The sequence below is a fragment of the Protomyctophum parallelum genome, assembly GCF_964188405.1.
Source record: "Protomyctophum parallelum genome assembly, chromosome: 13".
In the NCBI taxonomy this organism is placed as follows: Eukaryota; Metazoa; Chordata; class Actinopteri; order Myctophiformes; family Myctophidae; genus Protomyctophum; species Protomyctophum parallelum.
Window position 1 is genome coordinate 24001544 of NC_139708.1, and position 71497 is coordinate 24073040.

Here is a 71497-nt window from a genome sequence, read left to right on the forward strand (position 1 = left end):
AGCAAAACATTTATATTACTGAAATAAAACAATAGTTTTTCATAATCATCTAACCAAAAAAGGTTAACACAAATACTTGACATTTTACAAAATAATAAATGTCTTAATTCATCATATAGTGGACAGTAAAACAAAAACTGATTTCGCTTTCTTCCAAATCACACAATAAACACTTATTCTGTCCTCCTCAGGGGTACCAACCGGTGCTAAACCGCCTAAACTTCTTTGCCTTTTTAACTATTTTGAAAATCATTTTTTGGAATATTTTCAAATATCTACAAGCTCACAACGTGTTGATGTAGATCGGCTAGTTGGACAATTTTAATATGTTTTTCAATAGGGATAAGAGGTTGATGTCCTATACTGTGACTTGTCAACAATAGTTGACTGTTGAGACCTCACTTGCCCTTATCAGTGTGTAGATGGTGATTGGTGAACTATATAAAACGTATGTGTATGTAGCCGGTAGAGAGGCTCCCAGTTCGATCCCGGGCCCCCCAGAGTTAGTGTCGAAGTGTCGAAGTGTCCTGGAGCAAGACTTTAAACCAATAATTGCTGCCGATGAGCAGGTTTGTGCCTTGCATCATGGTTTCCTCCGCCATCGGTGGATGGATGTGTGTGTGTGAATTGGTGAATGTAATGCACAATCTATGTATAGGCGCTATATAAATGCACCATTTACCATTTATGGCCAATATGTCCCGATGAAGATCGAATAAGATCGAAACGTTGACGATGCAATAAAACTTAAGAGGAGCTCTTTCAGCATCACCAGTGTGCAAACTATACTCTTCTTTTTGATATTTTTGCTTGTCTTGCACCTGGGCCACGCTGTGTGTGCACTACCTTCTTCATGTATTCCCAGAGCTTCCCAGTGAGACTGTTACCACAGACATAATGACACAATGCAGTACAGTGTAAAGGGGACATGAACAGACCAAAAGATTCCATATTAATCTGTTTACTTGACTGGTATTGCAAGTGGCAGTTGCCAGTTGGCATAAATATGAAATAGTTAGTTAGGGCAAAGCCACAAGTCATATCTTGTTTCTGCACTACAATCTCTTGATAACACAGTGCCACAATGCCCCATGGGATTGCCTCTCACTGTTGTTATCATACTGTAGCATTGATTTAAGTTTCTTAATACTGAAGACTTCTCAGTGGTTGTATGATAAGTGTTTCCAACATAGCTAACTCCAGCAGGGCAACCCTGGCCTGACTGATATGGCTCGTTGCTATGCCATTCTATATTTCACTCTTATTGTAAATTAACTATGTGAAACATTACTCTGCATGCAGATGAGAGGCCTTCTGGGAGCCATCAAGGTCTTAGACGAAAAAACAAACTCATAGCATTCATTGTAGCATTTTAAGAAAGTATACCACCTCTGTGTGCATTTATCCACAGAAGAGACACAGTGGGCGTGGCAGTAGGTCAGACACCAGATGGGGACTGTGAGGTCCATCATAGGCAGACCACTTTTGGACAGAATTTCTCTCCATCAAGGGAAGCCTACGATGTGTCAAAATAGGCGTTTAGGTATTCTATTGGTTAGGTATTAGGTATTTAGGTTAGTTAGGCTTAAATTAAAATTAGGTATGGTATTTTTGAGGGGCGCTAACCCCTCCTATGCCCAGCTTTGTCTGTTTGTGTGAACACAGTCACGATGATTTGATTGGCTGATCACCCCATAGCGTAAAGTACATATTGAGGATTAAAGTGAGGCAGAAAATTGAAAATGCCAAAAGTTATTGGCCCGGGATGACATTTGTGATGATTTGATTGGCGGAGCATGGAATGTGATGTACAGTATGATGTCGTATGATGATAAGAGCGGCCTCGTGTGAAGTGAGTGTTAAATAATTTGTAGGCAGTTATATATTGTACCGCCGTAGTCTGAAAACCCACCACTTCAGACTCCATCTTGGCCTGTAGCACTTGCCGTAGCACTTGCACTAGCCTCGACGACCTTACAGGCATATGCAAAGGCTACATTTATGTAATTTCAATTGGCATTTTATAGCATTTCATTAGATTTATAATATACAGACTCATCATAGCGAGGGTTCACTGATGTTTCTCGCTATGAGTCTGGCTGCGCCAGGCTACAGTTTATCTACTGTAGGTTGCTTATGATTCTTGATGACAATTCTATGTATTTGATGTATTACCTTGTATTGTTCCTGCTTAATGTAAATCGCTCTGGATTAAGAGCAAGATCTGCAAATGCCTAAATTGTATGTTGTATTTTTCTATTCTTGTATGTTGTTCTTGTTGTGATGTTTTATAATTATGAAGGACTATACATTTGTAAAGTGTAGTCCCATAACAAATAAACACATACAGTAAAGTAAAGTATGGGGTAGAGAGGTTCATGACTCCAGTTGATTTACACTGTACCCCCATGGTGGTTATTGCACCGAAGCACAGAGAGGAAATGAAGGGTGGCTAATTCTTCTTCACTATAGGCCTAAATGACCCTTCTCCGTCTTTCTCATTCCCTCTTTCTTTCTCTCTCTCTCTCTCTCTCTCTCTTGCCCCCATCCTTTATTCTCTGTCCACCTGGAAGAATAGAAGGTGGGGAAACGTGATCCTATATGTGTCGGGTGGGTGTCATCCTGCTGGTTGCTGCACTGTCCTGCTAATAGAGATGGATGTGGGCTGAGAATCGTCTCCCAAACAGTCACCATGAGAGAGAGATCCATTTCTCTCCTGCTTCCTCCCCAGCTGCTCGGTCCCTTTTAATGAGAGGGGAGGGCTGTCTCACGACTCACGATGAATTGAGAGAGAGAGAGAGAGAGGGAGAGAGAGAGAGAAACTGCAGGGAGAGGATGAGATGAGAGTTGAAGACACATAGATAAGAGAGTGTGTGTGTGCGTGTGTGCGCATGCGTGCGTGCGTGCGAGCGTGCGTGCAGGGATTGCAGCAGCATAGAGTGAAAGGCATGACATGTTGACAAGAGGGGGAGATAGATGATAAGACAGGAGAGACATGGGTGAGAGGATGGAGGGTATATATATTCAAAGATGGATAATCCAAACAAAGGACTGAGATAAAGACAGACAGAGATAAATAACCATCGTTGCCAACAAATCACCCTTTTACTATAATATTACACTGCCACTAAATATGTTCTTCAAACGCCTGCATGCCTCACTCTGTTGCATCCAACCATTTTCATCTTTCTTGTCTTTTATCATGTCACTTAAAGAGAGCTTTTGCATGTACCCAGAAAAGACTTTCAGCTTTTGAACTCATTGAAATGCTGAAAAAAAACGCAGCAATTAAACTACAAGCTTCACAATGCCTCGAGAAAACAGTTGTATTAAAACTGTATAGTCTATGGTTTGTTGAACGGTTTCCCCGGCGTCATCTTACAATGCGTTTTCACTGAATGTTTGCCTATTTTTGTTGTTCACTTTATCATGATCACTTTTCCCCAGAAAAGGGTGCAGATAAAAATGAAGGAAAGCTTAATTTCTATTGGTTGTCAGGGTTAAAAAGCGAAGAAAATTTACTATCGTTGAAATATATGTAGTGCATATGCACTGCAGTAACTGTCTAATAATGTAATATTCGTATCATGTGTAATCCTCTGTTAGATATTAGCCTACACAAGCAAACACAAGCTCAGAGAAGAATCTGACAGCTCAGCAGTGTCAGACAGGCACAGCATGTTCTGAAATGCATTAAACACAGAATGTATGCCTTTATAAGTCATATTACGTGACCAGAGAATATCTGTGAAAATAATGTGTTGTGCAGCATAAATTATACAGAAGTAAGCAAGATGGGATGTGAATAGGAACATGATGCTCTGCCGAATGAGAAGGGACGAGGCCGGGCCAAGTTTACGGGCGGCCCCGGTTGAGAACAAAAGCTAAAAAACTACAGCAAACAGGAGGCCGACCATTCAGTCTACGTAGTATAAGTTGGGGGGGGGGGGGGGGGGGGGGGGTGGACTCAAAGGGACTATGACCCAGCTCAGAAAAGTGGTTAGTGGTTTCTCAATTTTACTGTAACTTATATACAGATCAAGCCTATAGGCTACAGGCATCCTTGTGAGGTATGAGACACTAAACACACACGTGTCCGCTCTTAAGCATACAGTACACATAATCACATCTAATTAGATGATGCTGCAGCCAGCCTTGGGCCTTCCCTGAGGAAAATGGATGACTCAGTCAGTGGCAAAGACAGTGTATTGTGGCTGGAATATCGAAACAACACACAGTAATATAAAGTGGCTGTCAGGATGCACGTATGTATGTGTGCGCTGAGAACGGGAGACAAACCCCAGGGGAATAATAGAGATATATTTGTAACTATAATAGATGAAGATGCATGCGCACACACAGTCACATGTGCACGCACGCACGCACGCACGCACGCACCACACACACACACACACACACACACACACACACACACACACACACACACACACACACACACACACACACGATGCCTATTAACTATTCTTTGTGTTCACTTCACAGTCTATCTCTTCTGTCCACATGCTCTGCTCTGTGACTCATCCGATGGCAAACAGGCTATATCTGCACCACCTGCAGAGTGTTTCATGCTCTGCTCTCCCTGTACCAAAAGGATGCGTGTGCCAATGTAATACGAAGTGTGTTTTCATCTGCACTTGGCTCCTCTCTACTCTTTGTTGTATTCCTAACAGCACAGCATGCCTGCTGAGTCTCTGGTTTAAAAAGAAGGGGAAAAAAAGAAGAAAAGGGAAAGAATATGTTGCATCAAATGTAAGACAATTCCTTTATTCTTCAAAGGCATTTTTCCATAATTCTACATGCAGTGTATGACTCTGAAATCTTGAAATCTACCCGGGTTAATTAATTAGAAGACTTTCAGTTGAGACCTGTCACATCTTGGTTCAATAGTAGCCTATAAGCAGGTTATTCAAATGTCATCTTATCTAAGAGCTCCCCCTTGTGGAGAAATCTTAGGACATACATCCAAAAACACTTTTGTGCAATCCATTCAAATTCAATAGTATAGTCAATTCTGAAACAAATTCGCGCACCTCTGGTCGCTAACCATGCTTTTTTACCGTCCCTTTCTGACGCATTATTTAAAGTGTGGCATAGAAATGGTATTCACTCCTTCAAAGATCTTTATATTGATGGGTTATTTCCGACCTTTGAACAAATAAGACGCAAATTCAATTTACCCCAATCACATTTCTTTAGATTTCTACAGATACGACATTTTTTAACACAACACACTGCTTCATTTCCAAACATACCTCCCAACTCATCAATGGAATCTATATTTCTACCTAACCCATTGCTCAAAGGAGGTGTTTCTATTATTTATAATTCTCTCTCATGTTTAGATAATAATGCCTCATTGGAGTATTTAAAAACTGCTTGGGAAAACGACTTAGGAATATCTATCACTGACGAGCAATGGTCTACATCTCAAAAGTTTGTGCACTCTTCTTCAGTATGTGCCAGGCACGGTCTTATACAGTTTAAAATATTACACAGGTTACATTTGTCAAAGGAAAAACTCAACAGAATGTTTCCAAATGTGAATCCAGCCTGCGACAGATGTGGCCAGTCGCCATTTTGGCAAAGTATATTTAAATCACTGTCAGACATTGTTGGAAGACCTTTTGACCCGGATCCACTGACAGCAGTTCTGGGGGTCGGGGGGCCCGGGGTCAAACTGTCTACTTTCCAATATAACATGGTAAAATATGTGACTCTACTGGCTCGCAGACTGATACTGTTGAATTGGAAACAAGCACTACACTTATGAAAGATGTTATGCACTACTTGCAATTGGAAAAGATAAAGTTTGAATTGAGAGGGAGTGAAGATAGATTTTACCAGACATGGCAACCCTTCATTGACCATTTCAATAGGTGCACGCTAACCCCTCCTACACAATAGATAACATATTAGAAAATTGGAAAGAAAAGTAAAGAAAAAAAAGGAACTGAGGATTTTATTTTATTTTATTTATTCTCATTTAAAAAGAAATGTCTGTAATTCTGTTAATTTACAACAACGTGTTGGGAAAGTTTTGAGAGCAAGAGTGTCTGTCCTGTGGTCTTTGTTTTGTTTGTCTGTTCACATTTGTCGTTGTTTAACTGTTTTTTTGTTTTTATCACATTTATATATCTTTTTTATTATGTATTGTATGTGGAATTTACATTACCTGTCTTTATCTTTCATTTTATAACTGAATAACTCATTATTATTGTCAAAGATTGTCATATAAGTTGTCATATACAAAAAATGCCTAATAAAAACAGTATTAAAAAAAAAGAAAAATCTGAAACAAATTCACATCAAAATCTTTCTGATGAAATAGCACATCATTAAAGTAGCTTAAACATCCTCAGTCTTTATCTTTTGATTCTTCTGTGTCAGGTGCTGATGGCTCCTGTTCCTCTTTGCTTTTGACACAGAGGTCCTGTGTGGTCCTCCACAAGGTTTCCAGGCTCTGCTTCAGCTCTCTCATGTCCCTCTGAATCCCCTCAAGGAGATCCAGCTTGGACAGCTTCTTGTCAATGGATGACAACACCTCTTGGCCTGGCTCTTCTGCGAGAGCCTCTTGTTGCAGGAAGTCAGTGGGACAGTCCTGTTGCTCAGCCACCTCTGCAGCCATAGTTTGCTCCCACACCATCTCAAAGTAGTAGTCAATGAAGGCTTCCAGCTCCTCCAAGTCACTGGTCCCCCATTGGTCAATCAACGCCTGCAGACCACCTGATGTGGCCAGCTTCTTAAGAGTCCTCTCTCTCAGCATGGGATGGCAGAGGGAATGTACACCGATAGCACCCTCCCTTTCCTCTTCTAGAACGTCATGTTCTGTCTGAGGCCGTTCTAACGGTAACATCAGAACCAATGAGCAGTCATTGGTTCGCCTGGGTGGAAGAAATGGACTTACTTGGCTTAGTCGCATGCAGCCGTGTGGATGCGCAGCAGTAGACAGCCACTCGGGGAGATTTACCACTAGTGTCTGTATGCCTTCTGTAGCCGACCTCAGTCCCTCATCACCACGGATCACAGCAGCCATGCTGGACATGAAGCTGTGTCTGTCCATTATGGTTAGGCTTGCTGTTGCTTTCCTCTCTGCCACAGTGTCTGGTACTGCCACCTCTTGACCACAGACATCTGAGCCTCTTGAACAGGATGCTAGTGGAACATAAACTGTGGCTAACTCGTTCACTGTGAAAGAAAGTATATGGTTGACTGCATGTGGTTGCATCACGTACAATGATCACCAAACAGCTATTATTAAAATATGAATCCAGCCATTTTCAATACACGGTAACTGTGTTTAAACAATAACAAACAAACAAATGTTTTGAATTTATTCATGGGGTTTCATCCATTTTGTGTGTATGAAGTGTACTTACTGTTATGGGAATGCTGATCTGAATGGCTCCTGAGCGCCACCTCGTGGTGTGTCACTCCATCCAGTAACAGGCCGTCATGGTTTACGGTGATGTTCTTCCCTATTGGGACACCTCTCTGGAGAATAGTCAGTCTCTGCTCCACTAGCATATCCTCTGCCTTGTCCAGTAGCTCCTTAACTTGGGCCACATCTAGCCAGTTCTTATTGTCCAGGGCATGGTATCTGTTCCCACACCTCTCAACAAGCTTCTGCAGTGCATCTCCCTCACTCTCTATGCGTTGCTCTAAGGTTGTGGCGCCCAGCCAGTCTCCATGGCTAAACAGGACCATGGCTCGGCCCCATGTCTCCTCTCCTAACGTCTCCAGCTGTTTAGCTATTGCCTCCCCAAGAGAGAGAGTGAAAGAGAAGCTGACGTTGACAACCAGAAGGATAACGCTAAGCCCAAATGCTGAAGAGGCTCTCAGGAGGTCAGGGGTCATTGACTGCCAGCCAGGTGTATCCACAACTGTCACTGTTTTACCGCTGACTTTGCCCTGTCTTTCATCACAGACAGTAGTTTGGTTTTCTGTATTGAAACATTCTCTGCCCAAGATAGTGTTTCCAGATGAGCTCTTGCCTGTGTTTCTGCCTCCCATAAGCACCATTCTCAGCTCTGGAAGACGGTTCAGCTTTTCTGGGAGAAATAATAAAAAACATTTTGCGTAGGAACAGGATGGAAGTTTGTTATATGACAAAAGAACAAACCTTACTCTATAAGCCTTCACATGTAAATTAATAAAACTTAAAGAACCACTTCACCCCTTTTCAACCTACCTTCATATAATTGGTCCTCACTAATGTTCATGATAAAATGCCACCAGTTTTTTCTACTCAGTCTGTGTCTCATAGGAGGGCTGTGGGCAGTTCAGAAACCTGTCCACCAGTGACATCATCGATTGGGAATCCACGCTAATAGAAACTGCAGGCTTTCTATTCCTGAAAAGTTGCAATGCGATAATGGAAGCCATCGTTCTCACGATAATAAAAAACTAAATATATTAAAAAAACAAATATTGTTAAAAGAAATCTTAATGGGTTAAATGGGGAAACTGGTGGATGGGTTTCTGAACTGCCCATAGCCCAATTATGAGACAAACTGCATAGGAAAAAGAATAGTGCTATTTTATCACAAACATTAGTGAGGACCAATTGTATGAAGATAAGTTGAAAAGTGGTCCTTTAAACTAATTTATATGTTCGAAATGTAAAGCAAACTCATTTAGTTATCACTTGAATTAATTATTAACGCACCACGCTGAGACCTTGCCATTTGTCTTCCATTCTGCAGCACCATCAATCTCTCCCTGACTCTCTCTTCATCTGTCCTCATTGTCTCTTCTAGCTGTTGAATCACTCTGCACTCCATTTCATAATGAACCCCACTCTTACCAGACACCATTTCCTCTATCTTGCTCATCAGTTGTCTGACCTGGAACCCATCTCCTCTGGTTTTATTGTTGAAAACATGATACCTGTTGCTACACTTCTCAACAATCCACTGAAGAGGCTCCCCCTCGCTCTCAATGTATTGCTCTATTGTCGTCTCCCCCAGCCAGTCCCCAAAGTTAAATAGAACGATGGCGTGTGTCCACGTTCGCTCACTGATGAGCTCCAGGTGTTCCTGCACGGCTCTCCTATAGGATTCCGTGAACGTCCTGTCCACACGAATGGCCAGCAGGAAGGCATGAGGCCCCGGCGAGCAGAGAGATGGACTACGCACTATCTCCCTCTGGTCAAACATGGGAGTTTCTGTAGCATAGTAGTTCATCCACCAGCCCGGCGTGTCGACCACAGTGACATGTCGTCCAAAGACAGGACTGCTTCTCATCACACACTGGGCTGTCCTGCCGCTCAGTCCCAGGCTTTGCTCTTTGTGCAGGATTGTGTTCACAGCTGAACTCTTTCCGGAACCTTTTGCTCCAAGCAGCACAATTTGAACGTCCAAGAGGCCGTGCAACTGTTCTGTGGGGGGTTTTCAAAGTGTTGCTGTCACTCAAACTGTTAAAAAATGAAATAATGATAGTGTCCAAAGTGTTTAACCCATTAAAACTGGGAAGGCATCTGTGATTTTAGTTTTTTGCATTTCAGCAGATCTACGAGCTTGTACATCTTCTATTTTTGGATAAAATATTTTAAATCTTGAAAGTGTGAGAAGTTGCGAACTACTGATTTAAAAGGCATTTGCAGAATCAGCCTCATGTCTTAATGGGTTAAAGTAAAGCAAATAAACGTAACTTACCTTGTAGGACAGCTCTCTGTTTCTTCATCCTCATGAACCTTTGCTGGGCCCTTTCCTCCACTATCCTTTTCTGTCCTGCAATTGCTTGGAGGATGCTTTCCTCCATTACAAAAGGCCTGTTTCCGTTTTCCGTTATGAGTCCTTGTATCTTCGCCAGTAGCTCTCTGACGCGAGTGCTGACATTATCTCTACTAAAGATGACACTGTGACACCTGCACTTTGTACCGAGCCACTCAAGGGCCTTCGATTCCGTCTTCACGGGTCCCTCTGCTGCGGCACGCGTTGGCCAATCGCTGGCAGTGAAAAGAACAATGCTGTGGCTCCAGACGTTCTTGCCGAGGAGGGCCAGGTGTTCTTCCAGTGCCCTCTGACGTTTTCCGGAGAAGGCGGAGCTCCTCTTGACAACAATCAGGAACACGTGTGGTCCCGGTGAGCACAGAGAGATGCTCCCGACAATCTCCCGTTTCACCAGCTCGGCGGTGTCCTGTGCACTGAAGTCACACCACCATCCAGGGGTGTCCACCACGGTGAGCCGCCTGCCTGCCACCACACCTCGTCTCCTGGAGCAGGTGGTCCTCTCCTTGATGACAAACTCCTCTTTGCCAAGGATGAGGTTCCCCACAGCACTCTTTCCAGAGTTTCGCCCACCGAGCAAGACAATTCTTAGGTGGGATGTGCACCCACTGTTGTCCCCTATATAACAGAGGAAAGAAAGCAATACACAGGGACAGGGATAGAGGGAGGGGAAGATTATTATGTTTTAATGTTAAATGTTTGTGTTGTGTTACCACGGTTCAATTTGTCACCAAGTTGAGAAAAGAAAAAAGAAAAAGTAAAGATGCAATACAAAAGCAAAAGACAGACAAGAATACAAGAAAACGAAAAGACAAAATCGGGAAAAATAAAATGACAACAAAGCAAGCATTGTCACAGTCTAGCCTAGCAGTTATATCCCTACCTATACAGTATGATACAATGGATACATATTCACTGTATCAACAACATCAACAAGCTAGAACATAATTAAGACAGCCACATATTATTTAATGATAAATAATTGGGCAGCCGTGCCGGTGGCCTAAGGGTTAGGTTAGAGGAGTGCCCTTGTTGCCGAAAGGTTGACGGTTCGATTCCCCGGAGGGGCAGGAAAAATTTTTGTCGGGAAGTGATTGGTCATCACTCACGCAACACCACTGAAGTGCTCTTGAGCAAGGCACTGAACCCCCAACTGCGCAGTGGAGCTGCTTAGTGGCCAACAGTATAAGACTGAGGTTGTACTGGTCAGCTTCCATGCAGGTTTTAATGCGTGTGTCTGTCTGTGTGTTTCTATGTGCAGGGCGTTGCTGAAAATGAGCACTTAATTGTGCTCAGCTACTACCCTAGGTAAATAAAGGGGAAAGAAATAAGAAGAAATTATAATACTAATGCTAATATACTGATTAATATTCATTAGTATCTGTTGTGAATACATTCATACATGTAAGTCATGTTTACGGTTGTAAAAGTGCTAAAATGGTACTGTCTGCACAATCTGCAGATCCAAAAAGAAGAATAACTTAAGGTATTTTGCCAGTATTGCTGTAATAGGCACAATTTGTAAACAAAATGTTGAAATGTTATGTCATGAATGTCATTTACAGTCATGTGATTGGAGTTAAAGATGCCATGCTCAGAATTGATCAAATTCAACACAAATATATAGCTATATGAAATCACCACTCACAAGTTGATAGATCTCTTGCTGCCATTTCAATTTCTGTACCCTCTTTAAGCCAACGTGCCTGATGCCGAAATCCTGTAAAGCAGATAGATTTTTGAACAAATTAATTTCCTCAAGACCTTCCTCAGTCTCTACTTTCCTGGTCCTTGTTTAAAGAAAACATGATGTTGAATGAGTGGTGGCAAATGGGAGTGTTTTCCGTGTTTATGAGTCTGAAGGTTGCCTGTAATGTGTAACCGGACAGATAGGCAGTGGGCCTACACCATTTTATTACTGCAGAGAACAACCACACCCAGTTACAGAGCAGGCTTATAGTTTTGGATCCGAGATCTGTAGTGAAGTAGAAGTTAAGTAGAAGTACGGTACTTAAGTAAATGTACTTATTTACACTCCACCACTGTTTATATCTATTGAGTTCAAATGAGGTAGTCTACTGTAGGATATGATAAGCTTTCTTTCAGATTATTGTTGGTATTGGCGAATAACTAACACACCTTTTTCTTGGGTGCAGTTGCTTGCGTATCAGATTTAGTTATAAGTAGCGTTTCTGGAATTTCTCGTACAACTTCAAGTTTCAACCACTGACAAGTTGCATCAAAAAGACAAGACCATTGGTGAGAGAAATTCTAGCAACACTTGCAGTAACACTGTAACACTGCAGTAACATATACCACTCACCACACCTCTGTGTCACATCTCTAAGCTCAACAAAGCAACTTCTCCAAGGCCAACTGTCATTACGTTGTCTTTCCCTTAAGCCATATTTTGGTTGTTTAGGCTACCATTACTGAATGTGCTTTCCAGCCAAAACACCTTTGTTGTTAGCCTACTATTTTGGGATATAGTTTTTCATGGTGGTTATTAACTGTGAAGGCAATTTTTCATTTTCATTAATCTTTATACAATGTTGGGTGTTTGTCTTTCTGTAATAAAGGATTACTATACCATATCATTATGCAGACCCTGTTAGGAGACCTGTAGTGCCAAAGTCCCTACGGTACCTGTGTGACCCAGAAAATGATGGATGCAACTGTCCTGCACAAGCACTGAGAGGCCCTCACACACATAGTATTGATAACAGAGACAAAGGTGGCTGCGTGGGAAACTCACAGTTACATGAGAGAGCTCATCGATCTGCTGCCTGGTAGAGCTTGAAGAATAAAGGCTCATTCATAGTCTGGATTTTCGGTGGTGAGGTGACCACCGAACTACAACATGACGTCACGAGCCGCGGTGAAGAGCAAACCACCGCCACCGCTCCAGCCCTTCTCTCTGTTTTTACTCACCACCGCTCAACGTTATTTCAGCTCCGGTGGTCAGCTCACCACCGGAGCAGTGGTCACCTCACCACCGAAAATCCAGACTATGAATAGGCCTTTAGGTTTAGGCTATGTCAACTGTGGGGATAGTGTGCTATCCGCCTAAAAATCTGAATGACAAACCCCTTACTGACAAATTGGCGACTATAGAGTGGTGACTGTCTATCTCCTTTGGAGAAATGGAAAAAGCCTGCAGAGACGAGTTCTTATCCCCCGTGACAATTATGATTCAATTATGATTCATGAATTATGAATCTCTTCTTGGCTGGTGGTGGTTTCATTGTTAACAAGTGAGCAATTGAATGTGTCAAACTGACATATTGAGCCTATGACACACAGTGTGGCTTCCCCCCAGTAGGCTACCTTCACATTCAGTAGATCCTGTAATCTTTTGTGGCCAGATGTAATTTATTGGGGTCTAGTAGGACTATAGTAAATAATAAATAAAGAAAATCGCTATAAAATGTTGCAATAAAATATATAGGCTATTTAGTCCCATGCTCAAATGCTCCCGCCCCCCTGTCAAAAACAGCTAAAATCCCTAAAACTAAAGAAAGCAGCAAATGGAAAACAACCTAAAACATGAACCTTGGTTGAAAAAAACTAAAGTTTAATAGTGACATTTTCAGTTGGGATACCAATTGTATCCATTTGGAGACTAATAACATAATTGAGTCTGCATGCCGGTAAATTACATGCAATAATTAAATGCAATATGGCTATATAGGCTAATGCAACAATGCAACTTTATGCAAGATACCAGCCTGCTCATCTGGGTCAGGAGTCAGGACTCTCAGGAGTATGGATGGAGTAGTAGAGCCATATTAGTGGAGGATATTAAGTCAATATTTCATGAGAATCGTTCACTTTATGGTACAAGCACCAAAATTGGCACACGAGTGCTTCGGAACCTACTCTCTCAGAAAAGTACGTTGTCCACTTGAAAAAACTAAATGGACACCATTTTTCAAGATGGCCGCCAAATGAAAAAGGCCTTTTGTGGCGGTTCTGGACAACCGTGGGTCCGACCGACTCGAGACCGGGCACTGCACTCCCTGTGGGTGTGTGGAACGTGTGTGTCGAATTTGAAGTCGGTGGGGCGAACAGTTCTCGAGTTACATGGATTACAGACATACACACACACAGAATTTGTGCAATTAGCAGATCATTGGAACGGTTGTTCGCTTGGTGATACAAGCGTGACATTTGCCGTGAACATTCCTTTGGTCAACTCTTTAACTTTTTAAACCGAGCCATCCAAAAATCCATGATATTTCAAGATGGCCACCAAAATTAGACTGGTTTTGCATTTTAGCATATATTTGGCTATACCTTTGTGATGTACTGTACCATACTACTGTATAATACTGTACGGCACTGTAGGGCATCATACTGTACCATACTCTACCATACCATACAGTACAGTACAGTACAGTACAGTACAGTACAGTACAGTACAGTACAGTACAGTACAGTACAGTACAGTACAGTACAGTACAGTACAGTACAGTACCGTCCCGTCCCGTACTGTACTGTACTGTACTGTACCGTACTGCATGGTACCATACTGTATCGTACTGTACTGTACCATACTGTACCATACTGTACCTTACTGTATGGTATCATACTGTACCATACTGTACTGTACTGTACTGTACCATACTGTACCGTACTGTACCATACTGCATGGTACCATACTGTACCGTACTGTACCTTACTGTATGGTATCATACTGTACCATACTGTACCGTACTGTACTGTACTGTACCGTACTGTACCGTACTGCATGGTACCATACTGTACCGTACTGTACTGTACTGTACTGTACTGTACCGTACCGTACCGTACCGTACTGTACGGCATCATACTGTACTGTACCATACTTTATGGTATCATACTGTACCATGCCGTACCGCACGTTACTGTACCGTACTGTACTTTACCATACTGTACTGTAACATACTATAGTGTACTGTACAGTACCGTGTGTGTGTGTGTGTGTGTGCACGTGCAGGGAAAAGGGGAGGGGTCGGTTAATGTGGAAATTGTAATGTAATTTGTGTCACAGTGAAATGTTGTGCAATAACAGTATGTCATACAAAAGCAATATTTGTACAGTAAATATGACATGGATGCAATGTAGTGCAGATGGATTTCTGTGGCATACATCATTTTTTGTGCATAGAGAGATGTGTGCTAACGGAGTGATTTGGTAGGAGAAGTCGGACGGATAAACGGACATATTGCTTTGCATCCCCTATGGTAGTAGGATCTAGGATGAGCATCAAAACTATATATTTTAAATACTTTTCATTAGCACATGCTTGAATTTTACATTCCATAGGGTTGGACCACACATGGACCCCATTTGGTTTTGTTTTCTGCATCTTCCTCTGTGACCTGCCACCTTCATGTCATCTCTCACAGCATCCTTAAACCTCGTCTTTGGCCATCCTCTTTCCTGGCAGCTACATCTTCAGCATCCTTCTCCCAATGTACCCTCATCCCTCCTTTTCACATGTCTAAACCATCTCAACCTCACCTCTCTTGCTTTATCCCCAAACCTTCTAACCTGGGCTGATCCTCTAATTCAGTAATTTCTGATAATGTCCTTCCTTTTCACTCCTAATGAGAACCATAGCATCCTTAATTCTGCCACCTCCAGCTGTGCCTCCTTTTCATCAGTGCCACCGTTTCCAACCGTACGGCATGGCTGGTCTCACTACCATCGTATACATCTTCCCTCTCACTGGTAGCCTTCTGTCACAAATATTTCCTGACCCATACTATGTCCCATATTCTCAATACATTGGCTTCTCTTGCTAGAACATTTCCATCTCTATACTCACCTTAACCTGTTACACTACTGTCTACTGTCTGGTCAATTGGTACAAATGATTTTCTCCCTCCCTCACCATCTCTCTTTGCACTTACTGTACATCTCATATAGCCCTGACCACTTCTTAGCCCACACCACCTGACATCACATATCTCTCTTCTTACCCATCATCTAAAAAAAACCCCAATGGGCATTGCCCATTGACATAATTATATTCAAGTCTGTGTGTGTGTCTGTACATCTGTAATCCACATAACCCGAGAACCGTTCGCCCCACTGACTTCAAATTCGACACACACGTTCCACACACCCACAGGGAGTGCAGTGCCCGGTCTCGAGTCGGTCGGACCCACGGTTGTCCAGAACCGCCACAAAAGGCCCTTTTCATTTGGCGGCCATCTTGAAAAATGGTGGCCATTTAGTTTTTTCAAGTGGACAACGTATTTTTCTGAGAGAGTAGGTTCTGAAGCACTTGTGTACCAAATTTGGTGCTTGTACCATAAAGTGAACGATCGTGTCATTAATATCCTCCACTATATAGAATAGAGTGACTGTCTGTTGGAGCAGAGCCAGTAAAGACAGAGTTACGCAAACTCCATTCACTTCATGGGGCTATTGAGCATGGGGACAACCCCGAATGCATGTTTACGGAATGCATTGGAGTCTATGGGCTCGCGCGGCGCGAGTACATGAACCACGTGACCGGGCTGTTTTCTGCCCCCTCAATATCGCAACTCTTCTATTAGATGGCTCTGGAGTGGAGGTGTGAAATTGCGTCTTACTCTTACTTTGAAGTACAATCGGAAGTGTCGTGTATCAGAACCGGTATAGCCCATGGCCACGGCTTGTTGACGCTTGATGTATTGTACATTTGTACATCACACTGATTCACACACTGTCTGTATGACACAACTCTATGCTTTCTAGAAGATCATACACGTAACCAGAGCAGCGATGGGTGTGAAAGTCCGAGTCGAATATTGGTAGCTATGCCACTGTGTTATTCTTCCCCACCTAGTACACCTACATTATTGTATTTTTGTTATTTATGTAATGGCTTCAGTATTTGTAACATTATCTAAATTAGTCTATAACTAACTAGCGTTAGCGCTGCCGCAGCTAACCCTATAGCTAAACCGGCTGCTAAGCTATCTGTAGCAATTTCTAGCTGGTCATTGAATGGGGTTTTCTTTTTTCAGCGGTGGATGAGGGTACGAGCCCCGCTATCGGGAACTCGCTCGGGTTGTCACCGAGGAGTTTCCCGATGCGGAGGTATCAGGCTTCACGGGAAGATCAAGTAAGTTAAAATTAAAGTAGTAACCACCACTAAACCCAGACATATCATGGTTGTTGCAGGTAGTGAATGTGAATAACAAATAACACCTTATTAAGTCAGTGGTTTTCAAGTTCAACCCTTTTCATATCAAGGGCCATTTGCATATGATTTGAGTCACGGACCACCATGAGATTTAGCCTACCGACGCAAAACTAAAGAATATTCTCGTTGGCTAAGATTCCATGCTGTATTGATGTGGTACCAGAGAGATAACAGGCAAGCATTGATCAAATATTGTAATTGTAAATTAAGTAATGAAGCTGTTTAAAGAAAGAATTACTCTTGAGTGTAAGTAAAATGAAACCAAATTGACCCGGTTTCATTTTACACTCACTCAAGAGTTAAATATCTACAAGGGACAAGGGTCCATTTGGTTACCGACTTTCCATTTAGCATTCCACCTGCCTGGAACCCTTGAGGGAATCTCCATTGGTTGAGAGCCACTGTTCTAATATAAGTGAATTGATAACTGAGATGTTACATTTCTAAATGTGTATTTAGGCTGCTTTGAGGTTGAAATCAATGGACAGCTGGTCTTCTCTAAGCTTGAGACAAGCGGCTTCCCCTATGAAGACGATGTGAGTATCCTTCCAGTGTGTTATGTTATCCTTTCACCATACATACTTTACACCAGTGGTTCCCAAACCTTTTAGCTCAAGAACCAAAAGAGAAATCAGTTGTTTGCCCACAAACCAAACTAGTGAAAACGGAGGCGTTTCCAGGAATTACATGTTGGGCAGGCAAGAAGTGTCGTCCCGGCCATCCCCTCACCCAGTGCACAATCAGAAGCACTAAATGTTTTCAAAGAGATATAACGTCCGTAACCTGTCAGACGAGTAGGCTACAAATGCTGAAAGGCAATAGTTCTCAGGTCTGGTATTTGTCCTCTCTTTTTTCTCTGTGTATGGATTTTAGCCAGGCAGAAATGATTTTTGACAGCCTGTCCTCGCCTTATTGTAGAAAATAGACATTCTGCAAGCTCGCAACGTGTCGTGAATAAACATTTGTTTTCTAATTTAGGAGATTTCTGTGATTTTTATTCATAAATTGTTAATTGTTTTCACCTCGACTGTGGAAATCTTTAGAAAGGAGAGAAGGGTGGAAACAATGAAACCAAAACATGACTGACACTTCACTGCGTCATTGGAGTGCTGAACAAAGTGGAAGCCAAATCCAATTTTTATTGCATGTCATGCCCTCCATAAGCAACAGGGTGTCACTTAGGCCTCGTTCAGACATGATAAAAACATTTATTCGGGCCAAATTCTCATTAGGGGTGGCAGTGTGTGCCTTTTAATGGCGGCATGTCATTGGCTTCCAGTTTTCTTTTTAAACAGGGTACTAGTAGCTGAGCTCATTTGCTCATTTTCAGCAACGCCCTGCACATAATTTAGAAACACACAAACACAGACAGGCCTGGGCCGACCTAGCGGTCCGGGCACCTATGCTGCTAATCCAGTCTGACAGCGTGTCGCGGGTCAACTCCTGATCCCGACAAACTTTGCTGCGTGTCACTCCCCATCTCTCTCCCCCCATTTCCTGTCATCTTACTGTAAACTATCAAATAAAGGCAGAAAAATATTAAAAAAATAAGAGAAACACAGACATGCATTAAAACCTTGGATCTGATCAGTACAGTACAACCACAGTCTTATCCTGTTGGCCACTAAACGGCTCCACTGGAGCAGTTTGAGGTTCAGTGCCTTGCTCAAGGGCATTTTCTTTGCAGTGTTGTGTTGAGTGATGACCATTCACTTACCCACCCAGATTTTTCCAGGGAATCGAACTGTCAACCTTCCGGAAACAATGCCGCTCGTCTAATCTTTTGACCACCACACTGACACCACAATAACAATAATGAAAACAGTTTGGAGACAAAAACAATAAAGGCATATTTGTGGCAGCGGTGGCTCTAAGGGATAGAGGAGCGCCCTTGTTGCCGAAATGTTGCCGGTTCGATTCCCCGGACGGGCTGGGAAAATCTGGGTCAGGAAGTGATTCAATGGTCATCACTCACCCAACACTGCTGAAGTGCCCTTGAGCAAGGCACTGAACCCCCAACTGTTCCAGTGGAGCTGCTTAGTGGCCAACAGGGTCAGCTACTCTGCTCCCAGGTTTTAATGTGTGTCTGTCTGTGTGTGTTTCTATGTGAAGGGCGTAGCTGAAAATGAGCACTTGTGGTCAGCTACTACCCTGGGTAAATAAAGGAGAAAAATAAATGTACTCACGAGTTGCGACCCACTAAAATGGATTTGTGACCAACAAATGGGTCCTGACCCAATGTTTGGTAAATGGTCGTTTACAGTCACAGCATGCACACACTTAACGTTCACATGACATGGTCCCTTTTCCACAATGAAAGGTACTGGCGCGAAATAATCCATGCCTGCATACTTGCATAGTATGTGATTTCTACTTGTGTCACTCCCTCTAATGCAGATCATGGATGCAATCCAGAAAGCCCAGGATGGCAAACCTGTACAGAAGATCACTAAAAGCCGTGCGCCCTGTGTCATCATGTGAACTGCCCTCCCTCCGGCTTTGAAGACCCTGCCGTCCGGAGATGTCAAGAAAGGCCAGTGCAACCCTTATACTGCCACTGTCGTGTGTTGCTTAATCCATCTTGGCACAACTGTACAGGAAAAGACCTTGCTCTCTTCTTAACACATCAACAGAGATGCACTGATACCACTTGCTACCGTTTCTGGTATGGGGCTCCATCACAACAAGGCCTTCTGTCTCCCCTCCACGTTCCCATTATGGTGTTCCAGGACATTAATGATTACTGTAACGTTAAAATGTACACCGTTACGGTATGATGTTCCACGTCTTGGAAGTTCCCTCTCATAGGAACATAGACAGGGAGAAGACCATGCATGCTAGAGGGAAGCTGTTTTATACTTCAAATGCCTCGAGCTGATTTTTATTATTTTTCTGTTTCTAGTTAATGGCTACCTTGACATCTACAAAAGATCGTATGGAAATGGTCTTATACAATTTAACCCATTTGGACCTGAGGCCGATTCTTAAAAACGCCTTCTACAACCTAACCTACGGTTTTCTGAAAACCTTCAAATTCATATTAAAAAAATAAAATATTGGCCCAGGCCGTAGCGTAACGGTCTGGGCACCGGACTGGTAATCCAGTCGCAGTGTGCCGCGGGTTCGACTCCCGGACCCGACACGGCCTTTACTGCATGTCATTCCCCCATCTCTCTCCCGTTTCCTGTCAGCCTACTGTCTGTCCCTTCAAAAATCAATAAAAGGCGTAAGCCGCAAAAAAATATCTTAAAAAAAAAAAATATATATATATATATATTCAATTATGTTGGTACATGTATAGCAATAACTAATGAGACAGAGGTAGCATCCGGATGCAAAGGTAAAACGACATGTTACAGGTTCCATCAGGTCTAAATGGGTTAAAACATACTCTTACCTCTTTGCCAATATGCCAATTTAATGTCCAGTTACATATTTGTTTTCCTTTTCATTGCACTTTACAAGGTTAGGCCAGTTTGACCCTGAAATCTTGTGATAAGCAAATTAAAACAAACTGACCAATTATTGTAAAGAGGTAGTTTATTTGGGGCATCTGTCAACTTGCAACATAAACATACCTCCAAAAAAGTAATGGAATGTTACTCATTAGTTGTGTTATTCATGTTTCTTTTGGTCTTCAATTTTCCTATCAAGGTATTTGTTTGACTCAAACTGGCCAGGGCAATCATAAGTGCGGCTGAGGACCAATGCTAACTAGTATCTCGGCTCACACTTATGTCATGTCTTCTTACGCACATCAACTCAACTGTCTGCTATGTAAAATCTCAACGGTTTTCTTTAAATAAAAGGTATAAATAATAGCTGTCTTATTTTATAATATTGATCTTCTCTCTGGTTGACTCAACCATTGGTTTAACTTTTTTTCCCTTTTTGAATTAGTCCCCTGCACCTTGGGGATTGACAGCTGCTGCTTTTGTGTTCATACTAGCAGAATCTGGCTTCAACTCTGTTCAGCACTCCAACGACCAACCTGCGTCAGTCATGTTTTTGTTTAATCGTTTCCACTCCCTTGATCTCCAAAATTCCTTCTCCGTTCCATTTGCGTAAAGAAAAACACATTCTTATTGTTAACCAGTTCCTACTTCCTAATTAACCCTACGTTTCCACTCCTGAAGGTGGTACGATTCACCTAATGACTTCTGATAATAGCAGTCATACTCTACTGAATAGCACTGCCATGTGATTAGTCTCTCCAGATAATGCTACGTGTACAGTCCATAATATACAGTAGCATGTATATGCCAACAGAAGCTCTGAATTATGCGATGTTACACTCAAGGGTGTTCTTTATTGTCATGAATGCACGCCTTAATGAAGTGCACGATAAAGAACACCCTCGAGTGTAATTCAATTATACAACAGTTACCCTTAACACTCTTGCTGCTAGCCTATTGGCTAGGCTAGTGTTGGGCTATGCTAAGAGATTAACATTGAGCGAACAAACTTCTTTGGGGCCCACAGCAAAATGTTCTCTTATTCAGTATTTTAGCTGTGACGTGAGCGCCCCCTCCTGAGATACTTCCGGGTCCTACTTTTGTGTCGCTTTTGTGTCCCCATGGAGTTATACTGTGACGCTCCATCAGACTAAATCTGAGACGAAAACAACCACGAAAGTCTCATTTTACCGCTTTCCTCGCAACAACAAAGCTGCGCTGCTCTCCAAAATCTGGCTGTGACAGGCCGTCTGCCCCACATGGAATACTATCGCCATTTTATTTTATTGTGTCAACTAAATCCTCATTAATGCAAACTAGATTCAACATACTCAAGCCTGCACACATTCTAAATATCCCCCGAAATATTTTACCGAGCAAATGGACTGTTGCCACCTTCAATAATAATGATAATAATAGTCTTTATTGTTTCCACATCATATATTTTTGTTGTCATGGACACTTGTACAAAACATTAATAATTGTACTCGAGTTGGAAGCATTAGGACCCATTTTAACCCTCTATATGGCTTCCTTTCTGAAAAATGACGTCAATTTAAAAAGATTCACGCGTTTAGATATTCTATTTACAATGGGATGCGGACGGGAGCTGGTGCCACTTGGACCCGGACGTAACGTAGCACTACAAAATGACGTCGGACTTAAATACTGAATAGCGAGAATCACACCGCATACATCAAAAAGCCTAACTTGTCCACTTTAAAAAAAGATTTCCATTCTGGAGATATTGACCTGCTTTTGCCTGAACTCTGCTCGCTTGAACAAACAGCAGAGATATGTTAGGTTGAAGTTGACAGACATTGACAGACGGATATAAAAATGAACACAAATAATATCCTATACATACCATACACTGAATGAAAGCCCTGAATGTCTACTTTTAGGAGGAAAACAATTTACACATTGATAATAATAAAAATCACACTCCTGTGAAGTGAGCAGTGCAACTGTACATGTACGCATGTACTGTGTGGCATTCTCATGATATCCATTGAATTTAATCCTGAAAGGGCTTATTATAACATTATTATTGCATAACTCTTCTAACCGCAGATCTTTTATAAACTCATTCAAATGCCATAAATATTATCTGGCTGCATGGTCTGTCTTGTTTTTATGTGTTCCGGCATGGGTACACTAGGGGGAGCCAACCTCAACCCATTCTATCTTCCTCAGGACAGTGTCTTTGGAATGAAAAATCTAATGCATGATCTTGTGCACTTTTTGCTGTATCAAATAAGTCCAAAATAGGCTATAATTAATGTAAAAGGTATGTGACCATGGCATCAAAGTGAAGATCTGATCTTACTTTACTGAAAATGTGTATTCTCACAATTTACAGAATGAAGTGTCTTCAAGTAAATTGTTGAATTAACTGAATTCAAAATAGATTAAGCCATATTTATCATAATAGCTAATAGACAGGTGGCTGCTTCATAATCATCAGGTTTGGTGAATTGAAATGCAAATACAGTAGGCTACAGTAATAGTATGTCTCTGTGACTAGGTGGGTCTTTGACATGCATTCTGGTAACCGATGATAATTCATGCCAGCCTGCTTGCTCTGACGCTGATAGAGGACATCTGCGCAGACCTGCTGATTTGGAGCCACGGTCCTTCATTTAAAGAATGTGATATTTACTAGCTATGGTTTAAAATGTGTTCCACGCCCAGATTGGACAGTCTGGAAATTCTGGCAGATGTCAGAAGGGCTGGCCAGTCATGGGGCCGGGGCTGAGCCAAACGAAAAGAAGAAGTGATAAATAAGACATGGTAGCTGTCTTTAAGCTGTCTTTGGGCCTGTGAAGACCACAAATGCCAGGGCTGATTTTCTGTGCCAGTCCGTGCCCTGTCCACCCAGACAAGCATCAACTGGTCAAATTTAGAAGTCACCCTGATGAGCATCTGCTAAATGCTTAAATTGATACTTGATTTTTATTTTAAATATGCTGTAGTGATGCTGAACTTGAACTTTCTTATTCATATCTGTTAACTGAGTTTACATATGGTTGTACAGAAGTTTTTCTCATTCATGTATTTCAGTAATGGCATCCTATTGTTACACTGTGTGTAACATTCTTAACTGAATATATCTACAAAAGGGAGAAGATGCAGACCAACTTCAAAACACCCTGCCAGGATCTCTGTTCCTCTATGGAAGTTTAGGAAAGAACAGCAGAAGTGTCAATGAATGGATAATGTTGTTACTTTCCGGCACATTTCAGACTCACGTGATGCAATTTAACATTTGATTTTCCTATGACTACTTCTAGTTAAGCCGGTAACACATTTACACTGTAATGTACACTGTACTGTACAAGCCCTCCTCCCTGGCCTGTGTGTGTGCGCGTGCGTGCGTTCTTGCGTGCAATGTAATGGCTGCTAAAAACTCAGCTTCCCATCATGCACCTGTGCACAGTGTGAAGCTCAACACATCGCTGTGCATGGGAGTGGCTGCACCACTCAAAAACAATAATGGTAAAGTATTTGATGCTGTTTCGTTTCAGAATTAGATACAGGTGATCAGTCAGAATAACTTTGTATTGATTTGCAGTGACTCTTGTGTTGACAAGTGGACCCAACTTTGCCAGGAACATTCTCTGCACAGCATAACGGAGCCACCACCCCCCTCGCTGTCGGGATCAAGCGTTCAGGCAAAAGGAAAGGAAAGGTACTAACTATGTTTACCCAAGGTAACTGGACTAAGCTCAAGAACTTGTTTACAGCCAGGCCCTGCTCATAGAACATTTCATGGTAGGGGTTCAATGCCTTGTCAAAGGGCACTTCAGCGGTGGTAATTTTTTAACGTGCCGGTCCGGGGATACGAACTAGCGCCCTTCCGATATCAAGACCGCTCCGCAAACCGTTCGTCCACCGCTGCCCCTATGCCTGTACCATTCCCTTGGTATACTGTATGTTGCACACTATGGTTGCACATGCACTTGAGAATATGGTGAAGGATGACTCAGTATGGTTGCATTGCAACCATACTATTACATTCCTCTCTATGTACAGTAGTTGTCATTGGACTCTTCTAATTTTACATTTCCTGATTATTATTTATTACCTTTATGGTGAGAAGCCTACTTGTTGTATTTCACACAACAGTACCGGCTACTCAAGTAGGCTTAATAAATCCCATTTTGGCGAACTGAAAGAGCTCTCGCACTGTGCACTAAACACTCAAACACCAACTTTATACACTTGATGCAGATCTAATATGTAGGGTTTGTAGGCCATCACAATCACACTGGCGCCGGTAGGCGTGACAGCCTACTGTGACGTCAGCCTTGCAAGGCCTTTTGACATTCTCAGTCACCTGAGGAAGATTTGCTTATTTATTTATACAGGAGAAAATCCCATTGAGATAAAAAAAAAAATCTCTTTAACGAGGAAGCCCTGTTCACACTAATGCATGAGCAATGAGCATCAAGATCTTTGAACGTGTGCTTTTGACCAAAATGTCTATTTATGGAATATTTCCCTTCTATTTTAATGCAGATTTAATTAGTCACTGTTCCTTCGAGCAGTCTTTCTGACTGAAGCTCCTGCAAACCCGTGCCCCCAATAACAAGCCCTCTTTTATAGTCTTTAGGATCTTTTTCTTTTTGCATCTTGATCTAAAATCTATATCCTTGACCCATGTACTAGAGCATTATAGGATGTTATCATGCAGTCCACATGTAGAAGATGCACTTATGTTTCTCCAGTCAGTTATTCAGGTTTTTCCTTAGGTATACCTCTCAATTCCCCCAATTTATTGACTGGTTTTTAAGTGCCTCTGAAATGTTGGAAATTGGAACTTTGTTGAGACGTGCACCACTAGGGTGGACTCTGACAACTGGGAGTGTCTACATATTACAACAGATAATGCCAATAAGTACTTCACTGAAACACATGGACAGAGTAGATAGCTCCCACAAATTGCCGATATCACATCTATGCTATAGTGCGTTTAGTTTGGGCCAAATGCTCTACACACTACCCCGCCAAGTCACTCACTCACTCATTCATATCTTTACACTGCCTGTTTTTTCCCCATTAAGTCAAACAAGAGTGCTCATAGCCAGGGTTCGACTTCGAATTGTGATCGGTATCCAGAATGCTCGCCCTCATTTTCCTTTCGCCAAACCTCACGCAGACCGCTCGGTGGGGTAGTTCTTGTATTCTTGTATTTGTTTTTACTGAGAATAAAGTTAGAAATACGTTTTAAGGTTAGGCATAGTTTTTCCACGATTACGTTTAGGAATAGGGTTAGGTTTTGGCACCGTTTTACATGAGGTTTAGGTTAGGAATAAGGTTAGGTTTAACAGTTTAAGCATAGCTTACTTATGTTACGTTTAGGAATACCAGGCTGAGCAGTCCTGCCGGCTGTACGCCCGGGGTGAGGCAAGCTTTCCAGTATTCTTGTGATCTACAAACTCAAATTCATTGCACCATGATGCGTTGTGAGCTTGTAGATCTTAGCAAATTTTTACTTGAATCATGTCAATAAATATTAAGCATAGAATATGAGACAGTTTCAAACATTTCCACAAAATAAAGGCATACTGTATGTTTAAGTCGGTCTGACCAGGAGCAGAGACAACATATCCCCATCGGTAATACATTGAATTATATCAAAAGCAGAAGCATGGATTCCACCGCATCCCCCTAGGAAATAGAACCTTCATTATACAACAAATACAACTGTCTTTAACTAAAATGGAATATTTTAACCCACAAAGAATGAATCAATGCACATTTCTCACAACTCAAAGACATGGCGAGAGAAATAGTCAAAGCTGCACTAACTTTCCTCTTCTTCTACCCCCTAGTGTTTATCAATGATAAATTGAATCTTGACCATCAGCTCAAAAAAAGTGCCAGGTCCTGTGTTTGGGTGAGACATGACCTTTGACACAATCTAAAATTCAATAGAAGAGCATATAGACAAAATTCAACCACCCCAATTGTATAAGTTATGTTATAACTTATACAGTTGAGCACAGTTCTCTGTGCTCAAAGTGCAATTAAAAATCTTTTTTATTAATTGCACTTTGATCACAGAGCACTTTATGAGCATGATAAAATAAAAGGAAAAATGTTTCCCTAAGTCTCAGTCTATAGAAGTTTTGACTTCATTTGTTATACAGTGTTCTGTTAATGTTTTTGAGACCACCGCTCCTGTAGTTAAGTTTGAAAAAAAGGACGAAGAAAGACAGTTTTCTCAGTGCTTCAGTGTCACCTTTCTTACCCAGATATATAGGCTACACAAATATTTGAGGTTCAGTGTCTTGCTCAAAGGTACTTTGACAGCATTAACAGTTGCCTGTCACTGTGCGATTAATAGTCGAGGACATTTAGGACGGTAGTCGATATTACAGAACTGAATCATGATAATAATAATAATAATAATAAGCTTTATTTATATAGCACCTTTCATACAGGGTTGCGAGATAAACTGAATCATATTAGATGAATTGCACTCTTTTTGCACAGTTTTTCGTTAGACTATGAAGTATTTATTTATTCTATTTGCCTTTTAAAGAGTATGGTAGGATATAACAGTAGGATTGTATGTCTTGTATGTCTTTGTCTTGCGTGTATTTTATGTCATTTTTTAAAAGATATTTTTGGGGCTTATTGCCTTTATTGATAGATCACAGTAGGTAGACAGTAAACGGGGAGAGAGGTGGGGGCGGGGGTGGGGGACACGGGACACGCAGCAAAGGTCGTCAGGATCGGGACTCGAACCCGCGACCCGCTAGGCCGGCTCGGTCCTTTATGTCTTTTTTTAAATGCTGACCCTGGGAGTGCCAAAATGTCTTATGCAAATAGCAAATAAAGTAAAACAAAAAAGGCTATTAAAAAATACAAAAAAGGCTTAAACTATCTGAGCTGCTCCAATGTCTATCCCTTCTTTGTCAAATAAAGTTTTTTCTATTCCATTAACAGGCAATATAAATGTGTAACTGCTACACACCACTTGCCTGCACTCTGTGCAGAGAATGGAACCAGCAATCAGTCAGCCTGTGTGCCTCCAGGTATTGTAACGCCAAGCTGTACTATCATTAATAAACACTACAGGATTCTGTCCTTAGCCCCTCTTTTCATCAAATCTCTTTGACAAAATGTATGCTGATCTGAAAGATCACAGCACATTGTGTATTGATGCTTTGTGAGTTTGTACTGTTGGTTGTTCACCTATTGGGATTTGGGGCATACTCAGAACAGGGATGCTATGGTTCAAGTATTAAAGAGACACTTCTTGTTTTTATAAGCTCTTTCCAAATGGTTCCTAGAAGCTGATTTGCTATTTCACTTTCTGTATGATGACAAAAATGTAAAAAGACCCACCAAAAACTTAAAGGAGGTGCTGGAGTTACAAAGGGAAAATGAGAAAAATAAAGGGAAGCTCCGCACACTCAGATCTGCGCACAATCGACGTATTTATTTTGCAAGTTTTCGGTCTACTGACCATCAGGCTTCACTTTCTGTATGATGAAAATATGTGTTGACTATACAATGAATGCAGATGTTCTGGAGTTAGTTCTTTCATTTCAGCATCCCCTTTATGAGATAAATAGTCTTTCTACCACATAGGCAGAATCTATGAGATGGCCTTTATTAATATGGTTTATGGTAATTTTATATCATAAACTATATTCGTAGTTAACAGCTCAAACACAATACATTTACTGTCAACAATTCTGTGTAAATGCATGCAAATGTGAGTTTGTCCTGTCCCTCTAGTTGATGTCCCAGAGTAGACTCCAAGGTCATGAATTTCTTGGGCAATGAAGAAGATGATCAGCCCGAATGATGCCTGGTGATGCCACATGCTGTAGAGTCAACACAAATAAGCTGTTGCGTAAAATGTGTTTATCAAACCTTCTCAAGAGGATCAGTAGGGGGGGATTCCCTGCATCATTGAAAAGGGAATCCCCGATATGCAGACATGACGCAGCAGGTCAAGATGCTCTCCGCCTGATATGTTCCCCCCTTGTCTGGCCTCCTCTACTTTTGAGACCCCCCAGAGTCAAGATGAGGTGGAGTGAACCCCATTGGTCCATACAGGTCAGTATGCCTGACAGGCTGTCCCAGCTTGGCGTTGCCCCAAGTTGAAGGGGCGTAGGGGTGGAGGGTTGGGATATCCCTGCATCAAGGTGCCAGAGGTAGATATGGCTGTTTGTGCCTTATCTTTCTCGTCCCCCAAGGGCGCCCAGGCGAATGGAGAGTTGTCGAGTGCAGGCCTTTCAGGTCGACGTAGTTTCATATGGGTGTTCCCTCTGCTGGCATTCGTTCTCTGTACTCATCTTCATCGGTTTTTTGGTCACTCAATCGCTTGGCCGTGACTACGTTTACAGCGCAGCGATCGTCCTGTCCCCAGCGCTGCAGACCAGGTGGGAGTACCTGCATGCAGGTAAGGGGGGTGTGGCCTTCTGTGGTCATGGGGTTATTGGCACTTAATGGCCTAGAAGGGTCAAATTAGTTGGGTGGAGCACAGGTGAAACACAATGGACAATTTGAATTGCTCCTGGCTTACTCATGGTGTCTTGCTAATTAAAGTTTACAGTACGTCTACAAGCTGAGGGCAGAAATTCAGGTCCCTTTTTTCCAACAAGTTGGTCAATTTCCATAAGAAAACGTTCAATATGTTATTGAAAAAGTATATTTCTGTAAAAGATATTTAGATATATAGGCTGAAGGGGATTCAGAGCATTAATGGTAGTTGATGTTGATGATTCTACAAATGTATGTCTATCTATTCTGCATCTAAAGCTTGTTATGATTTAACAGCAAATAAATTCCTTATCTTTCCATCTTGTCATTATAATAATATTGTGTAATTTGCTATGGTTTTGTTTGTTGGCTTATTGTTATCGTAAGGGACTATTCCATACAATTTGACATAAATTGTAATATTCATTCCACTTTCTTCTGGAAAATATCAAGCCAATTAAATTAAAACAATCCCTTGCATGTAATAATGCAGTATGCTGCCAGCTATGCTGTTCAATTGATATTCATTTAATAATTTGTGCTCCAAGAATTATATTATAGTGAATGAGCAGTGCTCATTCTATGCGCATTTCTATATACTGTAGATTATAGCTTAATATGTGTATCTTATTTGTATTTCAAATAGTGGCCTCTCTGTAATAATGTTGTCACCGTAGTGTATGATAGAAGTAGCACAGTGTTCTGTAACAAATAGGGAGTAACCAATAGATAAGAAAATATATGTCGGCTGTTTCACTACATAAGGTACAGTACTGTAGGACACATGCTGTAGTCTCAACGGCTGTCTTACTATCTGCCATCAGCCATGGTCCTGAGCTCACCAGACAGCGTCTGTCACAATAGATTGCAGAAAATGTTAGGGCTGGGCGATATGGACCCAAATAGCACAACATGTTTGACTAAATAACAGTTGACAATCATTTATATATAATTACCGGTAGTAAATTATGGCCAATCTAAACACATCGTGTATAGCATCGTGTAGTTGAAAAGTGTTTTATTGTTATTTAAAGTATCTTCTTGGATGTTTTCCAGTAATATTGTTAATCCAAACAAGATGCTGTACATCCCAAGTATTCATGTACACAGAAACTTGTGCCACAAGTGTTGGCTTCATATAGATGTTACTGAGGCTCATATTGAGCCTCATCTTTGTCACAATTGCAAGCATATCTCAAATTGTATTTGAATCTCATATGAGGAGATATATATTTGTGTTCATGATTGTTGTTTTATTGCTACAGGGAATGCTCGGCCGTTGCTGAGAATTTATGGGAAGACGATACACATCTGAAACACACCAATGGAAAACAATCTGTCTTTTGGGGTCAGCCTAACCTTTTTCCACACTTGTTAAGGGAGCATTTTTGTCAACCGTATCTCCATAAATTAAGTTATAATTCTTACTATACAACTCCCTCTACTTTGTGTCTCAGAGGTGGGCTGTGGATAACTAGAACATTCATTAGACATTATTGGTGGGGATTTCAATTAAGTTCCAGGGTTTTTTTCCCTGGAATATTATAGTACGTAGACATAAATGGGACCATCTTAGTAAGCATTAATATGGACTGATATGCAGAGATAAGGTTGGATTTCCTTTAAAGATTATGATGTAATGGTGACTTAATGCCTTGGGTATTGTATTGGTATTACAATGGACTGTGGGAGAGTTTAGTATGTGTGTAGTAAATTGTTTTTCCACATCACCATTGCCTTTTCAATCCCTGCAAGCTCTCTTCCATTAATTATTCTTTGTCTTTAATCTAAACTAGGGCAGTGACTCATCATATGAAGACAATGAGTCAGCCTTCCCTTCTCCATTAAGACTGTAAGTTCCTTAGAGGTTTTTCTTCTAACTGTAAAAAAAGAAGTGATAGGAGATAGTTAAGTAGTCAAATCCTGCCCTCCTCTGGCCATGGATAGAACAGCACCCTTATCTTTGCAAAAACCAAACTTGAGGAGCCTCAAATGAGTGCTCCCTTTTAGTAGAGGACCAGGCTAAGATATGTATTCACTTCATTTAGGAGAAAATATCTCAACTGTGGCTAATATGACCGCCGCGAACAACTTGGGAACTATGGCTAATTCTCTATCTGGGACGAAATACCTGAAAATGACCACACCCTATTTAAAATGACCGCTAGTTGAAACATGTCTCTAACTTCTAAACCGTTGGAGCTACAGATTTTCTGAGATGCTCAAAATGTTCAGAATACTCATGTTTGAATACTCAATAGACCATATGCACATGGCGGTCATCTTTCCACAAGTTAATGGCAGGGTGGAAACTAGCCACAATTTGCCAATGACCGCCCATACATCCAAACTGACATAGTCCAATCTAATTGTATTACATTATGTCAAACTCACCAACATTGCAGCTGTATGAAAAGCGAGAAATTCCTTGCAGGTGATTTTTTTCCTAAGTATTGGAGTTTGGAAGCGCTCATTGAATAATCACTCAACGGTCCTGTGTACCACCTGTTTTGAATTTGCACATAATGCAGGAGGCAGCAGGACGCTGCGTTACTGAAAGGGAGCGCTTCCAAACTCAAGGGGTTTCTTGACATAAAGTGGCTCACAACATGTCTATGTTGGATCTTTATGAAACAAACACTTTGCAGATAGAAAGAGCATCATTCAAGCTTTTTGTACAGCTGCAATGTTGGTGAGTTTGACATAATTTAATACAATTAGATAGGACTTTGTCGGTTTAGATGTATGGGCGGTCATATTAGCCAAGAACAGTTGAGATATTCTCTCCTAAATGAAGTGCATACATATCTTAGCCTGGTCCTAGACTATTTTGAATATCCTGGAAGATAGCAAGCTGCAGTGCAGACCCATACCCTGCCTCACTTGAACACCACATCACAATAGCAATTATATTATATGATTTTCCTCCAAAAACATCCCCCCCCCCCCCCTGTCAGGACTGAGTTGCGTCGCTTCGTAAGCAGAAAGACAAGCTCCTGGCATCTTGTCCGTAAAATCTGGTGAGACATTGAGAGGCGTTGCAGGGCAGAACCCCTGCTCTACTTAGCCTTATCGTTCAGTTTATACCACTGTTCTGTATCCTCCTCCCCACCAGGACTCCACCAGGCCACCGAGACAGCTATGACCTGGAGCAGAGGAGGGCGGATGAGGGGGTTGTGGTGCCCTTCGAGACCATGGTCCTCCCCGCTTCCTCAGCGGGTAAGCTGCTCTGATGCAGTACTTCTCATAGTGAGATCCGGGGTCCTTGAGGGGTCAGATCAGTTTAACAACTTTTACCATGTGTATCGGATATTTGAAAATAACGAACTCACAACATGAGTTGCAATGAGTTTGTAGATCTGCTATTTTTTGTTAACAAAATTGAAAGATTTTGAATAGTCTTTGAACATTTTAGCACAAATCTTGTATGGGTGTCCCAAGGCACAAACAGTAAATGTGGGGATCTGTGTGATGAAAATGTTTGAGAATCACTGCTCTGATCATCACCCTCCCCAGTACAAGCAGGGGATTTCATCTGTCTCCCGACATGCATAATTGTTCATCATGCAAAGGTTGTGATTTCAAAGGTTAATTGCATTTTTATCTGGACATTTCAGCCTTCCGGAACCTGAACACCAACGCCAACACAAGAGGGGATGCTCAAGTAGGTCTACCATCTTTCTTTACTATCTACAGGTACCAACTGTAATCTAACCACACACAGCTTTCAGCTTGAAAGTGTATTTAATTTAGTTGTAGGCCAACCTTTGTTAACCGTAAAGTCCTCTGTGTTAATTTGAAAGTGTAAAAATAAAAATGTACTCATAAAATTCTAACTCTAACTCTGTTAGTTTTCATTCAAACTGTATGGTAGAGTATGTTAATGTAATATAATTTATACAAATGTGGATTTAGTCTCCCTGCTCTTTTGAGACATTTAGACGTCTGTGTCTGGTTTAACATGACTGGTTGACAACAATGACAAGTGGTGTACAGACTGACAATTTTTCCCCTGAGCAAGCTCTATTAGCTCAGGAATAAGTGACGAGTTTGGCACTTGGTGCAAGAAACCTGGGTTTTCATCTGGGTTAGAACATCATCATCACAATCATTTTGTCTAACGTTGCTGTGTTATGGCAGGCCTATGTAGAGTTGAATGAGCTCCAGGGTAGCACCTGGCAGGAGACCGGCCGCTGGGTTGGCTATGAGGAGAACTTAGACCCAACTAGCGGACAATGGAGCACCGCGCACGTCTCCTACCTCACCTTCAAGAGTCTCCTGCAGCTCCGCAAGATCATGAGCACAGGTACTGTACACAGGCAGACCCTCAGCTAAATGCATCAGATGTGAAAACGCAGAGCTGACACGTTTATGCAAATTTTGTTGTCCATTGTGACTGTTATATTTAGGTGTTATCCTCCTGGACCTGAATGCCAGCTCACTGTCTGCTGTGGCTGAGAAGGTCGTGGATGAACTGCTGAGCAAAGACGAAATACGTGCCGGTGATCGAGATTCTGTACTGAGGGCTCTGCTGATGAGACGCAGGTATCACTCATGCGGTATACAATGTAGTTTTACATACACTCTCACGTAGCCTGATCTAGTGATGGATACCTACAGACTGTCTATTACACACTCACAATGTGTGACAGTGAGTGATCATGCAATAGACTCGCCCATCACTACATGCTACATAGAGCTTCTCACTCACAGCATCCTGTCACAATGACAAGCTACACAGGTTGCAGTTGCACGTAAAAGTCATTAAATGATACAGTTGTGTATTCTATTTATTTTGTAATCTCACGCTCTCTCTCTCTCTCTTTGTCCTTCCAGTCAATCTGACCAAGGTACTGAAGGAGGGCAGATCGGGACTGAACCAGGAGACATTGAGATGCAAACCTTTTCGGTCACCAAGAGGGTATAGTGCATTTTCAGTTATCCTGCTATATGCCCAATAAGCATCGCTTTCATCTGTTATGAACATCTCATAACTCACACTCTGTTGACTGCCCACTGTTTTGCAGAGAGACTACTCTGACAGAGTGGAGGGCTCCATCGTTCTCTCAGGTAAGTGCATGACATTTCAGACGTGAAAGTGGGTCTCTTTATATTATTATCATTATTGTGTACAGTATATTGAGCTATTGTTTTCATTTTCTCACAGGCGTCCTGGACACATTGCAGAAGCCAGCGGTAGCCTTCGTCAGGCTGAGTGACTCCGTAGTGATGCAGTCTGCCCTCGAGGCTCCCGTGCCCGTTCGCTTCATCTTCGTCCTGGTGGGACCCAGTCAGAGTGGGCTGGATTACCACGAGGGTGGCCGCGCCATGGGCGCCCTGATGGCCGACTGGGTGAGAGACAGTGGAGACAGTGGAGACAGTGGAGAGGGAGAAATGTGATGACACTATAGCCGTTGACTAGTTTGTCGTCCTGAATCGGGCTGTCACAATCATGACATTTTGCTTGACGAATAATTGTCATCAAAAATAATTGCGTATATAATAACTTTGTCATTGAACATCAAAACATCAAATTACTTTTGTGTTCGACTTTTATGGGTTATAAACACAGATCGCTCAGGATCAGATATGTCAACTAACTTAAATAAACAAAGAAATGACTGAAATGATCATTCATTACCAATACTCAAAATAAATAGTAATAGGTTATATTTTATCATTTAAAAACATTTGTAGAAATAGCTGATCTAAGTAAGTAAGTAAGTAAGTAAGTAATTAGTACTGGTTGATCTACATTGTAGATCAACCAGTACTAATTACTTACTTACTTACTTATTCTACAAGCCTACAAGCTCACAGTGAGCTTGTAGATCTGCTAATATGTCTACTACAGTATATATATATTTTTTTTAATTATGTTTTTTTTTTTCAATGTGGAAACGATTATGACAATATTTCAAATTGCCATTATCTCAAATGATTGCGATTATGTGTAATGATTGTGACAGGCCTATACCTGAGAAGAGCTAAACCCATTTTGGGCCGGGAACCCCTTTTGGTGTTAGCATTATGTTATGCTTTAGCTATTGAAAAATAGCAGATCTACAAGCTTGTAGGTCTGCTATTTTTGAAAAATCGAAGAACGACTAACATAGAAAACTGTCGGGATGTAGAAGACATTTTTAGAATCTGATCTCAGGTCAGAATGGGTTCCAACTAAAACCTTCTGTCTTGCAGGTGTTTGGTCTGGAGGCGTACCTGGCGCAGACGGGACAGGACGTGACCAACGCCATTGCTGACTTCATGGACTGCAGCATCGTCATCCCCCCCACTGAGATCCAAGACCAGGCCATGCTGGCGCCGGTCATCGACTTCCAGCGGAAGCTGCTCCGCGACAGACTCCGCCCATGTGACAATCGGCTCGCCTTCGGTGACAGGGCCAAGGGTCAGTCTTACATGCAGTTCTCGCATCTTCAATTTGAGCTGAATTTAAGTCTCCTCTCATATCCTTTCATATGCTGTATCTTGAGTTTGTATATTGTTGTTTTTACATAATTAAAAGTGAAATATTAAAAACATAATGACTCTTTAAGCATTTTGCATAATCTTAATTATCTACAACTTCATTGTGTGTGCGAAAGTAGAAAATTAGCCAATCTGCTATTTTCACTACTTTTGGAACATTTTGAAATGCCAGGTTGAAAGTTATGCAGGTTGAAAGACTTACAAGCCTGACGGCGACGATAAAAAGAAAGACACATTGTATAGCAGTAGACCTACTAAAAATGTTAACGTTGTTAACATTTTTCATCATTTTTCGACCTACTAAAAATGTTAATGTTAATTGTTAATGTTGGTTTCCTTGTTGACCAGCTGTGAAAGCCCCAGAGGAGCCCAGAGAGGATCCACTTGCTCGTACAGGTTATCCTTTTGGTGGGATGGTGAGAGACCTGAAGCGTCGTTACCGTCACTACCTCAGTGATTACACAGACGCCCTGAACCCTCAGGTTATGGCCGCCGTCATCTTCATCTACTTTGCTGCCCTGTCCCCTGCTGTCACCTTCGGAGGACTTCTGGGTAAGCACTTGAATACGCAACTATAACTTTGCCAGCGCTTCTTTTCTTTAGGCACGCATTCACGCAACATTCATGACTCTTAAATTATTATGCACATCGGCCACTTTTTAATGCACTTTATTCTACTTCTATGCTCTAATTCTCCATCTATCTTTTTAACTGCATTGATGGACCTGCACAATTATGTAATGTGATGTGACAGTAAAGTTCGATTCTGATACTCGGATACATCTAGTTGTGTAACAGTATTTAATATGATAGAGAATTATTAAGTGTGTGCATAATTCCTCATTTGTCTGACCCTATAGCTGATAAAACAAAAAGCTGGATGGGGGTGTCAGAGCTTATGGTATCGACCAGCATCCAGGGAATCATCTTCAGTTTGATTGCTGCCCAACCTCTGCTAGTCATTGGTTTCTCTGGACCACTGCTTGTGTTTGAGGAGGCTTTTTTCCAAGTACGCACAATTCACATTTCTAGACTGGCGTGTCCACTTTAGCCGTAAAAGCCATATAATGTGATAAACATTGTCTGATGTTACGTTATCCTCCTTGGCTGATTAAAATGTAAAAATGTCCCTAAAGCCGAAGGCAAGGAAGGGAGAGATTATGATTAGTGTCAGTCTCAGCCGATACACGTTGGTCACCTGTGTTTTTTTTAAACTCCTTGCTATGGATTAATAAAATATAAAAACAGAACTACATTGGACCTACGCCTTCTTTTTCCCACTGTGATCCTACAAAGTATATGGACTTAGAATTCTTGTCCTGAAACGTAACCCTTTCCAAAGAGCGCCTGTTGTCAGTTTGATATAATTACCGACCAACACAGCGCTTCTTCATGTATTATCTGATCAGCCTATTATATATATAATTAGGCAAGACTATATATAGTCTTGCCTAATTAATGAATTCCACACTGACTACGTCAATATATAGACTGCATTTCTACCTGTGTTTGTTACTATTTAATGGTTTTTCAGTGACATTGATTCTTGCCTTTGTTTCTTCTATGTTATAGTTCTGCGAGAGTCAAGGCATTGAGTACATAGTGGGTCGAGTCTGGGTCGGAATGTGGCTAATCGTGATTGTGATATTAATCGTGGCCGTGGAGGGAAGCTTCATGGTCCGATACATCTCTCGCTTCACCCAGGAAATATTCTCAATCCTCATCTCGCTCATCTTCATCTTCGAGACCTTCAGTAAACTCGGAAAGGTCTCCACACCCATTTTCCCATTCCATTTAAATGACACCAAAAGTTTTATATTCATAATTTTATACACAGTAAAACAAAAAAATCATATGGTGTTTCTGTTTGCCTTTTCCTTTTGGACGTTGTGCTTTACCTCTCAGGCAATCATATTTGCTTTTCTTCTTTCACAGATTTTCAAAACCCATCCGTTGATGTGGAAATATGACGAGATAAATACCACAGAACCGCTAGTAACATTCATCACAAAGACCGTCGCAGATGGCAATGGAACTATGGATGTAAAAGTCCCCATAGAATTCCCCAACACTGCCCTGCTGTCTATGTGCCTTATGTTTGGTTGTTTCACCATTGCATACGCACTACGTATATTCAAGCAGGGTCACTTCCTTCCTGACTCCGTAAGTCCATACATTTGACAATTTTGTATACGCATAGTTGTTTTTGTTGCTGTCGTTTTTTACTTGAAATGGTCCCCCAGGTTAGCCTAGTTTCACTGCAGTGCCTTATCTTCTAGAGAAAATATAAATAAAAGGAAGACGTGAAGTCTAATAATGGCGTGGCCTCCCGGTCCAATCTTTAGCCATCGATTGTAAGTTATGAGTGCAGTTTGGGAACGAAGCAGCACAAAACAATACAATGTTCAGTGGTGAAGCGGCACTATAAAGGCTGGCTGCTTGTGTGGTGTCCTAGTGTGGTGATATTCATCATAAAGTACGCTCTGTGCATACAAACTTATAGACAAGCCTTTTTTTAAATGCCTTGGCCTATGGCCAGGCAATAGACTGGACCCTATACTTAACCATATAATAAACAAATGAAAAAGCACCTACACTGACAGAAACTGTTGCAATATCATTATTTTGCTCATTATAACTGAAAAGGAAATGAATACTGATTTTGTTTTTGAGAATACTACAGTGCAAAAGCATCCTAAGTAATTTGCATGAATGCTAACCAGTGACTCTTTTGGTCTGTTTTTCAAGCTCCGTAGCTTGATTGGAGATTTTGGAGTCCCCATCGCTATTTTCTTAATGGCCGCTGTGGATATGAGTGTTGACGAAGCCTACACTCAGGTAAATTCTTTGCTCTTAAAAAAGAAGTAGTATATTTGAGTAGCTAAGATAATATGAAATCTGAAATGTTGCTTGATCTTACTGTTTATTATTGGTGCTTTTCTTTATTTCTTTGTTATTGTTTATTATTGCTGCTAGATCATTTTACTCTTGTGTACTCGTATATAAGATAATAGATCTTGAATATTGAATTTTAAGAGATCATTTGACCACAAACTCACACCGCTTTAATCACTGAGAGATTTATTTATTTTATTTATTTGTCTATCAGATGAGCCATACCATCTGCACATTCAAATATTAAATACAGATTTGGTTCATTGAATCCACTTGAAACTGTAGAAACTGTGTGTGTGTGTGTGTGTGTGTGTGTGTGTGTGTGTGTGTGTGTGTGTGTGTGTGTGTGTGTGTGTGTGTGTGTGTGTGTGTGTGTGTGTGTGTGTGTGTGTGTGTGTGTGTGTGTGTGTGTGTGTGTGTGTGTGTGTGTGTGCGTGTGTGCGTACGTGCGTGCGTGCGTGTGCGTGCGTGCTCTTGTAGAAACTGGTCGTGCCGAAAGGTATTGAGGTGTCCAATCCTGCCGTCAGAGGCTGGTTCATCAGCCCCATGGGACTACACAAAGAATTCCCTATCTGGATGATGCCAGCATGCTGTGTACCAGCCCTACTAGTCTTCATCCTCATCTTCCTCGAGTCCCAGATCACTACGTGAGTGACATTCTGCATGTTGGCATATGTGTCCTGACATAGGCTACATGCAATATGTTTGTGGTGTTGTGAGTCCTGCTCATGTATTGTGTACAGTGTACAAAGAGGCTCTACGCACACCAAAGTCCTTGTGGCGGTGCCGGCACACGGGAGAAAACTGTAGAGGAGATCTTGAAAAAACAAGAAGGTGGCCGCACACACCAATAGCCAGAGTGCCAATATTTATTAGGACAGCAGGTAAGACAGAATTGCATCATTCCCTGATGAAGGCTTAACCGCCGAAACGTTGGATGCCATTTTGTCTTTCCTGCTGTCCTAATAAATATTGGCACTCTGGCTATTGGTGTGTGCGGCCACCTTCTTGTTTTTTCAAGATCTCCTCTACATGTATTGTGTACATGCATTTATTGCATATTTGTGTCTCACAGTGTTAATATAAAAAAATAAAGGTGAAATGTAGTGTTTTTAAATGAACGTTTGCATATTAACAGCAGAACTTTTTCCAGTCACTAGTGGTGCACTACTACTATTTAAAATACAGCTCTGCAGTGTCACAAACATGCAATTCTCCAATGATTCAGGATTTCAATTCAAATATAGCTAAAAGAAATAGCTGATCTACAAGCTCGGTTATTAACAGTAATATAATATGCAATGTGGCCCTCTGGAGTGAGTGTGGAAATATAGTGGCCCTCTCCATTGTCAAAGTTGCCCATCCCCTTAATGAATTCAAGTTTATTTTAGTTATGCCAAAGAGTCAAGCACTGACAACAATCAGGGGTATTGTCAATGCTTACATTTGATAACTGATATGAACATGCTTCTAGAAAGCCTGGTGTTTCAATCACTGCACAGGTTGAGGTTCACAACATTTCTACTGTTATTTCAATTAGAGTGTCCAACACAAGGAGTGGTCTGCAGAGAGAATGCCGTTTGGTTACTGTACCTCACAGGCATCACAGCCCCCAAAAATGTGATAACAAGCTTAACCTTGCCTTGTTTAACATCAGGTCACTAACAAATAAGTCCTCCTCTGTAAATGATATAATCTGTAAAGAGAAGCTAGATATAATCTTTCTAACAGAGACATGGCTTGGCTCGGATGGAGCTGTTCTCCTAGCGCCAGCCTGTTCCGCAAACTACAGTTTCATTCACTCTGTTCGCGAAGCTAAGAAAGGAGGTGGACTGGCAATATTTTTTTCAGACACGTTAAAATTCAAGGCTCTGACCCTTGGCAGCTTTACATCCTTTGAATACCAGGCCACTATACTACATGGTCAATCCTCTATGCCAATGATTAGCATTTATCGCCCGCCAAAATGCAGTAAAGCAATATTTCTAACAGAAATATCAGAACTTTTATCTATCTGCTCCACTAACTATGACAGAACTCTTATCTCAGGTGATGCTACAGATGCTGTGGCTATGGGTTTCTTAGAGTTATTGCACTCCTTTGAGTTTATCCAACATGTTGTTGGGCCTACACATAAACATGGGCACACTCTGGACCTGGTGATTTCTAGAGGGCTGAACATCACTGTGGAAAGGACTATTGAAAGGCCTGAGCTATCAGACCACTATTTGCTGTGTTTTAATATGACTGTCTCTGATCTAGAGAAAAACATCACTGAATATACCATAAAAAAGCGTTTTTTTAGCTCTTCTGCAGCCGACGAGTTCTCTCGTCATCTGGGCCCCCCCCCTGCCCGATACTCCCCCAGTGAATGATATGGTTCAAAATTTTAATCTTAAACTAGAGTCAGCTCTTGATATAGTGGCTCCTTTGAAAACAAAAAAGAAACATAACACCAGAGTAACACCCTGGATAAATGAGCATACACGCTCACTGAAGCAAGAATGTCGTAGAGCTGAGCGAGCTTGGAGAAAAAACAAACTCACCATCCACCTAGAGATTCTTTAAAAAGTCAACAGTCGCCTATAACAAAGCCTTGCGTCTAGCAAGGCAGGCATATTTCTCTGGCATTATTAATGAGAACAAGAAAAATGCCAGAGTCCTATTCTCTACCATTGAACGACTTTTAACCCCCCCCCAGTCCTACAAGCAGTCATTCCCGGCCTCTAAAGCTAAGTGTAATGAGTTTGCATGCTTTTTTGACAACAACATTTTTAACATTAGAGCTGATATTATGAATGGTGCTGCTGCTAGCGCAAACCTTCAAACAGCAGCTAATGGTCCCAGGGTAGATCTCTCCAGGGGGAGCCTATTATCGTTCTGCGCAATTGATGAAGACGAACTCCGCAAAACCATATCACAGATGACATCATCCTCCTGTTCATTGGATACAATTCCCACCACCTTTCTCAAAGAGGTCTTAGACAGTGTGATTGGAGATATCCTAAAAATTGTAAACCGCTCTCTAGAATCAGGCGTCTTCCCAGACTCACTGAAGACTGCTGTAGTTAGGCCCCTACTCAAGAAACACAATCTTGATCCCACTGTTTTGGGTAACTATCGACCCATTTCAAATCTACCCTTTCTGGGCAAGGTTTTAGAAAAATGCATCTTCCATCAATTGGATGTGTTTCTACAGAACAATAATGTCCACAACAAATTCCAACCTGGCTTTAGGAAAGTTCACAGCACGGAAACAGCACTTGTAAAAGTAATGAATGATCTTAGGGTGTCTGCTGACAAGAAACATGTATCCGTTCTCTTACTTCTCGATCTAACGGCTGCATTTGACACGATTGATCATTCAATTTTAATACAGCGTCTGGAGCACTGGATAGGTCTGTCTGGTACGGCCCTGTCCTGGTTTTCCTCCTACCTATCAAACAGAAGTTACTTTGTCAATCTAGCCGAGTTTGACTCAGACAAACACGACATCAGTTCTGGTATTCCACAGGGCTCGATTCTTGGCCCTCTGCTTTTCTCCTTGTACATACTGCCATTGGGCGAACTCATTACCAATCACGGAGTCAATTTTCATTTCTATGCTGATGATACCCAAATATATCTCTCTGTGGCTCCAGATGATCCCTGTGCTTTAGAACCGCTGTTGACCTGTCTGTCTAGCATCAAATGTTGGATGAGTGAGAACTTTCTCAAGCTAAATGAGGATAAGACAGAAGTTCTCATAATCGGTTCTAGTGAGCAGAAAGAATCAATAATAAGCAGACTTGGCAACCTGACTGTAGAAAGTAACAGTACAGTAAAGAACCTGGGGGTTATTATTGATTCTGAATTGAATTTTGATTGTTTTTAGGATTGATTTTAAAATTATTTTACTTGTCTATAAAGCTCTCAATGGTCTCGCACCTTCCTACCTACATGACTGCCTGCCTAAATATGTCCCAAACCGCCCCCTAAGGTCTTCCACTGCTGGCCTGCTCGCTTTGCCTAAAAAAATGGCAACTAAAAAATACGGGGAAGCAGCTTTTTGCTTCTATGGGCCGTCGGCATGGAACAAGCTCCCACTGTACCTTCGTCAGGCAGCCTCTGTAGACATTTTTAAAGCTCAGCTCAAGACCCACTTCTACAACATTGATTTTAATTGATTTTTTATTTTTTATTTTTTGTTATTCATGTCCTCACTGTATTGCATTACTGCTTGTTGCCTTGCTTTTCTTTTATTCTCCATTGTTCTGTAAAGCACTTTGAGCTGCATTTCATGTCATGAAAGGTGCTATTGCTATACAAATAAAGTTTTATTATTATTATTATTATTATTATATCAAATAAATGTACTCACTATTAATTACATTAACTGCAGCTGTTTACCCTGCTTGACACATGTGAAGAGGGTCTTTAATTGCTTGACACATGTGAAGAGGGTCTTTAATACGCTACATAGAAATGTCTATTTGTATGTCTCTAAATGTTTGTATGTCTTTAAATGTTTTGATGAATTGAACAATGTGGACCCTGTTGTAAACAAGTGTAATGCTTAATTGGGTCGTCCACTCACAGTTGACAGTCTTTGTATTGAGTTTGTGCTTAGAATGTACTGTAAATTCTACAAACTGTTAATAAATATTTCAATCAATCAATCAAAACTCACTCACGCACTCACTCACTCACTCACTCACTCACTCTGTTTAACTCCTGACTGTCTTTGTGGACTTCCAGGCTGATTGTGAGCAAGCCTGAGAAGAAGATGCTCAAGGGAACTGGATTCCATTGGGACCTGCTCATCCTAGTCACTATGGGTGGCATCTTCTCTATTTTTGGAATGCCCTGGCTGAGTGCTGCCACTGTGCGTTCTGTCACCCACGCCAACGCCCTCACGGTCATGGCCACGGCCCCGAAAACGGGGGTTGAGAAGGTGATTGAGCAACGGATTAGTGGCTTGCTCGTGGCCGTCCTGGTTGGTAAGTGCTGCCATCTACTGTACTGGTAGAGACACTACAGAATGTCAAGTTGGAGCTATTTCTCTTTTTTATTGATCAATTGTCATTTCGTTCAAGGAAGATAATCCAGTTTAAACACATAACAGACACGTTATGTTACATACAAGATGACATGTCACACTCACCAATGCACACACCCGGACCCCCACACACACACCCACACACAAGACGGGTCACAGAAATACCAATGTTGCGATTAAGGCCTATACATCCAGTTTGCTGTGCAATTACTCACAGTAAAGCAAAATGCCTTTGTTAAGCAATCATTTTCTATGCAACTTCCAGGTGTATCCATTTTCATGGAACCCATACTGAAGATGATTCCAATGACCGCCCTGTTTGGAATTTTCCTCTACATGGGTGTCACCTCCCTCAATGGAATCCAGATGTGGGACAGGATACTTCTATTTTTTGTACCAAAGAAATACCATCCTTCAGCTGCCTATGCCACCAGGGTATTCAACACTCTTCACAACTTCAGAATGTTGCTAGACCTTTTGAGAGAGATTTTGTTTTAATATATATTGAATGCATTGCATTCGTGATGCGGTGTAGTTTTACACAAAATCAAATGGTGCAATATTCAGTATGTAAATAATTAAGAGTCCATGTATTAAATTAACACATGCATTCATTCCCACTTTCCTCTACTGCTTTTTCAAGGTGTCGACAATGCGGATGCATCTCTTCACTCTGATTCAGCTGCTGTGCCTCGGTCTCCTTTGGGCCGTGAAGATGAGCAACTTCTCTCTGGCACTGCCATTTGTTCTCATTATGACCATACCTCTGCGTATGCTCATGACGGGCAAGCTCTTCAGTCAAATGGAGATGAAATGTGTAAGTTACAGTCTGGTGCTGTGTGGCACTCACTCAGATACGCTCTTTATTGGAGTTTGAGATTTCTTAGTTATTGTTTTATTTGAATTTCCATATACTGTACTGTGTGCGTGTGTCTATAATTCTATATATATATATATAGAGAGAGAGAGAGAGAGAGAGAGACATTTATAGTTTGCGGACCATTTTTATGGGTCGTGAGTAAATTTACAATTTTCTTGTGCAAGTGATGACATTTTTACCATAGAGCCTGCCTGCTTGCTCAGGGTTCTCATTGAATCTTGACTATCAGGTCAAAATTTGTGTCAGATCCTGGGTCTACAGTAGGTGAGACATGACTAAATGATTAGACAATCTAAATGAAGAGCAGGGGGACTGTATACCATTCAACCATTCAGATTGAAAAAAAGAAAATCAATCAAATCAATAAAAGATTTGTAAAAGAATAAAAAGAAAAAAGAGAGAAAAAGAAAAGAAAAGTCACACTTTTTTAACTGTGAAAATAGCCTATCTACAAGCTCACAACGCCTTGCATCACAATGCATTCTGAGTTTACAGATTAGCTATTTTCAAAAATGGGGGGTCTTGAGCTGAGAGGTTTGGGAGCCACTGCTGTAGTGTGAAGATTCAGTAACTTTTTACATTATGGGTAGGACATTACAAAACCTGCAGAGATGTCTAGAAATCAGCATGCTAACATATCTGGCGATGTGTGTTTCTTTATTGTAATTGGATGTAATTTGTTTCTAGCTGGACGCCGATGATGCCAACGTGAAATTTGATGATGAAGAAGGGGCAGATGTGTAGCCTATAACGCATTGCCATGTACACACCACCATTCACCAATAATCATATGAACTCGAATCCTATTTACCAGTGAGTAATTTGAAAATTGGATATGATGTGCCTTCAGAAATAACAGTGGGAAATATATTTGTAACCATGTCCCTTTAGTATTTTTCTTATTTCAGTGGCAATACCACTCAATTTAAGAACAGATGATATATTACTGTGGTCAGACAAAAGTTCTACCAAAGCTTGTAATCAACCTTGAATATAATCCTCATGTTACTAAGACAATCTTTGCAATTTTTTTTTTTTTAAGAGACTAAGGGCCGATTCATACTCTTATTTTAGAGCCGAATAAAAGTCGGTTCGGCTCTGTAGAGCCTACAATGTGACGTCATTTGAGGTTTGGGGGGCGGACACCGTCCTAAAGTCGGCTCTTCTGTGCTACTGAAAATGTATGACGAGCCGAAATCATTTCGGCACTACAGCGCCGAAGCAGCGGTAAAATAAGAGTATGAATCGGCCCTTACTCACTACTCAGGGACTTAGAATTCATTTTATTGTAGTACCAACAGCTCTAAAAGAAGCCTATTATGTGCCTTACTACCTTTCCCTTATTTTACTATTTAAATTGTATGTTAATGCAAATGGGAATGCATGTTAAAATGATTTGTATTCTGAAACGCAGTGCTGTTTTCCATTAAGGTCTCGGGTACAGTGGTTGAATATATATTTTAGCTTGAGAATGTGTAGCAATATTGCAAAATTGTTGTCCTACCAATGTTATATCAGTCTAATCATATCTGTACTTAGGGTGATACACAGTAGTTTTATTTAATTTCTAAGATGCATAGATGATGCATAATAATGGGACCATCACACCAATCTTTCCCTTGTACTTTTTCCTCACAGTCTCACGATTACGAATTGTGTCATTTATTGTGTTGTGCTATTGTTCATTGAAAGAAGCTAACCATTCATTTTATTTAGCTGTTCAGTTAGCATATGGATAGTTTGTACATAAGGTTGAGGTATGCTTACTTCTGCTTCTGAATGAGAATTTATTTGCCACATTTTTTTTAGACCTTTATTAATCCTGTGGAAATTCAATTTAAGCTTCACTCAGCTGATGGCTGCTCAGATGGTCATGATGAGCGCTCTGAGCCTCTGGGGAAGTTCAGCTGTTAAGGGGTTACGTGTCTTGCTCACTTATGGGACACAGGTGGATGCGAGGCCTTCTGATTTTCAGCTGGCCTCACTACCAACTAAGCTACTTAACTACGGCCAGTCCAAATCTAATCGAAGTGTAATTTTAGTTATTAATGATTGTAAAGGTGGAGAGAACCGTATTAGGGACACGATCATAGTTTGGCTTAATACATTTTATTAATATTATGGTGAGGAAACTTTTGTGTAATTGTGGCATTTGTCTCATCTATTGTATATTTGTGTGCTTGGAACACTGTACATTTTGATTTTCACTTTAATTAAAAAAAAATACATATATACAATTTCTCCCGTGTGGATTATTTAAAACAAACTCTCATACTAAGGTCACAGCATCTTTTCAGCCATCAGTGATGAGGTTCAGTTGCTGGACCACTGAAAACGCTACCACTGCACTGATACTGAAAACATGAGTGCTCATTGGAAAGTCATTTGTTTTCGATGAATCCGGCTGTCTGGATTGGATGGCTGAGTTACGCCCACAAACAGACAAGGTGGAGTTTGAAAGAAAAACATGCAGCAGGGTAAAAACCGTAAAATGAAGCTGTCAAACTGCCGCTTAGAATTCGGTAAAAGGTTAGGTTAATGCTATCTGAAAAGGCATGGATAGATACGCTTATGTAAAACAGTTCTTAATATTGATGACAAAAACTGACTGAGTTAAAAATATTAACTTTTTTTCTCCAATTAAATGTTAATGTTTTAATTTAAATGTATATATCAAACTATATTCAAACATCCAAAATGATAACAAAGCGTCCCAATAAAATCATCGGACCGTACGTTCAACTTCTACTTTATGCAGCTAAATACAATCTAAGTGCCATCAGATCGGTGGAGCGATCGTGCTGGACCGAGAAATTGCGGAAAAATAACAGCCCTTCGCGCTGGTCCAGAAACGTGAGGCAGCTGAGCTGGAGAGAGATCGAAAACGTGGACGTCTGTCTCCGCTTAGAGAAATGGTTGGATCGAGAGAGCTGCGCGTTGACTGGAGGGAGAAAGCAAGTGAGATGGAGGCGGGGGGAAGTTCCATCTCTGCGGGGACTGGAGCGCTTGTGCCCTGGACCGACAGCGCAGTGCTGGCTAACGTTCAACCCACCCCTTCTTCCACAACGAGACTGACTCACGCTGAGACAGGTAAGCGACACAACCGACTCGTTTCGTCGTACAACTGCGCGATAAATAATCCAATACAAGGCACATTCACTCAAACAATATAAGCGACCGAGTCTTTGTTGTTATTTGTTATGATGATTCCAAAAGCGCCCGTGTGTGTGCCTTGTGTGCTGGCAAAAATACACTGACTGCTGTAGGGCACAGGCGAGGTCGCCATACCCGAATTTCTTGTCCTCTACAGCGGGTAAGAAGCTGGGGTCAATTGCCAGCGAGAATAAGGTATTTTTTTCCTCCAAAAATCCACTCTCCTTGGATTTCGCATTTCACCCCCACCACCATAATTTGACTACCAGTGCAATAACCGGGCTATTCCGTGCAAAGAATAGCCTGTGCTTTCCGCGCCGAGACCTCCATGCGGCTATTGTCGGAACAGCCAGCCGCCTCGCTGGTTAGCCATCAGGGATCACGGTTTAATATCTCACCGTACAGACGAGCGCCCCTCTCTCGCCTGACTAACTCAGAACCACCAACGCCAAGCCTCGAGAACCCGCCTTCTGTTTCTGCTTGTGCTCTTGGATCGAGTCAGGGGAGGTTGCAACGCCCTGGCTTTACTTTTAAGCCCGTTTCTCGGGTGCTGTGCGTGCAGTGCGCCATTGGACCTTGTCACGGTAGGTCTCCTTGTAGACTCGCTCTGTGAGGCGTCAGCATGGCGGATCTAGAACATCTAGAACCGTCTCAGCAGCAGCCAGGATGGCTACTACTCGCATTCTCGGATATGCCGTTTAATTTCTAACAAAAGAACGAGAACCAGCTAACATCTAGGTTTGGAACTGACGTTAGAACATCGCGAATTTGACATTTATTGCAAACTAACGTTTAATTCAGATTTTCACGTGAGTTTGTTTGAAATTATTTCATATTTCATTCTTTCTTCCTGCGCCTCCACAAGCCCCGAGTCTCCTCTGCTCGGTTGCTTATTTCGAACATACTCAATTTCTAATATATAATTTGTCCACAAACTACAGAAGGCCGTATTAATATAAGCGAACGCTTTTTTTGGCTAATTGTTAATTTAACGTTATTTTGGTTTGCAGGAAGCTAAAGCATTCTCCACGGTTTTTCACGCGGAAACAAGGGGTGAATGTTAATTTCAGGGGCGTTCAAGATGTCCCTTTTAATTATACACATTTGTAAATATAACTATCGGTATATTCTGACTACATTCAGTGTAATATATGCATTAAGGCGTCAGGCGATAAGTAGTTCGCTCGCTTCGGTTCGAGAACCTGCTTGCCCTTGGCTGTGGTAGCTTATTGCTCAAAACGCCACTGTTTATCACCAGAATCTTGTAATATTCGCAAATTGAAGTGAGAGTAATAATAACTACGACCTAAAGCTTCTATTTAGTCATGTAAGTTGTTTGAGCGACAATTTCGACAATGTTGGTTCGAATGTAGTGAAAGCCAGGCATCAAGGACGGGGTGAACAACAAGCAGCCGCCATCATGGAAGTAGAACTCGGCTACGCCTCGCTGAAGAATGCACAGTGTTTTCACATTAAAGTAAAACATTCTAATGCCAGCCAATTCGTACTAGTAAAACTGTCTGCAGTTCTTGTATAGTATAGGGGTTTATTAACTGTGATCGAATGTTCCCTCGCTCCGACCTGGAGTAAAAAAACCTCCGGGCTAGAGATTCATGGCGGAGCAAGATCCCGTGTTTGGTGCCTCGTCGGTAGTGAGGCTGCATTTGGTGGTGATGTTCCCTGTGTGCACCATTCCCCCTCGACGGAGACCGAAAGCAGATCCCCGTCCATGGTCAGCTGGTCGCCTACAGCTGCCTGCAGTCCATGAACGATCGCTTCCTTCTTCCTATCCGTGGAACCTCCCCACCACCGCTCCGAGAAAAGACTCCATTACCGAGCGCACGACACACGAAAATGGTCGCTCTCGTACGTGCAGGAGACTTTGTTGTGGAATAATAATACGCCACATTCCAGCTGACAAATTGGTCGACGAGGCGCTTGCGAAGTGCTAGTTGAAGCCCTCTGCAGTGTTATTTGAGATTTGAAGCCGTCACAAGCAATAGCCTATGTCTCACGATGGAGCGTAAACGTTTAGGGGCGGTGTAATGAACATAAACCATTATGTCGAGGCACATTTTAATGCCATGAGTTGAAAAGGTCGGAGATTTTTCATCGCTGATGATGTACTGTACTTAAACTGGTTACTAATAATACGTAAAATAAAACTATAGGCCTATATATATTATAATATATAGACAATGACATGCATACACACACAAAGTCGTTGTCTGACTAGTGTTTAGTAGTCGAATTCAGTGCTGTAGTGATTAAAGAGAGTAGACATTATAACTCGCTATTTATTTACACATATGACAGTATGATTACTTAATGTATTAATGTACACGTTTTTTGTTATTTTCACCCAAAAGGTATAGAGCCAGATTACAGTACACTTACAATTTACAAATGAATGGAGCAATGGAGACACCTGCTCAAGAACAAGGTGGAGTAGGCTATATTTAAATGTGTTCATTTTTGCATTCAATGTGATTTCATGTTTTAGTATTTTCTAATGTTGTGTGCTCTACATTGTCTCAGTATGGGTACAGGATGACCTCTTAAAACTCCTGGAGGCTATGAAGATGGCCCTTCCCCAGAAGGACTTGACCAAATACAAGACATCTGAGTCACACCTAGACTGGGGAAAGGTGGCGTTCGAGTCCTTCTCAGCAGAGATGTGCAAGCAGAAGTGGACCGAGTTGTCCAAAGAGGTAAGCCTAGCTGAGCCTGATTAATACAGAGCGGATGGTAAATAAATGGCATTTAACTTGATGTCATAAATGAGTTGTTTTGAGATAAATAAATAAAAAAAGTTTGCGCTACTGAATATTTCTGATGTTCTCTGTCATGAGAAACAGATACGGAAATTCCGGACACTAACCGAGCTGATTTTTGATGCCCAGGACTACATCAAAAACCCTTACAAAGGCAAGAAACTAAAGGTAATGTCCATGATTCAATAGATGCCAAATGTTACGGTTCACAATCGTAATACAAAAATAATATATCAGTCCTAATACAAAACAACATTAATGGATAACAAACAGTTCTTCCTTGTTTTATCTTTGTGTAACTCTGCATTTTGCTTTTTGCAATAATCAGAAGCACCCAGATTTCCCCAAAAAGCCCTTGACCCCATACTTCCGGTTCTTCATGGAAAAGAGAGCCAAGTATGCCAAGTTACACCCTGAGATGAGCAACCTGGACCTCACCAAGATCCTTTCTAAGAAATATAGAGAGCTCCCTGATAAGAAGAAGGTGAATAAAAGGGACCGTGGGATTAAAGCAAGAATAGTATCATGAGCTGAATTGATCAGTTTTGACATCATACTACTTTTTTTCCTTGCCTGTTTTTAGAAAAAATATGTGGAAGACTTCTTGAGAGACAAAGAAACATTTGTGGAGAGCATGCTAAAGTTCAGGTAAGGTCCTGTTATGTAAAGTATTAGTGATATGAGCATCTTATTTGTCAGTCATCAAAATCAATCAGTCAATGCTTGTTAAGTGGTCGAGTACATCGAATGATGTGTTATTTGAATGTAGGGAACTGCACCCTGATCTCATGGAGAGCATGACCAAGAAAGGTTCAAATGCACCAGAGAAGCCCAAGACACCACAGCAGCTGTGGTACAACCATGAAAAGAAGAATGTCCTCAAAACACGTCCAGATGTAAGTGAAGAGGAGGACCGGAGAGGGGCATTTACGGCATGCTTGACACTAAACATATTCTTATATGCGAGAGTTGTATGACTTTTATTTATCTTTTTTTTAATGTCTGATACTAGGCAACCACCAAAGACATTAAAGACAGTCTTGGGAAACAGTGGACACAGTTGACTGACAAAAAGAGACTCAAATGGATCGGCAAATCCCTGGAGCAGCATAAAGAGTATGAGGTGAGTGTGATGAAGTGTGACACATGTCACACGTGGTCCACCAGACTGTGTGGACTGTTGTCAATGTTCCCCCTAATGTTCACTCGTAACAAATGTTTTCTACCATCACGGTGAGTGGACAGTTTGAAAACGGCGATCCCGTTGTGTACATAATGTTTGTCTGGCTGGTTTCGTTTTGTCCAATGCAATTACGCGAAACACCGTGGCTGCGCCTGCTGTAGGCTACTACCAAAACAAACACATTGTACTTTTGCGATGCACATGGAAAGCGACTGAAATAATAATTAAACACATTGACTGTTGTGCTGACATTCTAAATCTAAACAACACTCTGGAGAACTGTCTCTGCCTCTGTGAAGAATGAAAAAGTGATTTATTCTATTGAAATAGTGAATCTAATCTCGGCATCTCCGTGCCCATTTAAGAAGCAGCAACTAAAGACTTGTGACTTCTTGTGAAGCACTTTTTTGATACCGCTTTGGAAAGGAATTCAAATCCAGTGTTATTTAACCCTGAGAATGTACAAATGTTACTTTGTAACCCGATTGGCTTACATTTGTACACTCATCATCATGGTTAAGGATTTTACTGTGTACTTAACAGGGCTTGTGTTGTATTTTAGGGGACTATGCAGGGTTACATCCAGCAACATCCAGAGCTGAACATGACCAAGGAGGACATAATAAAATCCACCTTGACCAAAGCAGAAAGGCAACTGAAGGACAAGTCTGATGGCCGACCTGACAAACCACCTCCGTGAGTAATTACAATATGGGTTACACTTACTTGCATGCATCTGTATTCTATGACTATTGCACAAAAGACGGATATGTGACCCTGATGTCGTGTGTGTGTGTCCGTTTTCAGAAACGGCTACTCGATGTTCTGCGCGGAGCTTATGTCCAGCATGAAAGACGTGCCCAGCACAGAGCGCATGGTCATGTGCAGCCAGCGATGGAAGCTGCTGAAGCAGAATGAGAAGGATGCCTACCAGAAACGCTGTGAACAGGTGAGTTCCTACAATATTAGACAAGATTCATGACACAGATGTGAAAGATATGCCCAATTTGTCTTCATATTCTTAACTTTGTTTTTCAGAGAAAGAAAGATTATGAAATTGAGATGAACAGATTTCTCTGCGTAAGTTAAATGTTTTGTTTACCTTTACCATCTTGTGGTTGAGTGACACAAACAATTGTGTGTGTGTGTGTGTGTGTGGGGGGGGGGGGGGGGGGGGACAGACAGACGGACATAAAATACAAATTTGAGAATGGGTCATTGAGAATGGGTATTCCTCTTAAGTATTTTCTTAAAATGGGGAAATAAGTCAGTTGTTCGCATTTTACTGTTTGCTTATGTTGCATACTGTGCGTATACTGTATATTGCAGAGCTTATCGGAGGAAGAGCAGCAGCGAGTTTTAGGTGAGCAGAAGATGGCAGGCTTTAAGAAGGGCGGTGCAAGCAATGCTGCCTCGAAAAAGAAAGCCTCCAAAGCAAAGGTAAGAATCCATGTTACCACAATTACCCAGTCTTACATTTATGATTAATAGCATAGTGCATCAAGCTCAAACACATGATTAACTATTTGTTCGACAGTAAAAGCTGTACGTCTGAGCATCACAGAATCCCTCCATGAATATTATTATACACTCCACAATCTGTAGGCAACCCCAGAGAAGCCCAAAAGGCCCATCTCAGCCATGTTCATCTTCTCTGAGGAGAAGCGTCCCAAACTGCATCAGGAGCGACCAGAGCTGTCCGACAGTGAACTTACAAGACTGCTGGCACGCATGTACAACGAGCTTTCAGAAAAGAAGAAGGTACATCACGCAAAATTCATACAAGAGTCAGCTGAGAGTGCAATGAGGGAAGGGGTTGAGCAATAGGCAGCACCATAGACATATATAAAGGCTAGATGGCTCAAGTCGGGAGTCTCTGACGTAGTTCACCTGGCGGCCATCTTGCTTCGGGGCTACCGTACAGTATGTTAAATGGCAGCTCATAAAAAAATATCTTAACTCGCTAAAATCTTGACGGATTTACAAACGGGTTGGTTTAATACAAGCATTATCAACATGGCTATGATTTAGGATGCTTATCGGCTTAATATCATTTTTTCTCTTATGAACGTCATATAAATGCAGTCATGCAGATGTCTCATGTTTATTAAAAAAAAAAACGTTGAGTTATGCTGCCCCGAATTAAGATGGCCGCCACGTCGCTCTCCAGGAGGGCGGGTGAGCCATCTAGCTTTCTTATATATATACTGTATCTATGGGCATGCTATCACAAAGTATACATGTGCATTAGAATATAGCTCAACCATATAACATAGTTTTGTTCTCGGCAAGTTATGGTCATTTTCACTTTCACAAGGTTATTTCATTGTGGTCTTTCTCTCTTAGGAGAAGTATAAGCGGCTAGAAACTGTCCTGAAAGCAGAGTCTATGAAGAAGGACAAGGATGATCGCAGTCTGCCAGACACACCAAAGACTGCACAGGACATCTGGCAGCAGAGTGTCATTGGGGACTACCTGGCAAGATTTAAGGTATAGGCGTGTATGGCTGTTTAAAATAATGTTTGATGTTTTGTTCCCTAATTTAATAATAATAAACTTTATAGAGCACCTTTCATGACATACAGAAAAATTCAGCGCAAAGTGCTTTACAGAACAAATAAAGAGAATAAGTGCATAATAATATATTATTTTTAAGCATTAAATGCTTTAAAAATGGCTGTATGTTTACAATGTTACCAAAAAGGACAACACTAAAATTGATAAACAAACAGGAAAGGAAGTCTTAATGGGCCATACCACTGGTGTGTTTTAGCCCATTGACTACTGGTCTAATGGACTGATGGTTGACAGTAATTTTGAATGTAATGGGAGTTGTAGTCATTGGGCTAAACATGCAATACCAATCATGACATGGTCTTTTAAACTGCTGCTGACTCTGACATTTTTACCCTGGAACCTTTCATGAGACAGAGTGATTTTGGACTCCTGGTATATAAAATGACAGCATAACTAAATTATAAATGATCACAATAACGTATGATATCCAAACCTCTGCTTTGCTAGACCGACCGACCCAAGGCACAGAAAGCTATGGAATCTACCTGGAACACCATGGAGAAAAAAGAGAAGATCATGTGGATCAAGAAGGCAGCAGAAGACCAGAAAAGATTTGAGGTAAGAGTGCGTCTTGAGTTGAGCATACCACCACATATCCAACTGTCTAGACTGAGATTTGACTGCTCACCCTTTTTTGTCCCCCAACAAAGAGAGAGCTGAGTGAGATGCGTTCTCCTGCTGCTGCCATAGCCTCGGGGAAGAAAATGAAGTTTGAAGGAGAGCCCAAGAAACCGCCATCGTAAGTTAGTCACAGCTGCCACGGTCCTTTTTTTGAGGGCCTATAAAAAGCTATAGTGTAGATTCTGTCTGAACACAAACATTAAATGCCATTGACAATGAATGGAGAATTTACATCATATGTGTCTGAGCAAATCGGCTGGGTATGTATGTTGGTGTCACCATTCTTGATGATGTATGTCAATGATTAGAGCGCCCCTCACTTCACACGGGTGTGATTTCTTTCTTTTTTACTCACAATTTCGTCAAAGCTGGGACTAATATATAGGGCGCCAATTTTGTTTTTCTTCCTATAGAAATGGATACCAGAAGTTTTCTCAAGAGATGCTATCAAATGGTGAGCTGAACCACCTCCCAATGAAAGAGCGGATGACTGAGATCGGTGGCCGCTGGCAGAAGTTAGCGCAGAAGGAGAAGGACCGCTACAAGAAGATAGCAGAGGAGAAGCAGAGACAGTACAAAGTACTGCTGGAACAGTGGCTGGCGGTAAGCATTCAGTGTATGGGATATTTCTGTAATCTAGTTTGTTTTTTGTTAAGAAAAATAAATAAATCTGATCGCACCGGTTTTACTATGCTTCCACAGAGCCTGTCCTCACAAGAGAGAAATACTTACAAAGAGTATAATTCACAAGTAAGTTATCTCATTCTGTTCAGTGCCTTCATGTACATAGTACACACAGGAGCAATATTATGTTCTTTTGCCTTCTTTCTCTCTCACTTAATGTGATTTGTGTGTGTGTGTGTGTGTGTGTGTGTGTGTGTGTTAGAAAAGAAAGTGTACAGCAAAACCGGGAGGCACAGCTGCTAAAATTAAGGCCAAGGCCAAGAAGTCGGTAAGTTTTGACTTGCACCCTAGGTCATATACATAAATGGCATGGATTCTGCTCCTATACTGCATATGTGAGCAATAGTAGAACCTAAATATTCATACTTACATACTCTGTTCTTACAGGAATCGGAGGATGAAGAGGAGGAGGACGATGAAGAGGAGGAAAGAGAGAAGGCTTCCTCTGACGGAGAATCGTCTAGTGAAGAAGATGATGATGACGATGACGATGATGACGACGTGAGTGCTGTTAAACTTCCCCAAATTTCTGAAAACACAACAAAAACATGCATTGTTTTATCAAAAATAATTCATGGTTAATCTGCCTGTAGAATGAAGAGGAGGATGAGGCGGAAGACAAGGAGAACAAGTCAGAGGACAGCAGCAGTGGGTCAAGTTCAGCTGAGTCGTCGGACTCTGATTCAGACTAAAACTGGGCAGGCTCCTGTCCCAAAAGAGACTGAGCAGCGCTGAGCCAAGAGTCCAGGGAGCTCTGCCACTGTGCCAACCCTGCTTTCCTCCCACCACCAGAGGGAGCCCCTCCATCGCCTCGTCCATTTCACACTCGTCCACTTTTCAATCTTTTTTTCTTTTCCAATGTATTTATGAGAAGGACTCTTCCCATTTGTATTGCATTTGTTTCAATACATCTTTAACAATAGCCAACTCAAAGCTCTGGACATTGATGTCCTACTGAAGAGAGCATCCTTCTATTGCATGTATGGTGACGTCGGGGGGGGCCTACAGTTCTACAGTTAGCTTCAATCTTGAGTTAAATGTCAATGGGTTAGAGTTTTAATATTTGCGGCTATAGATTTCCCATTTTTCCGTGTAAGTGAAAGACCGGTCCACGGGGGAGTGAACAGGCTTCGTAGAGCAGAGCCAAAGAATCCATTTGCATGGTGGATCGCTTTGTGGTGGGGGAGGGGGGTGTGGGAAACAAAAAAATTGCACTCTTCAGAATGTCTCTTTTAATCTTTTTTTTCCTTTTTTTCAAAACTTGCTCCCATCTTTTGTCAATGAATATGATGTAGATTTTATCATTTTGGTTCTTAAAGAGGTGGTATTTTCAGGAAAAATCAAGCCATTATGAATGTCTTTTTGTTGCTGGAAACTTTTTGAGAACTTTACTACTACCCCACATTTTCAAGTATATGATGTATTACCAGTTCCAAATTCCAATGTCATAGACAGCTGTCAAATATGAAAGTCAATAGAATTGTCTCCTGACCTAATACATAGAAATGTGTACAACAATTTCTGGAGATATTTAGATTAACTTTGTTTATATCGAAACAATTCTATTTCATTTAGAACATTTTTGACGGTTCACCCTGGCCTGTGACAGTGTAATGCCTAAGTCATACTCCGTCATGGCTGTGTATAAATCAGGCTTAATAAGTGCTTATTTTGGAACCGGTGCAGTTAGTTGTGTGTAACTTGTTTTTTTTTGTTTTGTTTTTTACTTAAATGATTTTAAAAATATGTTGTACAGTTGTTTCCTTTCCCACTGAACCATTTATTGATTTACAGTTGATTTGATGAAAGTGTTTATGCTTTGTGTTAAGATCCATTTGCTATTGCTTATGGGTTTTAAATTTGTGAATGGTTCGTTATTTTTCTAAATACGACTAAGAAATGAACTGTAATCCAACTGATTTGAGTTTGCGTATCCCAAAAAGGTGTGCACTTCCATGTAAACCTTGGTGTGTGTGTGTGTGTGTTTGTTTGTCAGTGTGTGTGTGTGTGCATGCAGCACGTACAGTGCTTGTGTGCATTCATGCACAAACATGTATATGAGTGTATGTGTGTTGCTTTGCTTTAATGTGTGATGTTGTGTTGTGTGATATGACAGCTATGTGAGGATGTGCCTGCGTGGGGACAGCATGGTCCCGTCATCACACCACCATCATCATGAATGTAGATATTGTTTGATCTTTTATTTTTCCCAAAGTTATTCAGTCATAATTATGCTCATGCTGTGCTTTTTGTATTGGTTGCTTGGATGTGAACAGATGACAAGCTATTTCATGTCTTTTGTGTCATTTTGTCTGGAAGACAGGTCAGCACATGGCAACTATCATTTGCAATAGTTTATTGTACTCAGTAAAATACTCTGTGTTAATTTGCCCATTTGTACCCTCAAGAGTTAAAGTAACACTCAGGATTTTACATTGTATTGGACTTGGAGTTGACCATTAACAATCTCATTGAAGCAAAACCAGCATGGGCTATTTGGGAGGGATTGCGAAAAGTGACTTGCATTTGTTTGATACTGGTGTTTGTAAAAGGATTTTGGAGTGAGTCACCAATGGAATTGGGGATAATATACTGGTGTAATTTTTGTAAATATTGCCTTGTTTTGTATTGAGTGGCTATTGTTTTGTTGTTGCTTTTATTTGGCAATCCCACATCAGTGATGTTTGAGGCCAGTGAGGCCTCACTTCACCGGGGAGAGAATCTTTGTTTCATTCTCCTGTTTTAGTTCTCATGTCAATCCACATATTGTTTATTTGTAGAAATATATAAGACAGCAAAGCTTTACAAGTTTGTACTGCTGATCATTTGAAATTTTTTGATGTTTTCTATAGCTGAGGGTGTTCTTATGTCCTTGCAATTTAAGTATTTGGGCAAATAAAATATGATCTTTAACGATATTCTGTGTTGGTGCAGTTAAAGCCGAGCAAGGTGATTCACCGATCATTAAATATAAGATATTTTCAAGTGATTATAATAATGTACACCTCCGCAATCCAGGTTCAACTAATCAATTGCTGATCAAAATGAACGAATAAATTAATTTGCGTTCATTTATTAAGTCTGTCTGAGCAGAACGAAACTTCGTCTGTGTGGCCTTCAGAGTTCAGACCCGGCTCACGATCTGCGTCAATACCATAGAAATAGATCAATCTTAAGTTACCGGTATTATTCAAAAGAAGCTATTACAGTATTATGGACATCGCACGCTGTCTTCACATTTATTGATTGGCTTGAGTTGGGGCAAAGAGATTCTAAAAAACTGACCCTGACCAAAGAGATTCTTTGGGCGCGTTCGGAAATAGCGCACTGTGCAATGCAAACTGCGAGTGATTGATTGATTGATTGATTGAAATATTTATTAACAGTTTGCAGAATTACAGTACATTTCAAGCACAAACTCAATACAAATACTGTTAAACTGTGAGTGGACGACCCAATTAAGCATTACACTTGTTTACAACAGGGTCCACCATGTTCAATTCATGAAAACATTTAGAGACGTACAAATAGACACTTCTATATATAGTTAAAGAACAGAACAGGAATTCATCATAAAGGAAGCAAAAAGGGAAAAGAAACATATACAGTGAGGGGGGAAAAGGGGTGGTGGGGGATTCAGATTTTACGGGGGCCATGCAGTTTCGAATTGCAGCCGTCCGTAGGTGCCCTTTGAGAGCGGTTTTGAAGGAGTTAAGGGATTCACAATTTCACATGTCTTAATGACTGTTTGTAGGGCGTTCCACATTTTGGTGCGCTCCTGGTACGCATTTCCGAACACACCCACAGAAAAAACTGTCAACATATAACAGAGACGTATACTACAAATACACTTGGGCATAGCCAAAAACAGGAAATCATCATAGAGGGGGTAATATGGGGGCCAGTTTCGAATTGCAGCCGCGTAGGTGCACTTTGAGAGAGGTTTTGAAGGAGTCAAGGGATTCGCAAATTTCGCATGTGTAATGACTGTTGGTAGGGCGTTACACATTTTGGTGGCATAGGAGCGAAATTAATTTAGTCCCTTGTTTGTGCCGAATCTGGGTTTCACATGGTTTGTTGATCTCCCTCTGGTGTTATTGAATTTATATTTTAATTGTAATTTAAAGTGTACATATGCGTGCGTGCGCACAGTCCATTAATATCGCCATGGCAAGATTGCTTTGCAGCCCAAGACGTTCCATTCCGTTTCTCAAATGAAAATGGAAGATATGTCCCTGTCAGGCCTGGACAACACCAAGCTAGAGGTAACTAGTCAAGTGAATACCTTTACCTTCACATGCAGAAGTTTAGCACTACAACCCCACAACCCCACAAGGCCACTGGCCATGACAATATCCCCTCCAAATTTCTCAGAGACTCAGCTTTTTCCATAGCTCCAGTCATCACCCACATAGTTAACCTCTCCATCAAACAGGGACAGGTCCCCCAAGATTTTAAACTGGCCAAAGTAACCCCCTTGTTCAAAAAAGGGAGTAAATTAGAACCCGGCAACTACCGCCCTATTTCTATTCTAAGCTCCATCTCGAAAGTGATGGAAAAAATAGTCTATGAACAGGTTGAAAAGTATCTTGCCACTAATAAATTGCTGTACGAGTTCCAATCTGGTTTCAGAACATCCCACTCCACTGACACATGCCTCCTCTATTTGAGCGACCACATCAAACACGAGGTGGACGCTGGAAAATACTGCGGCATGGTCATGCTGGACCTCCAAAAGGCTTTTGACACCGTGAACCACTCCATACTGGTTAACAAGCTTAAAGCTATTGGTTTTGATAGCACATCAGTGAGCTGGATGCAATCCTACCTGGAGGGGAGAGAACAGATGGTGGAGGTGAACGGAACACTGTCCCCTCCCCTCCCAGTGAGCTGTGGCGTCCCACAAGGAAGCATACTAGGGCCTTTACTGTTCCTAATATATGTTAACGACATGACTTCAGCTTGTGACTGCAACTTGTTCCTGTTCGCAGATGACTCAGCACTGCTGGTCTCGGACAGGAACAAACTGCAGGTTGAAAAGACCCTCAGCTCTGAACTCGGTAGAATCTGCACCTGGCTCGCTGATAACAAACTATCCTTACACCTGGGAAAAACTGAATCCATCCTCTTCGGATCAAATAGTAATCTCAGCAAGGCAGATGGCTTCTTGGTTAGAGTGGGTGACAATATTATCACACGAAAAGATCAAATTACCTACCTAGGTTCCATCCTGGAGGCCAATCTTTCCGGTGATAAGATGGCCACCAACGTAATCAAAAAAGTCAATCAAAGAACAAGATTCCTTTACAGGATCTCCTCACTGGTCAGCAAAAACACCTTGAAGACCTTAACAGGAGCCCTCGTACAAGGTTTCTTTGACTATGCATCCACCTCTTGGTACCACAGCACCTCAAAGGCCCTTAAAACAAGGCTCCAGACCTCCCAAAACAAACTGGTCAGGCTCCTACTTGGCCTCACCCCCCGAACCCACCTCACCCCTGCCCACTTTGACAGGCTGGGATGGCTTAGGGTCGACGACAGAGTACAGCATCTTGCAATGGGTCTGGTCCACAAGATTCGATACACCACCAAGATACCCATGTACCTGTCTAAATACTTCCTTAGTGTAAACGAAGTCCACACCCACAACACCAGAGGGAGTACAACAAACCATGTACAACCCAGATTCGGCACAAACAAGGGACTAAATTCTTTTCGCTCCTATGCCACCAAAATGTGGAACGCCCTACCAACAGTCATTAAGACATGTGAATCCCTTGACTCCTTCAAAACCGCTCTCAAAGGGCACCTACGGATGGCTGCAATTCGAAACTGGCCTCTGTAAAATCTGAATCCCCCCCCACCCCCCCCACCCCATTTTCCCTCACTGTATATTGTATCTTTTCCCTTTTTTGCTCCCCATATGATGAATTTAGCTACATAGAAATGTCTATTTGTATGTCTCTAAATGTTTGTATGTCTTTAAATGTTTTGATGAATTGAACAATGTGGACCCTGTTGTAAACAAGTGTAATGCTTAATTGGGTCGTCCACTCACAGTTGACAGTCTTTGTATTGAGTTTGTGCTTAAAATGTACTGTAAATTCTACAAACTGTTAATAAATATTTCAATCAATCAATCAAAGCCTACTTTGAAGTGAATAAGGTTCACATATATGCCTTGGTCCACGACATCTACTCAGACCTGGTGGTCAAAACATTACACCTCAAAACACTGTTTGGGCCTGTGTTTTGAGGTGCATCGTGCTGTGAAACAGGGCTACTTCTTTCTGGATGACACAGATCAAGAGAGCATGAAGGAATCTGGTTTATTGTCACAATCATGACATTTTAGTTGACACATTTTAGTTGATTTTTCCGATTTGTGTTTTGGAAATGTTACGGAGCAGACTGTGCCCTAGCCTATACACATATACATTGATGGAGAACAATGCACACACCTAAACTACACAATGGCATCCAGTTAACTAACTTTGCTTGGAAGACGAAATGGACATGCATATTTGTATTATTGGTAACTCGCAGTGAATGGTGGAAGAGAACATGAGTACTGTGCATAGATTTTCTCGGCATAATGTTTGTTGTCACTTGTGTTTAATTATGATTGTTTGGCACCTGGCTCTCCTGCAGTACTGGTGATCCTCTTGACTGAGTGGAGGAAGGTACCAAATGCTATAGAGCAGGAGGGGTGTCTGTCTGTGTTACAAGAGCTCTTGGGTTATGTGTTCTATTTATCTTGATGTTGTGGCCCATGTAATGTATTTGAATTGGTTAAGTAAAACTAGGTAGTTGTGTGAGTTAACTCATGGGCTGTAGTTTGCCAGATGTTTAGTTAAATGTGTTACCAATTACAGAACTGTTCCTTGGTATATCTTGCCTAGTATAAGAGGGCAGTGAGTCAGTGCAGTTGGGGCAACCAGAAGGTAACACCCAGTGAGAGCTGCTAGGGGTAACCTTGATGGAAGGGTTTTAGCTTGACAGAGTTTCTCAAGTTCTGGATTTGGTTTCCTAATTTGCTTGCAAGTAATTTTCTGTCTTTTGTAAGTTTAGTCTTCAGTGTTTCTTTTGTTTGTTAGGCCTGTGTTTCCACTGTAAATACACTGCAACCGGGGGAAATAAAACACCCTAAAAGGTATTTTTTATCACTTTTTGGAGCCTTGGCCAGCTCGGCCAACTTTACAGGAAACAAATAAAAATGAATTCCTGGGCTTTGTAAACAACCTGCACGCGGCAGATATGAAATGGCTTGTATTAATAATATGGCCAAAATAAGACATAGCTTTAAAAATGGTATACTTTGGAAATAAAAATAATCATAATTGTTGGAATATATATATATATTATTTCTGCTATTTTTTGAAAATGTAGGAAGAATTTTCAACAGATGAATGTATACAGATGAATGGAATGGAAACTATTCTGATGATTATGCCAACAATAATCAATGTAATAGGTGTGACAGGCCTATTCCCCCTCCATGTTCCCCTTTGACAAAGGTGTGTTTGCTTATGGGTATATATGTTCATCCGTCTCATAGAAATGTAGATCAGCCAGGAGTGGACGTATTTGTTTAACCAGTGGAAAAATAAGGAGTGTGAATGTCCCAAACGTTTCATCGCAGCTTCTCATTTTGCCCCACACAGAAATGCCTGCGCATGGGACGCAATAGCAGTCGATTAGCAGTTGATTGTCATAATAATTATGACAAAAAGATGACTGTGAAAGATTTGATTCCCTCTGCCAAACAAACTAGCAAATAACATGGGCAAATCAGAGAGTTATCAGGAAGACAATGATGCCCTTAATGACACTGACTGGTCATATGGAGCAGAGAAAAAAGGTGAATAATAGTGTGACTAATTACAATCTCTTCTGTAACAAAATAGTTTTGTCGCTCTTTCATAACCCGCTTTAATTCTCTGTTACAGCCAAGAAGAGAGTCAGATAAGGTATTTTGGGAATTTAGTCTTGTTTATTTGCATGTGTAGATTATCTTTTTTCATTTTTGTAATTTGTTTTATGTTTTCTGAGCTCCATTGCACCCAAAAAACCTGAACTTTGAACATTCAGTAGATTTTCAGTAGAAAAGAAGCGTCTTGGACTCCATGCATTGAAGGAAACATGAGGTCAGTCCGTTGCTCTCCCCAGGTTGGCAGAGGTAGTGTAGAGCCTAGGATTACATTAGATTAGATCATTGACACTAGGTGAAACAATGGGTTACAAAATTGTGGTTTTCATTGCTGTATACAAAATGTGTTCTCCACATTTGACCCATCTCTTGGAGCGGTGAGCTGTAGCCGTACCGCACTCGGGAATCATTTGTCATTTATCTAACCCCCCAATCCAGCCTTTGATGCTGGGTCCCATTTTTACAGTCTTTGTTATGGCCCGGTTGGGGATCGAACCCCAACCTCTCAGTTTCAGGCCGGGCACTCTAACCACAAGCCAAGGCCACTGAGCTGGTAAATACTGAAAAATACAACTTTCATTATTCATGTCAATTATCACTGCAAAAAAAATCAATGTTAATGAACATGAGTATTTGTCCTGTTCACTTATTTTAAAACTGCATTGTGTGATATTTCGGGTAGTCACAAAACCTGAAATAATGTGCTGTATGAAGGTTTTGTAATGTGTCTACTACAAACCATTTCCACATTGGACCTCCACATCCATTTCATTTACTTTTTTTTGCATATTGTTTCCGCTTTTTCCACCCCAATGTATAGTTATGCCAAAACATTACCAATTGATTCCTCCCCACATTTGTGTGTTGTCACTGCTGTTGTATCTTACTGCCAGAGATCAAGAATCGCTTCGGAATCGTAGCGTTCCTAGTTTGATCCGTGGCTCAATCCCTGGATTCCTCTGGGTTGAGCAAGACAGTGGACCCCCAATTGATCACGATGAGCAGGTTGGTGCCTTTCATGATTTCCTTCCTCCATGTGCATGAATAGGTGAATGTTATCATGCACATTAAAGGACCACTTTTCAACCTATCTTCATATAATAGGTCCTCACTAATAATCATGATAAAATGGCATGATCTTTTTCTACTCAGTCTGTCTCATATGAGGGCTGTGGGCAGTTTAGAAACCGTCTTCCAGTGACATCATTAGGCAGATTTATTTTTAAACAATATTTCTTTACAAAAATGTTTAGATTTTCATTATCGCGAGAACGATGGCTTCCATTTTCGCATTGCAACTTTTCAGGAGCCTGCAGTTTATATTAGCTGGATTTCCCATCGATGATGTCACTGGAAGACGGTTTCTGAACTGCCCACAGCCCTCCTATGAGACACAGACAGAGTAGAAAAAATTTGCGCCATTTATTCATGATTATTAGTGAGGACCTATTATATGAAGATAGGTTGAAAAGATAGGTTGAAAAGTGGTGAAGTGGTCCTTTAAGCACTTTGTATAAGGCGCTATATTATAGAGCGGCGCAGTCCCTCCCCCTTTCAGAACAACGAACGGCCCAGGAAATTAAAACGCAATGCATTTCCCCATAGGCAGTTTTTATTTAATTTATTTAAAGACCACTTCACCACTTTTCAACCTATCTTCATATAATGCGTCCTCACTAACAATCATGAAAAAATAGCACGATTTTTTTCTACTCAGTCTGTGTCTCATTGGACGGCTGTGGGCAGTTTAGAAACCGTCTTCCTGTGACATCATCGTTAGGCAGAATTATTTTTTAAACAAGATTTCTTTACAAAAATATTTAGATTTTCATTATCGTGAGAACGATGGCTTCCATTTTCGTATTGCAACTTTTCAGGACTAGAAAGCCTGCAGTTTCTATTAGCTTGTATTCCCCATCGATGATGTCACTGGAAGACGGTTTCTGAACTGCCCACAGCCCTCCTATGAGCCACAGACCGAGTAGAAGTTTTTTCATGATTATTAGTGAGGACCTATTATATGAAGATAGGTTGAAAAGTGGTCCTTTAAGCGTCGTACGAAGCCAACTCTTGTCGTGACAAATCATGACAACACACACAATATTTTGGACCAAACAAATAATTACAAAGAAGAAAAACAACAACAAAAGTGTTGTAACCTGCCGTTTTTTTCTACTTTCTAATTCTTTGTTTGGCCCGAAATATTGTGTGTGTTGTCATGATTTGTCACGACAAGAGTTGGCTTCGTACAATGCTTAAAAGGTCTTCAAATAAATTAAATAAAAACTGCCTATGGGGAAATGCATTGCGTTTTCATTTCCTGGGCCGTTCGTTGTTCTGAAAGGGGGAGGGACTGCGCCGCTCTATAAATGCACCATTTACCAAAGCTTTCGGGCTCCCCTCCCTGCGCCCACATCTGTTGAAACATTCTGGCACTTTTAAAATTCATAGTGACTGTTACTGTTCACCCCCACTCATTTCCACTTATCAAAACTAATGACTCACGTCTCACTAGGGTTTATGTTGCGCAAGATTACTTATATTAGATGACAATTAGTATTTTGATTTGATAGGGGCCATGTATCGCATAATGGGGCCTTAACCATCTTATAGCCCAAAAAACTGAAGATATTATTATCAAGGATTTTTTTCTTTTACAATTTAGGCATTTAACAGACTCTTAATCCAGAGCGCTTTACTTTAAGCAATAACACATGGTAATACATCAACTACATAGAAATAGTCATCAAGGATCATAAGCAATCTAAGGACCTAACCAAATTTACATTTCTTCTTTGCACCAAGTCATCACAAAACAACAATATGGTTTTAATTGCTTTAATCTTATTCAGCACTGAAGCCAGACATACATAAGAGTAAAAAGGGCTCCCGGTGACAATTCTCTAATGTGTCACTGCCCCCTGAAACCTTCAAGTGCCAGATGCAGATTCACCTGATTGGTTATATTTCCTTTCAATTTTATACAGTAAATACACCATATTTACATTAAAATGTGATTTTAGGTCTAGTGATACTGATTATTCATTAAATTAGTCTATTTCTAAATATCAGCATGGAGTAATTAAGCAACACAAATCCATAGAAAGTTCCAGCCTTGCAATAATAAGGCTACTGTTACGGTCCTTAATTGATTTCCGAGAGCTTGTCATTCAAAGAATAAGAAATGGAAACATAAGCTACACAGCAAAACAGTGAGTGGTTCCAAATATTCAAGATTCAAGTCTTACATTTTCCTGTCAAACACCTCACATAGGGCTACTGTATTTCAGAAAGAAAATAAATCTATAAAAGTTAAGAAATGAAATAAAATGTGTCTATGACACATGCATGACCATCGTCCCCAGCAACACTCAAAGAGCATATTACATCAATTAGATTGTTAGAACATACTGAAATGAGTGTTACATGAACCAATGTCATTCTCAAGATGAGGAAAATAACAGCTCAGTTTAGCCTGAACTTCATAGACACACATACAATGCATTGTTCGCCGCTCCATATACACTGTACAATCTCACACAATGCTTCCTCTCTTGGTGCATGCACAGACAGACAAGTGTGCACAATCTGCATACACAAACATACTGCAGGATTCCAGTTGCCTATGTGGCATTTGCACCAAGGCCCCTTTTGATTAGTCTGTCTCTCTCCTGGTGCAATCACCTGACACTGCTGTTATTTTTACTTGGCCTCGCGAGAATGCCAACATTCAAATTGAGTAAAAGACTTCCTTCCATTGTGTTGAATCTGATGTTAATCCCACTCAACGACTGTGCATCCCAAAGATTAGGAAGCTGAAGAACACAGTGACTCCCACCAGGGAGATGGTCGCAGGGGCAGTGAAAAACTGCCTGTAGTTTATACGGAAGTACCAAACTACAGCCAATATCACCACAAAAACAGGCACCACCAGGCTACTGGTGCTAAGAGCTAGACCGGCAGCTCTGATTCCTCCGGAGACCCCGGACCGGACTCCCGATCCTGCCCCGGATCGAGCATCTTCTTCTGGACTGGCTTCACACAAGGCTTGGGAAATGTGGCAATGGATCACACTGTTGTGCATGACATTTAGGGACAGCAGAGTCCTTTTGGGATCCTGGAGCAATTGCCCTCTGTAGATCAACTTTATCTGACTTTCTCGACCTGAAAAGTATTTGCTGGGGGGGGGGGGGGGGGGGGGGGAGAGGCATCAAAATATACACATGGGCTATAATATATTAATGACAGTAAAGTATGCAGATATTTGTGTTTACTTCACAAACCTTTTCAGCAGACCCACTGTATCCTGTGGCTTCAAAAAAGCGAGTTCTTCTGTGTCATTTAGGAACTTCAAACGGACAGTGATGGTAGTGGTAGTTGCAGAACTGGGGGACAACGCTGGCATAAACTTTGGGATCTTTTTGTCATCATCATCCAGCTCCTCCTCCTCAATTTGTTCTTCTCCGCCTTCTTCATCGTCCTCGTCATTATCGTCATCGTCGTCATCATCAGGATGGTATCTACCAGTGCTCGGCTGTTTGCCCTGTATGTTCAGCAGCAAGTCTGTTTCTGTCTCCCCACTTCCTTCACTTTCCCCTCTCTCAGTAACCGGTTCCCCTTCTTCTGGCTTGTTTTCCTGAGATGGTGTTGGTGTCTGTTGTTCAGGTGTGTCTGAGCTTGGAGGCCCTCCACTATAGTTATTGTGGCCTCCCAGTCCAATGAGAGAGGCATGGGCACCGACAGTGAGGATGGTGCCCAGGATATGGTCTCCCCTATCGGCAACATGCGTAGAGAGCCAAGCCAAAACCATGGCCAAGACCAGGAGCAAGACCCCACCTGCTGCCACCACCTCATCTCCCATCCCGTCCAACATGGTCAGTGCACACACCGCCATATCGATCTTATTATGCTGAAACAGAAAGGACCATGAATAATATATATAAAAAAAGTTTTCCTTTCCTTTCCTTTATTTCAAGGTAGCAATACATTCATTATAAAGTTTTATATGCATTTTAAGGTATGCATGGGAATATGTTTTTGTATTGAGTTGTACTTGAAAATGTACTGTAATTCTGCAAATTGTTAAATATTTCAATCAATCAATCAATGCGGTCCAGGCAGCAGGCTAATTATATTCAAGAGAACAATTTTAGGCCTGTAAAGCGTTATTCATAGTCTGGATTTTCGGTAGTGAGCCTTAAGTGTGCCTTTGCTGCCTTACCAGCCATAGATCACGGCGAACATAGTTTTAAATGATGTTGGTCATGTTGCTCCTCTGAGTATGCGTTTAAGCGAGCGCTAGCAAACTAGCCTGCTAACAGAAAAACGACCTTCGTCTGTTTACAACCAATCCTACGAGGCTACGAAATGTATTGTCGCATAATTTGGTTAGTGTTGCGTTGGATGCGGTCTTCTCATTTGAGCGTTTGTAAGTTGAAATCGTGTAAACGTGCATCGCCTTACCAACTGTGTAATCAAATCATGTTTGGAGATCCACCGCAAATGCTAGTTTAGCAACAGCCCGTTAAAACCACATAAACACAGTCGACGGCGTGACGTCAGCACCGGTGTGTACTGTGTGTACACGACAGAAGGAGCGCTTGTTTTGTGTGAGTTGAGAAGCCGCTGCGGCGTTAAGTAAACAGCAAATACTATACCGGTACAAATTTAGATTGATTAAAAAAAAACGAACTTGTTCTGGGGACAGAACATTTTCTGTTTGCTTCTAGACAAAGCAGTGTTTTATCTGACGGAGGTCTTTGGATTGACTAAAAGCTTATTATATTTATAGTGTGTGTAAATCGGTTTATAACCCAGGTTTGTGTGCCCCCTTTCTTCGGACCTTTCACACCTGACAAGTGACAACATAAACATTCCAAATGGGCCCACGTTTAATTATTTCCTCTTGCAGTATTTGTGAATAACATCAGCTGTCACAGCCTGTCAGGAAACGTGGACCAAAGAGTCCACACTAACAGGTATATAATAGTGTTGTACTGTTGTTACTTGTTCTTCATGGCCAGCCAGCTCAGTATCAGTGGTTGACACCAGACAGGAAATTATAGAACAAGCACTGCACAGTTAACAGATAACTTGAAGAACAGGACTGTCAGGACATAATGACATCACTCAAGAGATTTATAGAGTTTTGGATTAAGCCTGCTCCTGCGTGAACCAGCCAAAAATACTGCAATTTAGTGATACATTTTAAGATTGCTTTACGTAAATGTAGGGGTAGCCTATGTATATTATTTATTGACTGAATTAGCAATAATACGAAAAATACTACTAAATATTATTATTATTATTATTAATTTGCATAATTATTTCTGGTGCCAGAGAGAGGCCGCAACAGCTACAGTGCTGGTGCAGGCAGCAGGCCCAGAACTGTAGTTGTGGTGTGACTTTGACCAAAATCTTCACTAGAACGAAAAAACATTGCATGGATGCACCTGGGAGTGGGACGTATCCTCAGTGATGTATCCCAAGGTCATCTGGGTTTCGGGTCGCGCAGCATCATACTAGTAAGGGCATTTTATCAGGTATTTGACCAATCTGGGAACTAAATCGTTACCAAGAAATGTCTTCACCAATGTGTTTCTAAAGGTGTCTAATAACATGTACTAAAAGTTTGAAATTCAACTCCCGGGGGAAATTGAGTTATTAGCATAATATGTGACCATACCCATAACATCCTAAATCAAGAAAAAAAGTCCAAATTTCATCATTCTTTCAGTAGCATGTGACATATGAAACTAGGGGGTTTTCATGATTCTGAATCCATTCCAAGCATTAGTTTTGCAAGTGGATATGGCCTAATTTAGCCCAAGGAGTGTTTTTTGTGCAAAACTAATGCTTGGAATGGTTTCAGAATCATGAAAAACCCCTAGTTTCATATGTCACATGCTACTTAAAGAATGATGAAATTTTGACTTTTTGGCCTTATATAGGATGTTATGGGTATGGTCACATATTATGCTAATAACTCAATTTCCCACAAGAGTTGAATTTCAAACTTTTAGTACATGTTATTAGACACATTTAGAAACACATTGGTGAAGAAATTTCTTGGTAACGATTTAGTTCCCAGATTTTCATAGATTTCTCTTACTATACCCCCTTACTCAGGTGACCGACTTACATCCCAGTAGCTACGTACTAACCTCGATCAGTCCCATTAGGGAAAGACCAGGGCCACACAATCTGTTGCTCCGGAACTACTCTGCCGGGACTTGGAGGTAGATAAATCTGGCGCGTTGAAGCACTAGGCTCTGTGGGTTACTCCTGTCCGGGCCCCTCCTATGTCTCACCATGCAGGTCCACTCCTGCTCTCACCAGGTCCAGGACCTGTGCGTTGCACCAGACTCCCTGCACCAGACACTCACTAAAATCATGTAGTATCAACACATCTTTAAACTTGATGAAGGCAGCATGGATCACACAAAAAAAAAAAAAAAAAAGGCTGTTTCAGGCAGAAATCATATTTATTGACATTATTGACAACTTTATTTTATTTTATTTTCAAGAGGCAGAAATATTTGGATGAAAGATTTGCTTAAGATCTAGCAAGAGGAAATTAGTACTTAGGCCTATGACAAAGGAGCATTATATAGGCCTATTGGTAGAAAATGCTGTTGAAATAATTTCAGTACTGTGAACATTCCACAGGCTGTATTCATTGGAACGTCCCATCTTTAAAAAGGAGTAAATATTCCCTCAGAGAAGTCGGAATGTCCAATCTGTTGATTGTCACCTTGCATAGTGTCCCAGCTGCCCCTAAGTGTTGCCGTATGGCCCAACGACACAGGTGCTGCAGAGACCGTGGTTGACCACTCATGTTACGAACCAGATCAAAGAAGGGCTGGTGTTCCTGAGGATTAGAGAGAAAGAAAGGGTGGTGAAGAGAGATAAAATGTGCCACTTTTTCCACTTCAGTATGGCATTTGAACCTATTTGTATTTATAGCTGCTGAGCACCCACTGTGTAAACAAAAAGGCACCCAGAGGAAGTGCACCTGTTTTTACCTAAGTGTAAATTTAACTCTGAGTTACAGACCTGGAGTCCATTTGGACACTCCAGACAATCAGAATTACAAATTGTTCAATTAAATTACTGCTATCAAAGCTAGAAATGTATTGAAAGGGAGGGGGAGAGGAGAGGTGATTAACATCATGAAGCTCACCACACAGATCTCAGCTGATTCCATCCATTCACAGGTAGGGACAACAGGATATGAGTTCAGCATGACTTCCACAGTGGCAGGGGAGAGCACACACTTTTTCAGCATCTTTACAGAGAGAAAATACAATGGCTGCTTTAATCCAACGATTTCAAGACGGTTTTATTTGTCACTCATACAGGTGCAAGCAGTCAGTTATGGGGTGGC

At 41.3% G+C, this 71497-nt stretch overlaps 6 protein-coding genes across 13 annotated transcripts in view; 3 read left to right on the forward strand and 3 right to left on the reverse strand.

The window, feature by feature from the left end:
• Nucleotides 1-6376: 6376 nt before the first annotated feature.
• On the reverse strand, nucleotides 6377-11162 carry LOC310868560 (GTPase IMAP family member 8; the record flags this gene model as incomplete). The annotated part of the gene is made up of 5 exons (XM_083779018.1): nucleotides 6377-6861; nucleotides 7398-8069; nucleotides 8825-9397; nucleotides 9675-10367; nucleotides 11144-11162. 5 exons carry the CDS (start codon nucleotides 11160-11162, stop codon nucleotides 6377-6379), a joined length of 2442 nt encoding a protein of 813 aa, XP_083635144.1.
• Nucleotides 11163-16375: 5213 nt separating this feature from the next.
• LOC310868888 (migration and invasion enhancer 1-like) lies at nucleotides 16376-20749 on the forward strand. The gene is made up of 4 exons (XM_083779369.1): nucleotides 16376-16535; nucleotides 16752-16849; nucleotides 17390-17466; nucleotides 19328-20749. Exons 1-4 carry the CDS (start codon nucleotides 16507-16509, stop codon nucleotides 19409-19411), a joined length of 288 nt encoding a protein of 95 aa, XP_083635495.1. The 5' UTR covers nucleotides 16376-16506; the 3' UTR covers nucleotides 19412-20749.
• Nucleotides 20750-28622: 7873 nt separating this feature from the next.
• Nucleotides 28623-45221, forward strand: slc4a1a (solute carrier family 4 member 1a (Diego blood group)). Its single transcript, XM_083780134.1, has 21 exons — nucleotides 28623-28810; nucleotides 30156-30238; nucleotides 30687-30742; nucleotides 32006-32109; nucleotides 32508-32554; nucleotides 33031-33196; nucleotides 33300-33435; nucleotides 33727-33811; nucleotides 33918-33960; nucleotides 34058-34242; nucleotides 35089-35296; nucleotides 35725-35928; nucleotides 36237-36385; nucleotides 36949-37143; nucleotides 37312-37539; nucleotides 38125-38214; nucleotides 38752-38918; nucleotides 43009-43250; nucleotides 43575-43744; nucleotides 43953-44126; nucleotides 44877-45221. The coding sequence occupies exons 2-21, from the start codon at nucleotides 30215-30217 to the stop codon at nucleotides 44931-44933; spliced, it is 2730 nt and encodes a 909-aa protein (XP_083636260.1). The 5' UTR covers nucleotides 28623-28810; nucleotides 30156-30214; the 3' UTR covers nucleotides 44934-45221.
• Nucleotides 45222-45357: 136 nt separating this feature from the next.
• On the forward strand, nucleotides 45358-58099 carry ubtf (upstream binding transcription factor). 7 transcript variants are annotated; one of them, XM_083780135.1, is made up of 21 exons: nucleotides 45358-49439; nucleotides 49712-49785; nucleotides 49881-50053; nucleotides 50195-50284; nucleotides 50445-50600; nucleotides 50700-50764; nucleotides 50886-51012; nucleotides 51129-51239; nucleotides 51862-51995; nucleotides 52107-52248; nucleotides 52338-52379; nucleotides 52629-52739; nucleotides 52905-53060; nucleotides 53646-53789; nucleotides 54324-54434; nucleotides 54527-54615; nucleotides 54911-55100; nucleotides 55200-55247; nucleotides 55384-55449; nucleotides 55569-55682; nucleotides 55775-58099. In XM_083780135.1, exons 2-21 carry the CDS (start codon nucleotides 49749-49751, stop codon nucleotides 55871-55873), a joined length of 2205 nt encoding a protein of 734 aa, XP_083636261.1. In that variant the 5' UTR covers nucleotides 45358-49439; nucleotides 49712-49748; the 3' UTR covers nucleotides 55874-58099. The 7 variants fall into 7 exon arrangements, with proteins under 7 accessions (XP_083636261.1, XP_083636267.1, XP_083636262.1 ...); XM_083780141.1 differs by having other exon boundaries at nucleotides 50201-50284; XM_083780136.1 differs by having other exon boundaries at nucleotides 45358-49208.
• Nucleotides 58100-65933: 7834 nt separating this feature from the next.
• Nucleotides 65934-68669, reverse strand: tmub2 (transmembrane and ubiquitin-like domain containing 2). Its single transcript, XM_083779234.1, has 3 exons — nucleotides 68575-68669; nucleotides 67395-68020; nucleotides 65934-67289 (listed from the first exon to the last, which is right to left on the reverse strand). The coding sequence occupies exons 2-3, from the start codon at nucleotides 68003-68005 to the stop codon at nucleotides 66896-66898; spliced, it is 1005 nt and encodes a 334-aa protein (XP_083635360.1). The 5' UTR covers nucleotides 68006-68020; nucleotides 68575-68669; the 3' UTR covers nucleotides 65934-66895.
• A 1916-nt stretch (nucleotides 68670-70585) lies between these two features.
• The window catches only part of asb16 (ankyrin repeat and SOCS box containing 16), a 3634-nt gene continuing 2722 nt past the window's right edge, over nucleotides 70586-71497 (reverse strand). For both annotated transcript variants that reach the window (XM_083779919.1, XM_083779920.1), the window contains exons 6-7: nucleotides 71294-71398; nucleotides 70586-70981 (exon numbers count right to left, since the gene is read on the reverse strand). In XM_083779919.1, coding sequence (XP_083636045.1) covers nucleotides 70787-70981; nucleotides 71294-71398 — 300 coding nt within the window. In that variant the 3' untranslated portion in view covers nucleotides 70586-70786. The remainder of the gene's footprint in view (nucleotides 70982-71293; nucleotides 71399-71497) is intronic.

Bases quoted from the DNA above. Each gene is read 5' to 3' on its own strand.
- slc4a1a (XM_083780134.1), top strand. From the start codon at position 30,215: ATGGAAAACAATCTGTCTTTTGGG. The intron at 37,144-37,311 runs GTCTCCACACCC...CTTCTTTCACAG, and splicing joins CCTTCAGTAAACTCGGAAAG to ATTTTCAAAACCCATCCGTT. The intron at 38,919-43,008 runs GTGAGTGACATT...GTGGACTTCCAG, and splicing joins CTCGAGTCCCAGATCACTAC to GCTGATTGTGAGCAAGCCTG.
- ubtf (XM_083780135.1), top strand. From the start codon at position 49,749: ATGAATGGAGCAATGGAGACACCTGCTCAAGAACAAG. The intron at 50,601-50,699 runs GTGAATAAAAGG...GCCTGTTTTTAG, and splicing joins AGCTCCCTGATAAGAAGAAG to AAAAAATATGTGGAAGACTT. The intron at 53,790-54,323 runs GTATAGGCGTGT...CTGCTTTGCTAG, and splicing joins ACTACCTGGCAAGATTTAAG to ACCGACCGACCCAAGGCACA.
- tmub2 (XM_083779234.1), bottom strand. From the start codon at position 68,005: ATGGCGGTGTGTGCACTGACCATGTTGGACGGGATGGGAGATGAGGTG. The intron at 67,290-67,394 runs GTTTGTGAAGTA...CCCCCCCCCCAG, and splicing joins ACAGTGGGTCTGCTGAAAAG to CAAATACTTTTCAGGTCGAG.